We start from the raw sequence: 72,089 nt of genomic DNA, 5'->3' as shown, positions 1-72,089 counted from the left end.
CATATATTTAAACATATCATCACAAGTTCAAAACATATCATCACAACAAATAATACAACCACCATTGATCTTAGCATTAAGAACTAGATTGTAACTTCACACGTAGCTTACCAATAACCACTCCACTTCCCTTGCTCCCTAGGAGTCTTATGGGCTAAGGTCGAAGGTGTCACTTCCCACCACTCTAGCTTATCCGACAACATTCACCTTCGATACAATTATATAAAGTTACCATTTCCACTACTCTTAGGAGTTTGATAGGCAAAGTGAACACTCACACTCATCACTAGAGACTGGCATAGTACTCACCTTTCGCTGAGTCACCATCACACAAGCATACAATTACATGTCATCATAATCATACTAAATAATATTTACTCCACAATTTTGACTCATATAAAATAATACATCACATTAAATATTGTTCAGGTGACATTCAACATGTCTGACCTAAGCTCAATTATATGAATACAACAACATGAAAATACTCCATGACATAACCCTTTACCCTTTCCACCTACTTCCTCTCAATGTTCTTCATTTCAAAGTTTATAATTACCTTATATCCTCTCACAGTCTCAAATTTCCAATATCATATATAGGATTAAACTCTAAATTTATTTGAATCAATTCTTACTACTCAATCATCTCTTAATTGGTTAAACTCTACTTAACTTAACATAAACTTAATTCAAATCTTAAATTTTCCATTGCAAAAATCTCTAAAAATCCTCGTAACTCTTAAATTCAATTTCCACCAATCACCATCCATTTGAATTACAAAAATAAAAAATTACCATTAAACACTTTCTTATTCTAAATTCAAATCAAAAGCACAAAGAAGTGTCTCATAATTAGCTAATACCTCAAATTAATAATGCTCTCAAATTTGAAGAACTGAGAAAAAGAAGCCTAAAATATAACAATTGTGTGTGATTGTTTTCTCTAACCACATGCATCCAATTGTATATCCTAACTATCAAACTGAAGAACTACATATGAAAAACCATTTGTCACCGTTTTAGTTTAATCCAATGATTGATGAAGCAAAAATCACAATTTTATCAAGACAAGTCGAAATAGAAAAATAATGTGATGCCCTAATACCCTACACTTAGCTGCACATGCAATACTCATGCCGAACACCCGTTCAATGGTGCCCAAGAGTTTGTGATAGTGTCTCCCATGGTGGCGTCCAATGGTCCGAAACTATGGCCAACAAAAATGCATAAACTAGAGACACTCCAAAACACATATTTTATGGTTTTTAAACCTATTCCATTATACTTTGTTATCCAAAACTTGATATAACCCTTCAACTTAAATCATGCAGTAAGAATGACATATCAGATAAAATAAACCATCACATACATGATTAAACATACAATTATAACCAATCATAATCACATACATATAAAAATAAACAATACTAGCTCTCTTTACAATATTAACACAAGCTCAGGCAAGAAAAAGAACAAGAAGAGTTAAATTATTACTTCAACTCTAACTCTTGATACTCCACTGCTCCATTATTGCTGTTAATCCTCAAAAGCTCTTTACTTTTTCCTCTTTCCATTTATTCTATAGACTCCCAAATGACGCTATCTAAAAAAATATCCTACCTCAAAGCTTCATCACTAATAAAAATCCTAATTACTCTTGAAGACTTATTTCATGTTTAGTACGTTTTTCCAAACCCAAAAAACATTACTAATGTGGTTGAACCTAATACTTTCCATATGTTATCCAACAACTCCAAACAAATGAACTACAAAACTTGTTTTAACATTTTACTCATTGTAAAACTTATAATTTAATCTTAAATAATCATTTTCGTTATTTTACTAAATTAAAAGTTTCTAAGTCCTTACATTAATAGCTTTTACAATTTGCAACACAAGGTGAGAGTATTCACCAATTGAACGTCAAATCAACCTTCCTAAATGATATTTTGAATGGAGAAATACATATTGAGCAATCTCAAGGATTTATAAGCAAAGTAATGATATAATAGAATTGATAATCACGTACATCACTCATCAAAGATTCTGCAAGAGAGCTAGCATTATTAATAAAATTAAATAGTGTATTTTTTAAAAGAAATAGAAATCTTTGTAGTTTAATTTCCATTAATTTATATTATATACTTTATAATAAAAATTATAATATATAGAATTGAGAAAAATAAACAAAATTATAATATAAAAATATTTAAAAAAATTTGGGGAGTCGTGACACCTCCTGCCCCAAAAATAATCTGTCACTGTTTTCAACTCATTTAATTATTGTGTATTCTCATATGGTAATATTCATTGTCTAGCGACACAAAAAACAACATTCGTGCACACAACTCGTAAGGATTTATTTATATGATTGACGGCTCATAAGAATCACATTTGGACTTATTTGAATTTAAATAGAAAAACATATTTGAAATTATGTTTAATATTTGATAATATTTTATCAGGCTTCCACTGTGATTTGGTATTTAAAAAGTAATAATACAAAATGCAAATAGAACCATTGAAATGTAAAATCATGAAAATCTCTAAAGATTAGTTCACTACCTTAATAGTGATTAGATAAGATAGCATAAATGATACGAGGAGTATAGTGATAAGTAAGAATGACAATACAAAATAGATTATGTTAATAAACCTCTTCCTTAAAAGAAAAAGTGTGAGATAGATTAAATATTTTGACTCATTGATAGATACCACTAAAAACAATTTAATAATTTTTATTTTTTATCAATTAAAATACTTTTTTTTATCTATTACATTAGTCCAATGTTACACAAACTTTTACCTAGTCTGTTTTATGTGGTTTTTTCTTTAAGATGTGTCTACATCTTATAATGGTTATATATATTATTTGGATTTTTCATTAACTAAATTTGCTTTTGGAAAAAAAAATCATCAATTTTCAGTTGTCTTTGACAATTTTAATTACTTGAAATTTAATTTTAATTATTATTTTAAAAATATTTTACTTAAAAATTACAAATTATAAAATTGTGAATATTATTTATTTTAAAAAATAGACTTATAAAATTTATTATTTTTATTAATTTAATTAAATAAAAATAATTTTTTTTAAATCATACATCCTTATATTTTATATGCCGAGGAGGAAATTAAAAGACAATTAATTTTTAATTTGGGTTGGCCTAAACCTGCAAAGAAAAATTAATTTAAATTTCTTATACTTATAGAGAACATATTAGTCCAATCGTCTTTTTGTGGACTAAATGCGAAATTAACCAAAAGGAACGTATACACGCATATCTAGTATTTATGACTTTATACTTTGTATTGGGTTTTCTTTTTCCCATAAAAAAAAAAAAGAAGAGTATTACAATTTATTGTCGAAGAACGCTTAAAGTAATGGGAGAACTATCATCTTGTCAATTCAATTGTAATAATGAAAAATCTATCAAGTTGCTGATATATTTGCTTGAGTCAACTTTGAACAATTACAATTTATTGAATTGCTGAAATTTGCACTAATACAGAGTGTTGAATATACAATTCCATATTCTATTTATATTCATATTTAACATTTATATTCAATCAATTAAAAATTAAAAAAAAAAACTAAATTTAACTTTAGAAAAATTATTCATTTAAACGAAAGTATGATCGAGCACAGATTGCGTTTTAATTCTAGTTTTGTTTGAACAAAAATAAGATAAAAAATAAAAGTTGAGTTTCTACGCTATTTTCAGTTTAACAAATATCTTTTACTTTAACCAAAATATCAGAAAATCAACTTCATACGGTAAGACTCAACTTGTTTAAATTCTTTATCCAAAATAAACATAAGACAAACTCAAAATGATTAGTATGATTATAATATGCTCAAATATGATTTGCACTAACTTTGTACTTATAAATCAATCCCTAATAACTATAATAAATTAATCATATTCATCTAAATCATGTTCAAAATTCAATTTAAAAACTTCATACCTTAACATGCTTAATCCATATTGACCATATCAACATCTTAACAACAGTATTAAATACAAAGTATATTCTAAAACAATCTTTTATTAATCAAAAACTCAAATAACATTCTCACTCAATTTTCAAACATTCAAAAACCAAAACACAAATATTATATAAAAATTAAGATAAAATAATCAAGTCACCTTTACATTCAAATAGGCTACATAAGGTACGATAAAAGTAATAATTAACTTTCTGTATCAGTATTTTAAAACAGGATTTTACGTGTGTGAATGGGAAAATGCGTATTTTTCACATATTCGTAACAATTATATATGTCGTTCAAAATGGAGGCTATTATTACAGGGACCAAAATTTAATTAGTGATGATTTTGGAAAACTTAACCAATAACACAGATAGAATCTCACAAACCATTATTTTTTGTAAATACATTAACAGTTTTAAAATTTTGAATCTAAGAAAATGGAAAGGTCTTGAAAATTCATTCAAAAGTTTTATGCCAAGAGTCTGGGAAATTCACTAACTAGTTTTATTAATTATGAACTTTTAATTTTAATAATATTGATAATGAAGTAACCAAGAGTACCATTAGACTTTTCATCTCTTTAACTTGATCACTCTTCTCTGATTGATATATATATATATATATATATATATATATATATATACTAACTTCTGTTAACTTTTTTTCTTTTTTGTTTGTGTGATCTTGATGAGTCATAAAATATTTGTAAGTTGAGGATGATATTCAAAGGAATACATTGAAGAAATAAGAAGGAACAAGTTTTTCATATATATCCAAATCCTTTGATAGAAGATTTGCACGAAGCTGTTAAAAATCTGTGTTGAACTTATACTAAATATGTTCACTTTTGTTCGGAGAAATGCATTATTATTAATGAAAAATATTACCGTCTTTGTCACAAATATTATTTAAAGATAATTAGAAAATAATATTATGTAAAAATTTGTATAATACCTAAATCATTCTTCGATACCATTTGGTTTCAAGTACACTCAAACTCTTCAAAATAAGAATTTAACTCACATCTCAACACTCTATTACAAAAGTATAAGAAAAATCAAATATAAATTTAAAATGTCTTTGAGCGGAGCAAGAAACACCACGGACTTAGAGTCCATTGTATAGTCACCAACACTCATTTCCTAGCTTATCCTAGGTGATGTGAGACTCTCTAATATGCATTATTTTCATTAGTCCAACACTTTCCACCCTAATTAAAACAAACACATCTTAATTGTCTATACCAACAATCATACTCCATCATAGAGAGTATGCTCATTAGAATTAAATCATCCCAAGAACTTCTTCTATGCACTTAACATCAATGCTAACCAATGTCCATGTATAATCACCACATAACTTGCATCAATATTAGCTAGTGTCCGTGTATAAATACCATACACTCTACATCAATGCTAACCAATACTAGTGTATAATCCATTCACACATTGCATCAATATTAGCCAATGCCCATGTATAAACACCATACACCTTGCATCAATGCTAACCAATGTCCGTGTATAATCACCACACACCCCACATCAATATTAACTAATGTTCATTCATAAACACCATACACCCAACATTAATGCTAAGCAGTGCCCACATATAATTCCCATACATCTTGCATCAATATTAGTCAAATGCCTCTGTATGAACACCATTCACCCTGCACAATCAGTTAATCAATTATTTCATGCAGATATGCAATGTTCAAAGTGTTTTAGCCAATGATTTATTCTCAATCAATGAATGCATATAACAATTAGTTCAAGCACAAATATAATGAAGCAATTATTTTGTCATTTTGTTGTGCAAGAAACTATAAAACATTTCTTTTGTCATCATCAGAAACACATATGTGAGATATGAGTTCAACTGTACATAGTTCCCCTTATCAACACATAGTATTACTATACCCTCCCTATTCATTGCAAGTTGGTTATTTGTCTGTAAAGGTCTAACTTACGATGTATTTGGAAGTCTTCGCCTAAATAAATATTTTACAGAGAACCGACAAGGAACTTCATTCATAATTGGGCATTTTGATCCTTTGGAACAACTTGATATATTTAGTAGATCATTTTAGGCGGCTTCAATAATTATAGATAGAACCTATCCAATTTTTACAATATGATGACTAATTGTTCAAGGAAAAGTAAAGTCTTCCTTAAAGGAGAAACAAATAATAAAGTTGTTTTTGAAGTCAAGCTCCATTATTCTTTCTATATCTATTTCAAAAAATTAGCAATCCCAAAAAAAAATTTACCTTTGCCTTGGCCTCATTAAAACCTTTAAAAAAAGTCCTCATGATCAATAATGTGAATACTAGAGTCATACTAATACTAGTACAAAAATCGTGTACAACGTCGAATATTTTGGGCATTTAACGGCGAATTCGTGAACAACTTCATATCAGGAGACATCAAATTGACGTCGAATTTAAAAAATTTGACGTTAAATTGACGTCGAATTTTGTCAATATACGACGTTAAGTTAACATCGAATTTTGTCAATATACGACGTTAATATTTTTTATTTTATTTTTTTAATTAATTGTGAACAACAAATTTTAGTTTTTGGTATTTTATAAAGCAAGAACTATGAACGTGTAGTGTAGTATCAACAACAAACAACAATAACCAACAACAAACAACAATAACCAACAACAAACAAGTTCAATCAAACAACAACAAACAAGTTCAACCAAACAACAACAAACAAGTTCAACAAAAGAAACAAGTTCAACAAATAAGTTCTTCAAAACGAAAACGAAAACTAACCTTCAAAAGGTGGATTCGTCGGAAAAAAGTGTTGTCACCAATGACAAAGAAAGCAGAATGCGCCTATGAAGGACAAGAGCACGAAAATAATCGATCAAAACAAACAAAAATAATAGATAAAGTAATTAATTAACATGCATTTGTATTAAATGAAAGAAAGATTGCATGTGATGGTCGTCAAACTTGGTTTGAGAAAAGTTTGAGAAGAGAAGAGGGTCTCACGCGCTAAGATAAAGTGAATGAATTTTCAATCTTCCGTTAAATTTTTATTGAATTCACTAACTTTTCAACATCTAACGCTGGGGCATTCAACGTTTTATATCCTTTTACGTCGAATTACAATTCTAAACGATGTTTAATAATTGCATTTATTTACAAAAATGTCATCGGTCATTTTTAACGTTGGCTTGTACTAGTGTAAATATCAAGGGTGTTTACTTACATGGGTATTCTGAGTGTAAACACAAGCCAAAACACTTGAGAGAGTTGGGGAGAAATAAATACATTTTGCCTTAAGTCATATCTTTCATATTTGATTTTCTTGAAAAATTCAAAAGATCAACTAATGTGTGAAGAATAGAGTGATTTCATTTGCATATCCATCACAAATTGATGTCTATATGATTGATTTGTATCTGATGCTATTCATTATCTTGACCCAAGTGAAAATATAGAATAAAATAACCTAGAACAAAGTCTTGAAATTAATCAATTTTGCCGAAGATTGCAAAAGGATAAGTATGGGGTTGTGATGATTGCATATTTATGCCCACATTTATAGTTTAAATTCAAATTTTTGATGAAATTCTTGTGTTTAAATAGTTGATTTGGATAAGATTTATGACGTTTAAATTTATTGGGTTTGAGAATAAAAAGGTCTTAGAAAGTGATTTTTAATTGCATAAATTCTACTTGTACATTCTAATGTTTGTTAATGTAGTTGAAGTTAAAGATTGATTCATTTAAAGCGAGAAATTAAATTGTCCATTTTGAAAAATAAGGCCAAAAATTATTTATTCATGAAAGGAAATTACAAAGAGCAAAAAGCATCCCTGATTTTCATAAGTACACCCTCTTTTCAGAAAATGGGCCACACCATAAGGTTTTACACCTACACCCCTAGGTTTTACAAATACAACCCCTTTTTCTTAAATGGGCCAAATAGTTAGCCTTTTCTAATACACCCCTAATTTCCCTATACATATCCCTCTTTCTACTCAAAAATTATAACCAACAAGATTTTACCAAGTATCCAAGATCCTAGCATACAATGACAAATTCGTACATTATATATATATATATATATATATATATATATATATATATATATATATATATATATCACATGTTAGTTATACAATTTAAAAACTTTTTAATATCTTATTTTTCCAATACAAGAGGAACCACGCATCACATTCTCTTTCAAATATGTTATTTTAGTAACTAATCATATTTTCACTAAATCATATTTAAAAAATAATATTTACTTGGTTACTAACTTAATTTACTCGGTCGTACTCAATTTTACAAATTCTCAAATTTTATATGAATCATATTTTTTGTGCTAACAAAAATTATAATAATATTTGTCAGATGATTATACACATTGTACTTGATAAGATTTGCAAAGACAAAAAAACACAAAAAAAAAAACAAAAGAACTATTTGTCGGATGAATAGGCACATCTAATTTAAACAATAGATATTTTACTATAATGTTTACGATAATATTTAGTCAAATAGTATTTAAAGAGTTATCCAAAACGATTTTTGCGATAAACACTATTTCAATGAATGATTTTGTTAAACTTCAAAATAAAGAATTTCTATACGATTATCATCCTTTTCAATCTTTACCAAATACTATCCAAAATATAATCCAAAATAGGGTTGAATAAATTCGATCAGAAAACTTTAATCATGTTAGTCGTTTGGTTAATCATTTATGCATCTAAAATATGTAAAAAAAGAAAAATATAAGCATATAAGAGATAATCAATACAAGTGTATGTGTATGATAAATGACTCCCCATTAGTCACAAAACATTCTTCAGACCAATATTTAATAAAGATGCAAGGTAAATATTGTTCAGAGCAGACAAATTATAAGAGCAAGAAAAAAAAATTCAGACAAAATAATTGTTCATGATTATTGTAAGCATCAATTTGATAGCATGATTATAAGAATTTCTATCCAATCTTTTCACTCGTGTCAGTGGCCTAATTCTAAGAATTTCTATTATATTTTTTCTCTATATCATTGTTCTCAGATTTTTTGTACCATTTTACTATTACAGTCTCAGGTGCAAACTTTCATACCTAATCCCATTAACATATATGTTTAGTGGTTGAGATTCCTCTCATTTATTCTAAAATTTTGAAAATATAAGAAAATTCTAGTTTATATAACAAATCAAGAAAAAATATATTTACACACTCATCTAGATAATCTGCCCAAGAAAACACCATCAGCCTAAACCTTAATCACCAATAAAAAAATGGAATCATTGCATCAAACATCTTTAAAATCCACCCATCATCTCACCATTAACAAAAAAAAAAAATTGCTTGAAAATTCTAAACTTCTTTCATCTCATACATAACAAGTATGGCAAAGCTGGAAAAAGAGTAACTACGTCACAAAATTATTGTTTAACATAAAAGAACGCAAAGAAAAGAGATAGAATGATATTTTTGTAATTATGAGCAACATTTTTGCGTGGGAGATCCTACATTTCAATCTAAATTTGAAAATATATGTTGCATGATATCATTCTCTATCACAAAATTTAAAATTTATGTCGAACCATAGGACATCTGATTGTAATTTTGTTTACATATTTTCATGAAACTCCTTTCTTCCTTACTTCTCCCTTGTGTATCAAACATTTTGACTATCTTCTCTAGTTGTGGTTTCAGCAAGTGTGTTCCTAAATACATTGGTGATGTAAAGTGTATTTTTCTTCCATCTTAAACCTCTATTTTGTTTATGTTCAAGTGTTTATTTTCATTGATGTTAATGATTTAAATCTCTATTTTGACCTTTAAATTGCAGTTGTTTTTGGTGATCTCAATCATGATAGTGTATAAATGTCTCCTTTGAATTATTGTTATTTTGATAACATGTTATATAGATGCTTAAATTTGATTTTATGAATATCAAAATTAATTTTTAAAATTAAGTTAAATAAATCATTTTAATTAAAATTTTATAATTAAAATTCAAAATATAGGACAATAAATTTTATAGGGATTACTTAATTATTTAAGTCATTAGGAGTAACTTGATCATTAAGTCATTACTTTATTTACAAAGGATTATAATATTTAACATATTCATCTCCATTTTGTAAGAATATTCATGAGTAGTTTCAATATATAAGATAAATAAAATAGAAGGCATTGGGACATTACAAGTTTTTATATGAAATTGAATTATTCCATATCTTATATAAGTCAATAACAATATTATTGTACACTAAAATTATTACTAACAAAAAAGGTTTAATACCCAATTTTGTCCCCACTTTGGTTCGGAAATCTCAAGTTAGTCCCTTTATAGAAATGTGAGTACAATGAATCCTTACTTGTAATTATTTGACTCTAATGAGTCCCTTCCGTTAAATAGAAGGAAACGGAGTTAGTGGGCTGATGATGTGGCAGTTGTCTTTGGTGAGGTGTCAAGACGCAATTGTTTATGTGCTTACGTGGTGTTAGGGTTCCTCATTTTCAAATTGGGTTTTATTAAAAATTGGGGATAAAAGGATTTGGGGGTGATTTGTTGGAGATTACTGGAGCAAATGTCTCCAAAGCTGAAATTGGTTCATTTTCAACGAAATTTTCAACAGCAGGATAATCGAGAACCACATCATTGAAAACCTTGGCTGCAAGGGGAACAGATACAATTTCCTTGTCCTCAATTTTCAAAGGAGCGGCAAGGAATGGGTTACCTTCTGCTGCTATTCTTTTTGCCTTAGTGTCTGCAGGGTCCAAGGCAGACTTGTCAAACATATTTGAGACCATCTGCTGCTTCAAATTCAACACAGGTCACTCTCCCTTGCCATTCTCTCTTTCTTGCTCAAATTTTACTGCACGAGGTTCTGTACCCCTTCCATTCACCATTGGTGACTGTGAATAGTTTTGTGGATCAGGGAAGGCAGGCAACCAAGCAGGAATATGATCGCCGGGAGGTTCTTCTCCTTTTTGCAAAAAGCTTGGATTAAGCACCCGTTTCTTCACAACTGGAAACCGAGGAATAGGATGCGCAAACACAACCGGTTCACCCTCGTTAACAAAATGAAAAATTTCCCTAATAACACCTGAACTTTCAAGGCAATGGTCCACCTCAGAAGCACCTGCAAATCCCTGCACCGATGCCATATCTTCCAACCCTTGAATGACATCAAAAGCATGACATTCAGTTCTTCCTGCAAGATTAGCATGGCAATGTGCCGATCACTGCCTGCCTCTGTCTTCTTTTTCGCACACGGACATGCCCTAATCTCCAACAAATCACCCCCAAATCCTTTTATCCCCAATTTTTAATAAAACCCAATTTGAAAATGGGGAACCCTAACACCACGTAAGCACGCAAACAATTGCGTCTTCACACCTCACCAAAGACAACTGCCACATCATCAGCCCACTAACTCCGTTTCCTTCTATTTAACGGAAGGGACTCATTAGAGTCAAATAATTACAAGTAAGGATCCATTGCACTCACATTTCTATAAAGGGACTAACTTGAGATTTCCGAAACAAAGTGGGGACAAAATTGGGTATTAAACTAACAAAAAAAAATGTATTTGTTTAGACAAATATAAAGAAAAAAGAATTAACTTGTGTAAAAAAGCTGATGATTTCTTCCTTTTCAATTTTGAATTTTTTTCTTCGTGTTCATTTTTGTGTGATTTGCAATTCACTCTGCACAATTCTTTTTATTGTTGTCGAACTCAAATGTGCACATGGTTCACAAGATTTTTTAAATTATAAGCTAAATTAGTAGGCTGCATTTTTTTTAGTGTATTATTAGCATAAATTAGTAGGTTGCATTAAGATAGTTAATTTCTTAAAATGATATAGAATTTATTAAAACATTTATTACTAATAAATACAAGAAATGCACAAGATTTAACGTTAGTTTATATATATAAATAACCATCCTAGATATTTTGATTTCCCTTTTACAAAAGTTAATTATATGAACTTCTAGATAGATGTATTACATAATACAAGAGAAAACTTATTCATTTCCAGTTTTTTATTTTTTTCTTTTTCGCAATTACCTCTACAGAGCTTTTGGATTCAAATTGACACTTTGTTCACACAAATATTTATTTTTAATTTATAAGCTCAATTAACATAAAAATATTGTATACTTACAATATAACCCATTAAGAGAACACAATAATGAAAACATAACACAATTAGTGGATTAAAATTAAAACAACATTAATACCCATAGTGATGATGATCTAGAATTGGTATTGATGTATTCCAATTATACTACAAATTATATAAGTCATTACATAATGATAAGTAATTAGTTTCACATCAAATTTCTTTCAAATACTTGTTTGGTATTTGTTTTGCCAAGTAAATGTAGAAATGCCCCATAGCTCCAGTACGAAACTTGTTTTCATATATGGATTCTAGTGTTAGAATTTCTCCATTTGCGATTTTGAGAGACCCGAGTTTTGGATAACAAACTGACATTCCAATTAGGTAACCCTTTTCATTTCCTGCTTCTTTTCCAGTTCTGTATTTTGGATTTGAAGTGCATAAAACTCTTCCATCCTAAGTTAAGCATAATCATAAAAATATAGATGATTCAATAAACTATATTTAATTTCTTATAAAGATATATAAGTACCAACAAAATTTATTCTTGATGAATATATGAATTAGGCAAAATTAAAGGTAAGTTTATCTACATTATATTGCTTGTATGGGAACAACAAACATCAAATATTACCTGTCCATATAGAGTAACATTGACAACACCGATGTGCATATGAGCAGTGCCATATATAAGATAACCACCTTTTGTCATTGGGATGTTTGCTTTCTTAACATGTGGGAAGTCGTTGTCATGATTTCTCGGGATCGTATACTCTGCCTATAACAAATTGAGGAATTTATTTTACTCACACGGATGAAAAACGCAATTAATACCTTGATATTTTTGTTTGGAAAATAAATTAGTTTCAAAAGTTTGCTTATAATTTGTAAAGTATAGTATGTATTGAATAAATCATGTACCTGACAATCATGAATTGGTGTAGAACCATTTGATCTTACACGATCAGTTGAATCAAGTATGTAGAACTTAAGAGGCACTTGGTGTTCATCCCAATCAACCCACCTTATTTTGTATCTTAGGGAAAGCTTTCTTGTTGGGCCACGAAAACCATTTCTTAATTTGCATTGTACGTTATCTTGACAACAAAAGAGTCCTCCTTTATAACTCCTAGACAACAATTGACCATTAATGCCCGTCGTGACATTGTAAAAGTCTTTTGGGAGATTCATAAACTTACACCTACACTCTGTACAACCTTTTCTATCATGTGTTCCACGTGTATCAATAACCATGATGCTAAACAACCATTTTTCTTTAAACCCGATTTTTGGAGCATCACCTAATTCAACTACAAAAGGATCTGGAAGATTTGAATGTGTTCCTCGTGATTCTCCACCCAAGCCCCAATAATGTGGAAGCAAAAAACCTTGGCATGCACCATCATTTCTTTCAAATTCGATACCATTGCGAAGGTCGTGAGATCGTTTAATGTAGTGCGACATGGTAATGTTTTCAATATATTTTACAGCAAACCAATGATGAAGGTAAGTTTCATACAAAAGTACTGAATTACCAACTTCATCAACTACTTCAACATCAAAACTCTTGACTCCAATGTGACCCCTTGGAAAGTCAATATCTAGTAATGTCTTCACTGCAATTTTTCCTGGTCCCACTTCAAATTTTTCAGAGAAAAAAGTAGCTGACTTTATATGATTTTCACCAGACTCTAAAATAACTGAGTGGGTTATGTCAGAAAGCAACATGATTATTGAAAGTAAAATCATAACTATTTTATAGATACTCCTCGTATTAACCTACACAGAAATTGTTGCCATTAGCCATGAAAATATGTACATAGGATCATTCTTTTTTTGATAAGCATGTAGATAACATAAAATATAATGAGAATGTGAATTGGATAACATTGAAATGAAAAGGTAAAGTAATAGAACATTGATAAGAAAAAGTGCATACCATAAAAGAAAAAGACAATGCGGTGATCATGGTCATGATTTGTTCTTAGATGAAGATGTATGATGGTTCCAATTTTAAAGAAAGTAATTTTATACATATATGAAATTAATTACTAGTTTTATATATGATGGATCACTAAATAATGACATATCTGGCATAACTAAATTTTAAATTGATGTTGGTTGTCTTTTTAGTTGGATGTATACGGTGTTTGGTAATGTATTTAAACCTAAATTAACATGTATTGACCTAGTTTTACATATTACAAAACTATTTAAAAACTTTTGTAACTATTTGTAGATGTAAAAATAACTTACTAATGGTTTGTTTGGACAAACTTAACACGTTTCTCTTCTGTAGGTTTTTTTTTTTCTTAAATAAGAGTAATTACCCATTTTAATTTATGACAGTAAAGTGTTGGCTTAAATTATGGTTAAGAGATGAAAATAAAAAATACGAGTCATATAAATTTGACAAAAAGAAGTTCAGTCAAATAAACGTATAAGAAAGAGAAAAAAATATATTTTAATAACATTAATTAATGGTGCTTTAATACATAATATATATAAAAGAAATTTTTTACATGGTTAATAATTAATACAGAGGGAGAGAGTGTTGATTGAGTATGCTTAATATTTTGTTTATTACTATTCATAGTATTTTAGTAAGACATAAAATAATGTTTCTATATGATTTACAAATATTTTACATACCACCAAAATTATATAAGTTAAATGTATATTATGATTATACTTTGAAAATATATTGTTGATTTGTTTTATCCTTGAATCCTAACTACTAGAAACATAGATGTTTATAGCAAAACTACTACCAAGAACATAACCTTGTTTTTTTAATTAAAATAAACAAATAATACAACATAAAGGTTGTGTAATTTTATGTGCAACTTCTACTGTTATGATATCACTTATATCAAATGCTGAAAGATAAATTTTAAATCACATATACATGTTTCTCAATGTAGTGCGAGTCAGTAAAATGGACAACATATGAATAAAATAAAACAAAAAACAAACAGAGGATGTACGATAATCAATTTATGACAATATTTTTATTTGTATAAAAGATGTACATGCATAAAATAATCATTGACACCTACATATTAAGAAAAGACAGGTATCCAATTCAACGATAAAAAAATCATTGAACAAAACGAGTGTTGTAATAATATTATTGCAAAAGAAACTTTTGCAACGTTGAATTATACGTTGAGAGCAACGTCTTGGCCAACGTTATTGCAACATTCTTTTTTCCAATTCAACGATAACAAAATATTACTCTTTCTTTCCTTGTAGTTCTATAAATAGAGACTTTTCTCTATTATGTAAAACACACCAAAAGAAATCTTTTCATTCTTTTTTTTTTCTTTTATTCTTCTAAAAATATTCTGGATTTATTTATATTCTTTTTAGATATCCTTACTAGTTCTGAGATCCTCAGAGATATTCTGAGAAGTTTTTGTTGCATCTTGGGAGACTTGCGCAATACACCGCGAATAAGTCCTTAAGAAAAAAAAAGAGAGAAGAAAGAATTAGGAAGTTTTGGCTGCAAAGAGAATAGAGATTTGGGAAGTTTTCCAGGAACAGTCTTCAATCAAGAAAATAATTCTGGAAAAGAGAGATCCTTGCTAGTTTTGAGATCCTCAGAGATATTCTGGGAAGTTCCTGTTGTATCCTGGGGGACTTGCGCAATACACCGCGGATAAGTCCTTAAGGACAGTGAATCTACACGCCTCAGGAAATATTGTTCGTGATTATGCCAACTTTTATCCAACAATCTTAAGGACTTATGGCTGACATCAACAACTCAATCCCGGAGGATCAAAACTTTGTTTTCAGAACTCAAACGGTATTTGCGAAACCCATAGCCTTCGGAGGCTGCCAAGGTGCTCGCAACAACGATGGCTTCTGATCGCATTTGTAAGGACTGCGGATGAGGACGAAGAAGATGAGGTACTTGAGTAAATTTTCGTATACTTTACCTACAAAGAGAAAAGCACAACCAAGTATTTTCTCGTTTACCAATCTTAAATATTTTAAAATTATGGGGGTGTAGGTAATTTTACTTAATTACTCGAAAAAATAAATTTTGGCTTTTCACCTAATGATATTGATAGTATTCTAAATTTGAAAATGGTGATTGTGTCATTATATGTTTGTATGTGGATGACATGTTAAATTTTGGTACACGCAATGAGATTGTCACTAGAACTAAATTGTTTATAGGATCAATCTTTGATATGAAAGACATGGGTGAAGCCAATGTGTTTTTAGGTATTAGAATCATAACGAATGGAGATAGTATATTATTATCCCAAGAACAATATATTGAGAAACTTCTTAAGAAGTTTAGGTTTTATGACCTCACCAGTGAGTACCCCTTATGATACTAATTCTAAATTAATGAAAAATAAAGGAGAATCATTATCTCAGCCTCAATATGCCTAGAGAATTGGGAGCTTACTACACTTGATGAGCTTTTTTAGACCTGATATTGCTTATGTAGTAGGTAGACTGAGTAGGTACACTCAATGTCCAAATCAAGAACATTGGGATGCACTTTCCAGGCTTATGAGATACTTAAGAGGTTCAATGGATTATGCCATTGAATATAGTGGATTTCCCGCTGTACTAGAATGATACAATGATGCTAATTGGATCTCTGATTTAGATGAGACAAAATCTTCTAGTGGTTATGTATTCACACTTGGGGGTGGTGCGATTACATGGAAAATAGCCAGGCAAACAATTATTCCAAGACCAATAATGGAATATGTGAAAGTGCTAGAGACTGCATTATTGAGAGGCTAAACTTTGTTATTAAAATTATACGTGGTGAAAGAATTTTAGTTTAAACAAAGTTTTTAATGATTTTCATATCCCTTATGGGTGGTGTATGATTTGCAGCATACACTTGATGAAATCACCTATATGAGTGTCGAGTGGGGCCGCTTGCATGAGATCTTGGCATGATCTCTAAAGCACTCATGAATACTAGGCACACGCAACACAGCGATAACAACAAGGATTGTGGGGGTGTATTGTGATTGATAAACCTCTAACACACGTCAAGTGTCTTTGGTTCATATAGCTTGCTATACCAACTACACTGTGTGTTAAGTTTCTAAATCTAAGACTGGTTCATATATCTTGCTATACTAGTTCTGATGCATTACATCCTATGAGACCCAGGATAAAAGTTTCTTATCCTTCTTTTAATGTTTGAATTATTTGAGTCAAAGATTTTTTTTCTTTTTAACTTTCTTTTGCAATAAGTGGGGGATTGTTGTAATAATATTACTTTATTGCAAAAGAAACTTTTGCAACGTTGAATTATACGTTGAGAGCAACGTCTCTTTTGGCCAACGTTACTGCAACGTTCCTTTTTCCAATTCAACGGTCAAAGATTTATTACTCTTTCTTCCCTTCTAGCTCTATAAATAGAGGCCTTTCTCCATTCTATAAAACACACCAAAAGAAGTATTCTCTCGTTCTCCTTTCTTCTTTTCTTCTTCTAAAAATATTCTGGGTTTATTTATACTTTTTTTAGAGATCCTTGCTAGTTCTGAGATCCTCAGAGATATTCTGGAAAGTTCCTATTGTATCCTGGGGAACTTGCGCAATACACCGCGAATAAGTACTTAAGAAAAGAAAAAGAGAGAAGAAAGAATTAGGAAGTTTTGGCTACAAAGAGAATATAGATTTGGGAAGTTTTCCGGGAACAATCTTTAATCAAGAAAATAATTCTGGAAAAGAGACATCCTTGCTAGTTCTGAGATCCTCAAAGATATTCTGGGAAGTTCCTATTGTATCCTGGGGGACTTGCGTAATACACCGCGGATAAGTCCTTAAGGACAGTGAATCTACATGCCTCAGGAAATATTGTTCCTGATTATGCCAGCTTTCAAAATAAAGGATTCTTAGACGATCGTGTCTTAACAATCTCTCCTTTTTCGATGTTTAACAAATAGTATGTAAAATATAAATCAAAATAGATTGAATAAATTTGATCAAGGAACTTTTATCATTCAGGTCGCTTAGCTAATCGTTTCTGCATATATAATATCAAAAAAGAGAAAAATATAAAAATATAACAAATAAATATAAGTGTGTATGTAGGATAAATGACTCCCTATTAGTCAGAAGACATTGTTTAAACAACACAAGTAGGGTTTCAAAGTGAGCAACTAAAGGAACAAAGTCTGCAATCGGTGGTTCAGCGGCGTGAATCAGAGGAAGCAGAGGACGGCTTATCGGACACACCGTTGTGCTCCTCCTCACCCTGAATTTGTGCCAATAAGGAGGCGTGGATTAGGGTTAATGACAGTGGCGACCTAAGGGTTCGGTGGTGGCACATTGAAGTGATTTGGGTTTTGTGTGTTTTTTGGCTTTGGGTTTGCAGGTCCGATATGGTGAGAATGATGGAGGTTTGTCGCGATGAAGGTTGGGCGAAGATGATGATGGTGATTTGGTTTCACGACGATGATTTTTACGCGAGTTGCGTTTCTGTGTTATGGTTGCAGGTGGTGACTAATGGTGGCATGAGAGAGGAGATTCTGTGATAGCGACACATGGTGTTGAGAAGGTTGATGGTTGCGGTGTGGATGGTTGGTGAGGCAGTGGTGGTGGCTAGGGTTACAGTGGCAGCACAAGGAAAGGAAAAGGAATTAGGGTTCTAGAGGTGGAAGACGAAGCTGATTAAGCAATTCTCCCAATTTTTTAATTCAAAAAATAAGAAATTACACGTGTCAAGAATCTAATTACTGTAACATTCCATAATCTCACACTCGACATTTAATAGATTTTATAAATATTGTAACATTTCTACATTCGGTCACATGGTAATATACATACTTCACACTTGATAATTCATAGTTGATATATTGTAGCATTACACCACCACTCATAATGAATATAAAGGACTTCATACAAGATATATATATATATATATATATATATATATATATATATGTATATATATATATATATATATATGTATATATATATATATATATGTTTTAAACTCAGATTTCAACTAAAAACTCATAAATATAACTCGAACTCTTCTAATTTATTCTTCTATCTCTTTCTTCATTGAAATTGAATCGGGCGATATTCCTTTATCTGATCCCGTATAACGAATTATACGATTATCGCACAAACACAAACACAAACAAGTAGGGGTGAGCTAACATGAAACAAATCATTTGTAAAACATGCATAATTACACTTATACACTTAACAAATATCATATAATAATTATGTCATACACCCTCATACTACCATACAACAATCGCACCATAGACACTCATCCCATCATACCACAATCCCTAATAGACACTCATCCCATCGTACCACAATAGACACTCATCCCACAATACCCAATACACTCATTCCACAATACCCAATAGACACTCATTCCACAATACCCAATAGACACTCATCCGGATGATACGTTGATGAGCGGTCACGGGAGGTTATGCACTTGTGATGACTTCTACTTCTTCTTACAAATACACTTCCAAAATACTTCATACCATCCACAAGGTTAATCCTAAACACTATGTCCAAAACCGGCACATATACCAGGACCTCTTGCCCCTCTCCCCACACAATTCATCCTTCTCTACTTGAGACTGAATGATTATTAGAGTATCAGAATAACCTTCAATAACAGGACCCTCAACATCAACTAATACCATGTCATTACAGAATCTCTCCATGAGACTCATATCACGCTCATATTCCTCAACTCATACTATACCATTACAAAATCTCCCCATAATACTCATATCATGTTCAGATGCATAAATTCAATCCAATATAATAAAATACAATCATCAAAGAAATCATACAAAATGAATACATCATAAAATAAATTAACAATAATAAAATATCACTATAAATGGTCACCGGAGAAGAATCAAATGTTCGACAAATCAAACTCACCATAAACGTTAGTACATATGACTAGTCACAACTTACTGGATTTGACCAGGGCTGCTCTATGATCAGGGATGTACCAACTCCGGTTTTTAAGATTCCTCTATCCTACCATTACAATTATAACTTTAATATAAACGTTCTGGGGAACTAAGAAGTTGAATCTGGCATAGCCGGTTAGACCTCTTCTTATCCTTCCAGAAAGATGAATACATATCAATTGAGTATATTGCATAATAGTTTAACAGTACTTAATCTGTTCAATATGATGAAGGTTTTTAATAAATTTCTTATTTACAGATTCAAAACAACAACATATAATATTAATAGAGAAATTCAATATAGATAGATATACAACAAGCACATATGTTTTTCATTAACAGTATTAACATAGAATTTCAAGACATGAATAGTAATAAAACAATACTAAATCATAATATAAAAGCTTAGAAAGATTAGCTCCCCCTACCTCTATTCCAGACTTAGTTTCTTGATCAGAGGTTGTTTCCGGAAAACTTCCAGAATCTCCGCACTAAAATCCTTCCTAATCTTTCTTTCTTATGATTTCTCTCTACTTCTTGGTGCAAAATCCCCATCCCCTCCCTTCCTTGGTATTTATAGGCCAAGATTTGGCACTTTTTATTATTATTATTTTTCTTTTTTTTAAACAAAAAAGTAGTAGAAAAGAGTTGAACCCATGTCCTTGAAATCACCACAATTTTCTACCATTTAAGCTACCAAAATTTCTTATTTATCTTTCTACATTTTATTTTTACATAAACTTATTAATTATATTTTCCATTCATAAAGAAAAATTTATTACTACTAGTAATAAAATTGTTACTATTAAGGTAAATATTTTTCTTAGGTCTTACAATTACTATACATACCATGCCACGAAATTTAAAACACTCTTGTGAGCATGCCACATAATAGCCTCTTAAACGGAAAACTTCTATTTATTTCAATTTTACAAAAATAAAGATCCAATTGAAATACCGAACAAGTAAGAAACTTATTTGAGATTCTGAACGAAAATAGAAACCTACCGAAACATTAAACCTATATTTTAACAATATGTATTTGGTACACAACTTAATCAATCAAAATATGAAGAATAAACATATAAAACCAAAGACCGAAACAAAAAGTTATAAAACTCTATAAAAGCTGGGTATTAAAATAAAAACAATAAATCAACCGAAATTATAAATAATAAATTAAGAAGTAAGTAAAATTACAAGTTAAATAAGTTTTAATACCTCCAAAATTAGACTCTCTCTTTTTTTTTTCAAAAATTAATGCTTTTAAATAAATTTAGTGTTTTTAATATCTAAAATTTAATTAATCAACTAATTCCGTCATGAAACTTGTAACTTTTACATATACTGTGGTGATATGATACACATACAAATTTCAAAATAATTAATTTCTTTTGTACCAAGAACTTATTTAATTAAATGAATATAATAAATAACATTTGTTCTTCTATTCAATTTAAGAGAGAACGGAATTTCTAAAATAAAAATATTATTCTTTTCTTTCTTCAATTTATTAAATTTTAAAATATTAGCCCTCTTCATGAAACCAAACCTATCATAAAAGTTATGGTTAAAAAGGTTGGTTTCTGGTTTAAAACTCCTTAATTTGTCCGTACTCCTTTTCTCTGTATGGCTTCTACAAAATTCGAATTCAAAACACGAGTGAAAGAAGTGGGTATATATAAAAGGAACCCGTAAACAAACTTCATTCTGTCCCACAACTCTCTCCCCACTCTTTTTCCTCGCATTTCTTCACTCTTCTTTTCTTCTCCGATCTATACACTTATCTGAAATGAACCAAACCACCGTCGCCAACTTCGAAAAACCTATAGGATGCTACTCTCCATCGGTTCAAGTAATTATCATCTCTTCACCTATTCCTGCTATTTAATTGCTCGCGTGTTCATTTTAGGTACTAAATTAACTCGAATTCGCAATGTTAGACTAAAACATTGTTCGATCGATTTTCGTAACTAAATCAACTAGAATTCGCAATGTTAGAGAGAAGCATTGTTCGATCCACTGCTTTACTTTGTGTGTGTGCTTTTCTCTCATTTGTTGTGATTGGTTGCGGAGTTCCGTTTAGGTCTTGGCTGTAGCGTCAGTTTTTGTTCTCGCTGGAATTTGTTTGTTGCGTGGATCGGCTCATGTTGTGGACAACTTTGACCTAACGTGAGGGAGAAATTTAAAATGTGAAAATTAAAAACTAATTTCACTGGAATTTTGTGTATTTGTTTTGTTTTAATAACTTTTGTGTATTAAGGTGCTAGGAATTCAGAGAATTGGTTTCCGTAGTGTCGCCGAGTGATGGAGTTTTCTTTATTGTTTGTAATTTTTTTGTTATAAAGAGTTTTTGTAGTAGCAAGTGCCGAATGACTGAGTCTGTTCTGTGCGCAAATTAAGAGAAGAAGGATTTGATTTGCTAGTTGTTGTGTATCAATGCATGTGATAATACATGTAAATTCTGCTTTGTGTAAGTTTTTATTTCAAAGTACTTAATGTGTAAGCATTTATTGTCAGATTAGGATGTCATGCTTTAGAAGTTTCAGCTGTGCTTGTTTTCTTCTGAAATGTAGGAGCTTATTGTTATTGATGATGTGCTCTCGGCCATGGTTGGCATTGAAGGTCGGTACATCTTAATAAAAACAGTTCGTGGAAAGAATGATGATATTTCTTTCCTGGTCGACCCATCAATGGATTTGGCCCTGCAGGTGAGATTTATCATGATTTTTGTGACCGTATTTTGAGCTGCAATTTCAACATTTGGTGTTAAAACTTCGCATTTTTCAGTTGCGAACTATCCAAGCCAAATTGGAAGTGCTCTTTACTCAACTTTAGAGGGTATTCAATATGTACAGTATCGTGTTGTTTAACTAGAATTTTCTTTCAACATTTGTAACTTGTAAATGTTATTATTTTAATGCCATAGACTGCTGTTACGGAATGTGAAGCATCTATCTTATAAATCAAACAATGCATTCTTTTACTGAAATTTATATCGTATTTTTGGCAGAAGTTCAAATAAAAAGGTATCTATTTTTTTCTAGCAATAATGATTTTAAGTTTTCACCACCATTTAAAAGTTTGACCTGCAATTGTAATTGGGCCCCCAAATTGTGGATGCAATGAAGACACAAAGGGGGAAGCTAAAGTAAGTGGAATGTATGATAGAACTATTCTGTAATAATGTAACTTTGGATTATGAACAATGTTGATGATGAACTTCATGTAACTGTTTCTGAGACAGTTTTGTATGTTGCAGGAATTGGCAAAACGGATATTCCCCCTTTGCAAGAGTTTTTTGTTGATTGACCAGTTTGTGGAGTCAAGGTCTCAGTTCCAGAATGGTCTGGTTAATCATGCCTTTTCTGCTGCATTGAGGGCTCTTCTTCTCGTAGGTTTTCCTGAATAGTGAGTCAGTTGGTCTTACATTCTGCATGAAATGTCTATTCATTTTTGTAGCTGGAAGTTGTTGTGCCATGTTTTGAATGTTTCTTGTATTGTGTTTTCTATTTCACAAGGTCTAAGTATGGGGAACAATTCCCTGTTCCTTATTTCTAAACAAAAAATACAAAGGTGAAATTAATTAACAAGAAAGAGAGCAGAGGTGAGAACTCAAAAATGAAGGAGGTGGGTGAGTACCAGATATGGTTTATGTCTACCATATATTATTATATTTGGAAGCAGCCAAACCTGGCCATAAAATTTAGCATAAAACTGTCATTAGAGTAAACCTACAAGTGATAATTTTTAGGCAGACTCAGTTGATTGCCATTTTGTTCTGTATTCTTGTGCCTTTTTGGTTGGTGTTTCTTCTTCCAACTTAGAAATGATTAGATTGAGTAAGCTAAACTGATTGTACTAGGCAATAATTAGTAACAGAGTGTTGATGGTTTCATTTATTGCAGTTCTGTAAAATCATATTGCTTTGAATAAAATACACTATTTTAATAAGAACATACTTTTATCATCATGGGGTTATCTTTACCAGGATTACCAGGCTATGGTGGCTCAGCTTGAACACCAATTTCGGTTTGGGAGACTTTCCCTTCAAGGATTGTGGTTCTATTGTCAGGTACAGATTTGTCTCTCTAGATTTCATGTAAATATTTGCCAAATGCTTTCTAATGGTTATTTCAATGATATTTTCAGCCCATGATGAGGTCAATGCAGGCATTATCCACTGTCATACAAAAGGCTTCGGTCAACAACATTTCTGGTTCAGCTGTGCTTAACTTACTGCAGAGCCAGGTAATGAAATTCCCTTGCAATTGTTACCATTCTCTGTATAATTCAACATTTCATTTGGTTTCATGAGTAAGGTTTTTATGCTCTTAATTCTCTCTATTATGGCTTATATTGTATCTAGGCAAAGGCTATGGCTGGGGACAATGCTGTGAGGTTGATGCTGGAGAAAATGACACAATGTGCAAGTAGTGCTTACATGAGCATATTAGAAAGGTGTCTCCTTGCTCTTCATCCCTCCCTATCGAATATATAGGTTACATTCTGTAATTCTATTTATCATTTCTGATAATGTATCTATAATTTTACCTGTTTCTTTTTCACAAGTGATAATAGTAAAACTTATAATAGTCAATGCCTGTATTCAATAATTACAGCTGCATACTCAGACATATATTACCCTTTTATTGATCAAATTAGTCTGGCACCAAACTTCCATGGAAAAGCACCATCCATGGTTGCATATTTTTTAGTTTTTGGGCATGGAAGATATTGAAGGAAGAAAGTAGAAATGTATAAAATTGAGGTGGGTGTTGGTTAAGTAATTATTGTCTTTTCATTGGTTTGGATGTTTATAATAACAGGTATATTTTTTGGCATAGGAGTGGAGGATCATTGTTTTCTTTCTCATCCTATTCATTCCCTTTATCATACAAAAAGGAGCCTTCCTTCTCTTCTCATTCCCCCCTCCATAATCTTGATCCTTGCACAAGACCTTAGTCATATTGTCCAATCTTCCTCCCCATCCCCTCATTTGGTCAAATGACCTGTTGTATAATATTGAATAATTTTAATCTACGTAACCTTGACCTGGTCATTAATATGTGGGAAAACCATACACCTAATCAAAGTTAATGCTCAATTTTTGTGAGCTTTTTCATTGTATATTGGTTCATATCATACTTATACAGTCACAATATCCAAGCTTCGAATCTTCCTTTTCAATTGCTTTGCAAAGTATGGTTTGTCTTGGCTAATCATGCAGCTAGCTTTGTTACTTCTGATGTTTGTGGCATCTGAAACTTCGCGAACAATGTGTTCAAGCTTGTTTTCCCACTAAGCCCAGTGTTTTTTTTATCAAATTCAGTTTTATTTGTTCTGTTGGTCAATTACCCTCAATTTCTAATTTGCTTTATGAATGCGATGAAGACATTTCTTTTTGTTTTCCTATATTTGTTGATAAATGAACATCAGTCAATCCAAATGTTTACACAAGGCCTTTGGTGCAGTAAAAAAAAAATTAGCACTTTCATATAAAATTTATCATAGTGCTGACTTCTCTTGTTATTAAGCTTTAGTCTAATTTATTTAGGATTTAATTTTCTTGCAAATTTGGGTATTGAACAATACTGCAGATGGGTTTATGAAGGTGTAATAGATGATCCTTATGGTGAATTTTTCATCGCAGAGGACAAATCTCTTCAGAAGGTAGATCACCATCTTTATCATGAATAACTGTCCAAAATATTGAAACCTGTTTTTCATATAGTCTCAGTTTAAATTTCTCTATAGGAGAGTCTCACCCAGGATTATGAAGCTAAGTATTGGCGACAGCGTTACAGCCTTAAAGATGGAATTCCTAGTTTCCTTGCAAATATCGCAGGGACAATTTTGACAACAGGAAAATATTTAAATGTCATGAGAGAATGTGGGCACAATGTTCAGGTTTGTCACTGTTGTGGTTGTACTTGTACTTAAAATTAATTTTTTGTTTTCCTTGACTTAAGATCAGATGTTGGTATTAAAAATATTTTATTGTTTTAAAAGTCATTGCTTTGCTGAATATTACTACTTTTTACATTAGGTCCCTCCATCAGAAAATTCAAAACTTATGAGTTTTGGATCAAATCATCATTATCTTGAATGTATTAAGGCTGCTTATAACTTTGCTAGCAGTGAACTCTTGAATCTCATTAATGATAAGGTAAGTAATATAAATATGGTGACAAGTTTCTCAGCTTACATTCTAATACTTTTGCAATAGTTATCATTAAAATATCCAACTTGTGATGGTAAAATGTGTTTTTATGTTTAGTATGATCTAACGGGAAGGCTGCGGTCAATTAAACACTACCTTCTTCTAGATCAGGTATGATCATGATCATCTTTGTTAATTTTGGAGACAATAATTAGCTATGTGGGCAAAACAAAACTAGCTATTAATTTTTTATGTGATATATTGTTACGGGTAAATACAAAAAAGTGACACTTTCTTTTCACTTATTTTTCATCTCAAACTCTTGAAAATACAAAGTATGGTGGCATTTTTTGCAATTATTAACAAGAAATATCAATTGAAAATGAAAAGAAAAAGCAAATCAAATGCACCCTAAGCATAATTGACCTTCACTTCGAAGGTATAAGTTTTTTTGAAGTCCCACATCGATTAGAGATAAGGCCAATTCAGAATATATATATATATATATATATTTATATATATATATATTTGTATGTATATATATTTATATGTATATTGATATATATATATATATATATATATATATATATACAAATATATATATATGGGTGTTGTAACATCCCCAAAAATACAGTAATAAACCATATAATAGAAATAATTACAATTAATAATATACCAGTTCAGTCTTACATTAGAGTCGAGCGTACGGTCATGGCCGAACGGCCTTACAGAAGGAGTTACAAATTTAATTCATTCAAGATAAGCAACCCTGACCGAACGGTTTACAACAGAGATTACCGAACGGTTATTACTAAGCAAAAAGGAAGGTGATCGAACGACCACCTTACACTAACTAAACAATACTGCTAACCGAACGTACTACGGTTCGGCCTTGACTTCAACATCGACGAGATTCGCATCCTCCAAATTTTCTTCTTCCAGCGCATCTTCCAACAGCGCGTCCACTTCTGCTCACATCCACACGGATGATCATTGCAACGACAAGACGGACGTACAAAACAAGACACGACAGAAAATACAGGGTAAGCTTATGTAATTTAATTTCATGAATACACATATATTTCAAACAATCCAAACACACAAGAGAATTTCAATATACGAATCATACAAAGCCTATTACTAGACTGACTGTCCGGACGGTATGAAATCTGTGTAGCTACAGGCGTTCGTGCACCCGGGTGATGTAGTAACTGGAATACTCTCATCAGCTGCCACCCGAGGTTAGTCCTATTCATCCAAAGTACCCCTAAGGATGGGACCTCCTGCCGTTCCCACACATGACCTACCCTTCTCTACGTGAAGACGAGTACTCACGGAACATCAGGATGAACAGCCAGCTTAGCATGCCCACAGTCATACTTTACCAATTCAAATATCCATACATGAGTCATTCCTCCCCAGAACGCTCGTCCATAAACCACAACCTTTCCATATCACATTTTCTTCATCTTTCACTAATACATATCTCATTTAATCACCTCGTACAAAGATTCATGAGGATTTCAAATAACGAACGTTCAACCGAACTTAAACTGGGCCGAACGCATAGAGCGAGGCCGAGAGACCTTCAACTTTGAGAATGGATTTAGACCAAGGGTTGACATCGGATTTTAAGAAAGATAGCGAGCGCAATAATATATTCCAAGAAACGAATGGAATGAACGTCGATTTCAACGTTGAGCCAGTTAGAGGAACCGACTCTTGAGGACTCTATCTGAACATCAAAAGACCAGACGAAGAACGATGACTCCAGAGTGAAACCAATGAATAATAATATTTCAAGGCACGAAGAATAATACTTAGAATTATCTCGTCGGAAGAAAACGAAGGCTTGTGAATACTTAGTTTATTGGAGTTTAGTATCAAGAATCCGAGTGACAGTCAAAGACTAGACACTATAGTGAGCGAACCCTAGAGGGCCTGAACGAACGCTCATATAAAGAATTTAGCTTAAGGAGATAGAACGAGTGCCAAGTGTGAGACCAAACACTTGCTTAGGACGAACACTTGGTATAAGACCAGGTGCTACTAACGGATATAAAAGAAGATGGATAATTATGCCAAGACACTATTGAAGTATTATTTAATGATACTAAAATATTTCATAACAGGATATCAGGACTGAACTATGCTTGGCCGAACGCTCAAGCACAGAAATTCTAAGTGTAGGCGCTCGTCCTCAACTAGGATTCTTCCCAAATGAAAGAATCCACTACTAACCAAATTCACTATGAAACCGAACGGTTAAGGACCGTTCAATAACGAACGTTACTTTCTTAGGGGGAAATTTCTTATCCTACTTAATACTATTCAAATTCGGTTCTTAACATATAGTTTCACACATTTATACATTCATACCATAATCAATGTTTCATATCTCATGCCACTAAATCATAGAATTTTCATACATTTCATGCATCATAACATAGCAAAAATCACTTTTCACATCAAATCAAGTCAACGAACGTTCATGCAATACCTAGTCATATCAATTAAATTAATAAGCTTCCCTTACCTCTAACGTGAACGAGCGTACTAAATATAGGATGCGGTTTGTCTGACTATAACTCCTTCTACCCTCAACGCTTAATCAACTCTTCAAACTAAAATAAATAACAGAAAACCAGAATTTGCTCAGGCAAGAAGACATCATGCAACCAAAACTTGAGTGGCATGTATCCGAGAAAGAACGGCTAGAATGCGAGTGAACTTACCAGTTCAGAACTTGAAATGGTTCGGGTTAAAACGAAGCTCAGGACGCCGGTGATGCTTCTACGGTGCCTGAATGATGATCGGAGGAGAGAAATGGTGAGATTTCTTAGAGAGAAGTTAGAGTTTCTAGTGAGAAGGAGGAGAAAATGAAAAGTTTCAGAGTTTGGGAAGGAGGGTGCATGCAGAGGAGAGTGGGACGGAAGTTTCAGAAACAATCATTTTCTTCCCACGTCCAAGCGAGCGTCCGCTCTACTGTCGACACCTGCCTTCCACTATCTGATTTCAGAATCCTAGTTACTTGACACCTGACGTCCGCGCAGAGGGTTTTGGGTGCGTTTTAAATGACTCTGACAGGAGTTTTGGGTGCGTTTTAATGAGGCCTGGCCTGACAGGTGTAAACCTCATCTTACAAGTCGGTTTTGTAGAGTTGAATTAGGCTTAAAGTCCACTTCTTAACATGGTATCAGAGCCATGAAGTAGAGTCTATCTTAGTGAGATTTATGTTTGTTGGTCATATCATTCCACTTGCTATCGGATCGCTATCGGGTCATCCATTAATGTCTAGTCACACGCATGAGATGTATATACATCAGCGTGAGGGAGGTGTGTTGGAAGTCCCACATCGATTAGAGATAAGGCCAATTTAGAGTATATATGTGGGTGTAAACCTCGCTTTGGGTTGAGATAGGTTTAAATCCACTTCTTAACAAGTTTGAATGGAAAAGAATGATAAACACAGTTCTAAAGGTAGATGTAACATCTGTTGCAATGCTTGTACTTGAGTTTTCTAAACAAATACCACTTGAATATTTTTGAATTGTAGTAGAATTTTGCATCCTTGCTTTATGGTCATGACTCATGAGGTTAGTCATAAAATTCTAGTAATTAGACGGATTTAAACTTTTGATGGGGATAATGTCATTATTATTCGATAATTTTTGTTGGGTTGAAGAAAAGGGAGAGTGTTATTAGATGGAAAAGGGAGGATTTTAGGAAATTAGGAACAAACTAAGTTGGGTATTCAAGAATCAAGCATGTTCTATGCTTATCGGGTTGACTATCATATCCATCGGGCTTTATATAAATTAGAAGATGACCTTGTGACTATTTTCATAATAGTTTCTCTAGGGATTGTGATCTATAAATAGGGGTTTTATGTCAGTAACAAGCCAATTGAAAGGAAGGAAATATTTCAATGGAAAACATTACGAGACTTGTATATTTTGTAAATTTTGCTGGACCAAAATTTACTATTGGTTGCAATGCAACTGATCATTAAACCGTGTCTTGCATGAGCACATGACAGGCCAAATTCTTAATTAAGAAGTTATTACAACATGACTAACTTTATATCAATGTTAAATTATGCATTTATTTGTCGTGACATAATATTTTTTGGAAATCAAAATGAAAACATGGAGCATTTTCTTTTCTCAAATCAAACTTCTCCATGTCATGTGTATTCTATGTAAGTCTCTTGAATTCTGAAACAAAAACTTTTGCAAAATAAGGCTTTGTTTTGAACTTTCAGAGTTTTGGGTGTTTGATGATTTATTCATTGGAAGAAAATGTTCAGTTGATTTGACTTATTCACATAGGCAATATATTGTATGAGTAAACCCCTTAAATTGGTCTCGTAAGATTTTATTTGTTGATTTCTTTAGTCCCTTATGAACGACTATGAAGTCATAGACTACCTAAGCATCTTTAAAAGTCGGGGACTAAAGTTACTCATCGAAAAGACTAATTCAGGGGTTTAGTTGTGATTGCATAGATGCCTCTCAAAGAGTTAAAGAAATCAATTCGGAATGATAACATAGACTTCAGAAATAGCCTTTGTTTTGGATCATACTCATAGTTTTACAATACAGGGTGATTTCTTAGTACATTTTATGGATATTGCAAGGGATGAACTAGCAAAAAAACCTGATGAAGTCTCAGTTGAGAAGCTGCAGGTATAGTAATGAAATATCCTTCAATTTCCCATACCATTTTTATTCTCCTTGTAAATTCAAGTTGGCACTTGCCTATTTTAATTTTGAAAGGGATCTAGATTCTAATTTTATGTTTTTCCATTTTTCTTATATGGTTTTCCTCTCTCCCATTTAGTCACTATTAGACCTTGCATTGCGTACTACAGCAGCTGCAGCAGATCCTTTTCACGAAGGCTTAACATGTGTTGTGGCAAGTAACTAATTCAGTTTATAAGAAACACTTTTAAGCAGTAAATTTCAGATTTTCACACACATGATGCAAGCATTTCGCTTTCAGGAAAGATCTTCTTTGCTCAGAAGGTTGGGAACATTTAATGATCTTGAAGTTAGTCAGAGAAGTTCTACTGATAATGATTTGGAGGAAACCGTTAGCATCACTGGACTTGAAACATTTTCACTAAGTTACAAGGTCTTTTCTTCTTTATATGCTTCTGAGAGTTATCCTCCCATTTGCATCATTAATGTTCCTACCTTTGGTTCTGGTTTCAGGTGCACTGGCCACTTTCTATAGTATTATCACGTAAAGCCCTCGCAAAGTACCAATTAATTTTTCGATTCCTTTTCCACTGTAAACATGTTGACCGTCAGCTGTGTGGAGCATGGCAAATACATCAAGTATGTCTGTAGTGCCTTTATTTTATTTTGTCTGTCGTGTTCATTTCTACTCAGCATTTTTGGTTGCATATTGTAGGGAGTTCGTGCTCTCAATACGCGAGGAACTGCTATTTCCAGATCATCTCTTCTTTGCCGTAGTATGCTTAAATTTATTAATAGCCTTCTACACTATCTGACATTTGAGGCAGGTTTTATTTTTCTGATTTATACATTAAACTTTGAAGATCTTTCAACTTGACAGAAACTTCCCTTTTTCTATTATTTAATATAAGTATGTGTGCTTTAAATTGAAAATTTTTAATCTATATTTTTATGTTCAAATTATATTTTTATGATGATGTTAAATTGCAAAAGATTAATTTTAATATTCGTTTTTGACATATATAGGATTGGGTATAGGTGTTTAGCCTTTCCTTTTTATAAATTTGGTAGCTAAACTGACTAGCTTAGCATTTAGGTGGGTTCTTGATTTATGACTATTTACCTTATTTTTTAGGTTATTGAACCAAACTGGCATGTGATGTATAACAGACTTCAGACAGCAAATAGCATAGATGAGGTAAGTTTTTGTGGTCTTACTTTTTAGAAACCGATTCATACCTCGTTATGTGCATAATTCTTTTGTATACAAGGGGTACTCTTGCCCATGTACAGAAATAGTTATGATCAAATTGACGTATGAAGTTCCATATTAGAAGTATGGATTTTGTTGTATGGTTTACAAGGCATTGGGCTCTTCAATTGTAATGGCTAGCTTCTGTGGTGTGGTTCTCTAGGCCTTTATCAATTGATCATAGAGTTTCACCATATCACTTAGCTATAGTAAATGAGTGAGCATTGCTATGTTTATCCAGGACTAGTCAAATGGGCGTACGGGGACTTAAGATCCATGATGGAATTATGGTATTTTGGTGTGGTGTTTATAAGGCCTTGAGATCTCCTACTACAATGGCAAATTTTGTGATGTAGTTCTTCCAATGTTCCTATCTGAGACACAGTTAAAAATTACTTGCTATGTGCATAATATGTGCGTGTCTGTCTTTTTTGTGTGTTTTTAAGCTGGGTAGGTTGGTAGATGTTTAATTCTTGACATTTTCTGTCTGAAACAGGTTATTCAACACCATGATTTTTTCCTTGATAAATGTTTGAGAGAATGCTTACTTCTTTTACCTGAGCTGCTGAAGGTTAGTTTCTGTTTGTTTTTGTTTTACTGGTATTGTGAGTTTCTGTTTTTACTCTAATAGTTATGCAATTATTGTTTTTTTGTACTACAATGTAATTATCTCTTTTCCCTTGGAAGAAATATCTTTTAACTAGGACTGGGCAAAATTAACTAAATTGTACTAAACTATAGTTATATGTACTATAATAAACTAAAAAAAGCTGAACTAATTAATATAATATTCAAACTGTATTGTTTTATAGTTCAATTTTAAAAAACTGAACTTATATCAGTTAACTAATAACTAAACTATACTATCATTCAAACATAAGCCTACTGTGTTTAAAAAGCGGTAACTAAAATATATATCTAAACTAAACTTTGCATTCAAACATAAATATACTGGTATTCAAACATAAGCATAGTCAGTTTCAAAAAGCCGTAAATAAAATATATATGATTACAAACTTTAAATTGTGGAATTGAAGAAAAAATTATTTAAAATACTATTTATTTTATATTTAAAATAATAAAATGGTATATTTAAAGATATTGTTTTATATTTAAAATAATAAAATAAATAGTATTTAAAAAAGAATATCTACTTTATTTGTCCAATTTATTCACTGTCTTAATTGGTGAATAATTAAGATTATAAAAAAAATTATTATGAAGCACAATGAATTTTTAACATTTGAATTTAACCACCAACTATACTTGTTAGGTGAATTTACCTATAATTTAAATCCAAATTGAAACTGTACTGTCTTGATTTTTATTAATATTGTAAACAATTATTTAAATTCATAACCTTTCAATACTTAACGCATAACAAACAACAATGGGAAAACAATTATGCAGCTGATAGTATGCTTACAAATTTCAGTTCAGTTATTAATTAACTAATATATGTTTAGTTTTTAAAAACTGAACTCTTAAACAGTATAGTTTAAATATTATATTAAGTAGTTCAGTTTTTTTTTAGTTTATTAAAAATATAGTTACGTAGTATAGTATAGTTCAGTATGTTATGTCCAGCCCTACTTTTAACTAAAAGCTTCATAATAGAAAACTACATGCTTATATAAATAGCATAACCACTTTCATATTTTTATGGCCAACATGAAAAGAGGACCTAGATCAACTAAAATTCAGTTCAATTAGCATTTATAACCAAAAACATAGTCAACCAAATTCATTTTACCTAACATGCAAAACCAACAGCATGACCGGAATATATTTTGATTGGCGGAAGCCTTAAATATGCTATGAAGATAAAAAGAATCATACACGAGAGACGAAACCAACTTGTGCATATGCCTAACTCCGTTTATTTTTGCAACATTTGTTTTTAGGTTTTTGAGTTGGTAATGCAATAAAACTAGACTTGGTTAGCACATAAATTGGAGAAACATGTAGTGGATTACCAGTGTAAAATTTGGCTGGAATTGGAGAAAAAAAAATATCAATATAATGGCATATGGTTCAATGAATGACTAAACTGGTTCAACCTCTCACCCAACAAACTTTTCAGCTCATTGTTGGATCAGGTTATGAAACCTTAATCTTCTATTTCTTGAATTAAACACAAGTGGCACAAAAACTTAGATATAAAAGTGTTAGAAGTCCCACATCAACTAGAGATAAAGTCAATTTAGAGTATGTTTGTGAGTGCAAACCCTACCTTACAAGTTGGTTTTGTAGGGTTGAGTTAGGCTTAAAGTCCACTTCTTAACATGGTATCAGAGCCAGGTTAGAGTCTATCCTAGTGAGATTTGTTGAGATATTGTTTCATCCGTTATCGAGTCACTATTGGATCACCCATTAATGTCTAGTTTCACGTTTGAGATGTATATACTTCGGCGTGAGGGTGGTGTGTTGGAAGTCTCACATCGACTAAAGATAAGGCTAATTTAGAGTATATAAGTGGGTGCAAACCTCACTTTACAAGCCGGTTTTGTGGGGTTGAATTAGGCTTAAAGTCCACTTCTTAACAAAAAACAATGATAGTTTTAATTTTTATTAAGAACAATTGTTTACCGAAAAGCTACAATTTCTAACCCATCCCTTTTTATGTTATATACAAAAATACAAGCTATATTTAGAGCAGCATCTACTGCAAGAGGCATGTTTGGGAAAGTAGATGCAAAAGGTGGGTGTGAATTAACATGAAACTTTTCATTTGCTATTTATCGGGTGATACGTTTATAATATACACTATGCAATATAATAACAAGTTTACTATTTATATGAAATGTGACTGTTCATAAATTTAGTAGGAAATACATTTTGTTGCTTGTTTTATTTGTTTATCGGAACGGTTCATGACTGCTCACTCACGATTGATGTTTCTCAATTGCAGAAGGTGGAGAGGCTTAAATCCATGTGCCTGCAATATTCAGCAGCAACGCAGTGGCTTATATCATCTTCTATTGATTTAGGTGACTCAGAGGAACCTGTTGATTCAGTTGGCTTGAATAAAGCCAAAAGGAAGTCAGGTCAGGTCTTGAAGTCAACAACCAAAAATGTGGCAGTCACTGATTCTGTTCTGTAAGCCCCGAAATCAATAGATTTGGCAAACGTGCTACTTATTTTATTCTATACTGATTATTTCATGTCATTTTAACGTTCTGACCACATAATAAATGATTGCAGCAAATTTGAGAAAGAGTTTAACACTGAGCTTCAGAGTCTTGGATCTATCTTGAGCAATAACTCCCAGGCAGAACCATACCTGGCTCATCTTGCACAATGGATTCTTGGTGTTAAAAATGAACAAAATGGTTTATGAATGGCTTTAACTTGCAGTATGTAAGATAGCAATTATGCACAAGGTAGCGTGATTTTCAGGTATAGGTGTTGCCGGCACTCTCACTGAGGCCGATAGTTGTGTTTGTACCGATATTTCAGGAAAATAATCCTTATTTTTCAAGTGTTCTTTTTTCTCAATTTACTTGGTAATTAATGGTTTGGCTGTCAAAGACAACGATATATAGATACAGTGTAATGTGTTTTTGTTCTGAGTTAACTATTCCAATAGTTACTGTTACTGTTATATGAATATATTGTGTGTGTACGCTGCAGCTTAACTAAGAGAGAAGAGACTATATTAAGTTACAATATTTGGAGAACAAGGGGGAAAATACTGTGACACTAAGAAACTATTTTTTCAAAAATAATTTCAAGAATCACAAAAGAAGGTAAATAATAGACAACATTAACATGTTAATGTTTCAAGAGTATTTTATGTAGTATGGTAAGATGAATTTATAAGCAATATTTTTATCTGATTTGAATTAGTACTTTAAGTTAATAATCTCTGTAATAACACATCTTTTCTTAGAAACATACTTCTTTGTCGGTCTCTTGTATGCCTTAATAGTAGTCCTTGATCTTTAAGCTATCTCAACGTTACAAGACAAAACAAATTGGATAAAGTTTCTTTAACAATCAAAATTTGCCTAACTTTTTGACAACCAGACGTGGTGAATGATAATTGGTCTATATCAAATGTTACTTTTCCAAAATGAAATGTACGAAGGTACTTTTCGCAATTACATCATTTCAGGAAGCAAACATTTATTTTCATTTGCAGTCTCACTTTCTCTTCCTTGCCCATCTCTCTTCACCATTGTTCTTAGTGGTCTCACTTCCTCTCCGTTGTCTCTCTCTCCACAATTAGTCTTACTGTGTCTTCACCAGAATCTCACTGGATTGTTAAAAAAAAATGTCATTTAAGTACTTTTGTGTAAGTTAGATGAGTTCCATAAGCATTTCTGGCCATTTTTTGCCCTGGTAATCGATTACATGAATCTTGTAATCGATTACCAGAGAAAAATGGTCATTTGTACAGAAACTTCAACTATACTTCCAAGTTGGATGAACAACATTCCCTAACTCTGTTTTTCTGACCTTTATTGCTTGTTTTGTTCTTAACTTTCTCCACCGAACTCTAAATGAATTGATTCTTGTTTTGTTGGAATCTAGATTCAAAGAGTTTTCAAATAACTACAAATTCATAATTTTTAGACCATTGTACGAGGTGCAATTAATTTTCCAAAAACAACGTTTTTCTAAGCTTCCTAAATGAGTTTAATTTTAAGTTATTGTTTCATCTTTGTTATTTTAGATGGGTGAGTGAGTTTAATGGTCATGAGTGGTGTTTAGTGCACCAATGAACATGTTACAGTGCACAAATTTTAAAGGGAAATTTCAATAAGTAATAGATCTGTGAACAAGAGGGAAAGATATACTTATAAGATAACGTGCTAACTTTTTCCACATACCTTCAAATGACGTGGTTCTTTTTTTATTAGAAAGTAGACTAAAAAAGATTTCCAATGACTATTAATTTGTAATTTTTGAACATCTTAGTAGGTACAGTTAATTCCTTAAAGTTAACGTTTTATATATTCTTGTCAACTCTCACCTTTGTTGGTTATTTTGCTCTTAACTTTCTCCACCGAACTTTAAATGAGTTGATTCTTTTTTTGTTGGAATCTAGACTCAAAGAGATTTCAAATGACTACTAACTCATAATTATTAGACCATTGTACTAGGTGCAGTTAATTTCCCAAAAACAAAGTTTTTGTGAGCTTCCTAAATGGTTAGAGACTTCACCTACCTTGGTTCAAACACCTCTATGCATTGTTTCATCCTCAATTGAGTAGGACAAACTGTGTTTTGATATACTTGATACCATCAATGATAAGAAAAAAGAGGTATCCATGAAAAAATTGGAAAACATTACTCATAGGAACACAAAAATGACTTTCAAGTTCTTCCAATTGGGGAGTAACGTGTAACTTTTCGTACAAATCAACAATAAGCCCCTGGTAATCGATTACAGGGGTCTTGTAATCGATTACCAGAGAAAAAATGGTCATTTGTACAAAAACTTCAACTATACTCCCAAGCTGGATGAAGAACACTCCCCAACTCTGTTTTTCTTACCTTTACGACTTGTTTTGCTCTTAAGTTTTTCCACCGAACTCCAAATGAATTGATTCTTGTTTTGTTGGAATCTAGATTCAAATAGTTTTCAAATGACTACAAATTCATAATTTTTAGACCATTGTACTAGGTGCAATTAATTTCCCAAAAACAACGTTTTTTTAAGCTTCCTAAATGAGTTTAATTTCAAGTTATTGTTTCATGTTTGTTATTTTAGATGGGTGAGTGAGTTTAATGGTCATGAGTGGTGTTTAGTGCACCAATGAACATGTTACAGTGCACAAATTTTAAAAGGAAATTTCAATAAGTAATAGATCTGTGAACAAGAGGGAAATATATACGTATAAGATAACATGCTGTCAACTTTGACCTTTGTTGACTATTTTTAATCCTAACTTTTTTCACAGACCTTCAAATGATGTGGTTCCTTTTTTATTAGAAACTAGACTCAAAAATATTTCCAAGGACTACTAATTTGTAATTTTTGGACATCTGAGTAGGTACAGTTAATTCCTTAAAGTTAACGTTTTACATATTCTTGTCAACTCTCACCATTGTTGGTTGTTTTGCTCTTAACTTTCTCCACCGAATTCAAAATGAGTTGATTCTTTTTTTGTTTGAATCTAGACTCAAAGAGCTTTAAAATGACTACTAATTTGTAATTTTTGGACATTTGAATAGGTACAGTTAATTCCTTAAAGTTAACGTTTTATATATTCGTGCTAGGTTTGACCTTTGTTGGTTGTTTTACTGATAACTTTCTCCACCGAACTTCAAATGAGTTGATTCTTGTTTTGTTGGAATCTATACTTAAAGATCTTTCAAATGACTATTAACTCATAATTTTTAGACCACTGTACTTGATGCAGTTAATTTCCCAAAAACACATTTTTTTAAGCTTCCTAAATGAGTTTACTTTCAAGTTATTGTTTCATGTTTCTTATTTTATTCTATTTTATTTTATTTCTTTATAAACTTGCAACCATCAACCATGACGAACCTGAGTCATCCATTGAAAAAATGGACAAAGACAGCCTTAAGCACAAAAAAATCACCATGGGGAGTCACGTTCTCTCAACTAGGGAGTGACTTGCAAGTTTTTGTACAAATAACTATTAAGCCACTGGTAATCACTTACAAACACCATGTAATCGATTACCAAGGCATGTATCGGCTTCAAGTGCTGAGGGACTTTAACTACCTTGTTGAAACACTCACATAGGGTCTTTACTCTATAATAGGCTGGACAAAGATGAGTTTTGATGCACTTGCAACCATCAACCATGACCATCAGGAGTCATCCATTGAAAACAATGGACAAAGGCAGCCTTAAGCACAGAAAAATCACCATGGGGGTCACGTTCTCCCAATTGGAGTACCTATTAAGCCACTAGTAATCGGTTGCAGGCACCATGTAATCAATTACTGGAGCATCTCTTGGCTTCAAATGCTGAGGCACTTGAACTACCTTGCCGAAACACCCACATGAGGTCTTTTGCTCCACAACGAGTTGGGCAAAGTACAATTTTGATGGAGGTTGGAGAGAAGACCGAAATGAAGAGAGAGAAGAATGAAATTTGAGTTGAAAATGGAGGGTACACATAGAGGTAATTTCGGAATCTCAAAAAATTAAATCTGCATCCCTTTTCACTACAGCGACTACAAAAAAAAAATTTACGGTTCAATAAGAAGTTAACACGTGACCGTTATTAAATTGTTGTCAAATTTTAGTTGTTAAATTACATATGTGTTTTGTTTGTAAATTCTCAATTTTAGATAAACAAGGTATTTTAATTTAAATATAAAATGAAGCAAATATTTAACTAGTTTTTGGAGTTATTGAATGAAATATATTTATGGAAAAATATTTTTTTAAGAAAAAAACAATACAACACTCACGCACGTATTATAGATAAATTGTGGTAAGTCTGGATTAATTTATTATTTTAGTTATGTTTTCGGTTTGTATAATCTGGATGCATTTAATTCATGACTTCAATAAATATAATCTAATCAAATTATTTTTTTGTGTGAATTAGATTAGACGAGTAACTAGATCGAGTTGAGTTTTATTTATATCTAATTATAATTGGATTGAGCAAAGAGTTAATGAATATTAAATTTAATGAATCCGATTCTACGATAAATGTATAATAAAAAAAATTATTTATCTAATTATATCATAATAAAAAAAATGTATATTACATTATATATATATATATATATATATATATATATATATATATATTATAAGCATTGCAATTATCTAATAATTATTAAGAAAAACATTAAAAACTGTTTGTAAAATATTTTTCTTAAAAGATAAATATTTTTTAAATTACGTATTTCATCTAACTTAACCAAATTATAATTAGGTTGTTAAATTAAAAAGATAAATTGGATTCAATCCGATTATATTCAATTATATTAGATTAAATTATATTAAATTAAACTCGACATAAGCATAAGTTGAACCCCTAATTTATTGGGTTGTCATTTTGGGCCGCACTTGTTATAATTGTTCCATCATGTTAATTCTGATCTATAGCTTTCTTATTGTGGGAGAGAGTGAGAGTTCCGTTTCTAATTTTGAGAAGAAAGGATACTTTTGCATGAAAAAATTAACCATCAGATTTTTTTTAAAAAAAAAAATTGAAACTGGCCAATCAAATACCGAACATGTGGTGTTTTCAAGCGTTAAAAATTGATTGTCAAAATATCGGGACCCAAACAAATTTATGCCAAAGCAAAAGTTGACATTGACTTCCAACTTGCCAATTAAGCTTTTTGCTCTCTTTTTCTTTTTGCATAACCGAACATGTAATTAAGAGATTTGTTGCGACATCTGTATATAGGTTGCGTCCCAATCGAATGCTTACCTGCAAATGTCCCAACAGTGTGTGCAGCGTTTGCAGGTTACACTCAAATCTTTTACATAATATGTGGAGAAGAGACTCAGAAGCCCACCTCATTTCAAAAGATGTTAAAGTTCCAACAGTTAAAAATGTTCTATTTTGACATATTCTTTCAAATCTATTTTTTATTACCTGAAATTTATTGAAATTATAAAACAACAAAAATATTAAACAAGATATGAAGTTTTTATACTTTTTTTATAATTTTCAATCAATTTTAACTGATATAAAAGAATATGTTTCACGAATTTCTCAACTACTGTTTCAAGGACATTTCTTCCTCAATCCCATGATTTCAATCTGCACCCGATTGGGGTGGTTAAATGATTAATTTGAACTTAATGAAAAATATAACATACATAAATTCCCTCTTCGTCATCATCATATTCTTCTCCTTCCCTCTTCCCCGCTCCTCCAATTTTGGTTTCAGAGTCACCGCCAGAAACCATTGTCATTGCTAAGAACTGTTTTGGGCACCCATTGCCTTTGGTGCTAGTTGAAGAGGTTCGTTTTCAAAGTTTTTTGGTTTCGGCTGTTGTGTATGCTTGTGTGGAAAGTTTCCAAATTGCATAATACAAATTCTTTTTTAAAAATTGTATATATTTTGAATTCTGCAATATAGAATGTATTTTCATTTTAGATTATAGAATACAAAATGTATTATTAATAACATGACTTAAAACCACTTTTTTGTTTCTATTTTCGTTCACCTTATTTAATGTCGGACTCAACTTTTTAAAATGTTTAATGTTATCTTAATTTTCATAATTTTTGTTCAATTAAATATTTTTTTATGATGACATAATATTTATGTGAACAATCAGTGCTTTTTTCTTTCAGTAGTTTCTTCCTGCACCTACATAAATTTTCCTCTACAATCCTGTGTAAGAATTATTTTTTTTTTTAAATTACACAGTCCAAAGTCATTTTTTAAAATAAAAACAACTTTCAAACTATGCAATCCAAAAACTAATGACTTCAAAAGCCATGGTTTTCCTTAAAAAAACTTCCGGATTAGATCATTAGAAGTAAAAAATGACTTCACAAGTATGTAATCCGAAAGCTATTTTTTTTTTAATTCTCTTTAAGTTGTTAATTTTAACTTCCAGATTACACAGTCCAGTCATTTTAACTTCGTAACTGTGCAATCCAAAAATTAAAAATAACTTTTAAAATACATAATCTGAAAAGTGTAAGATCGGAATTTTCTTCAGAGATTTAGGAGGAATTCAGGGAGGTGCAGGAATTACCCATGTTTTCCTTTCGTAAGTGGAACCAGAAAAACTGACGTCCTAAACTTGAAAAAAAAAAACACTATTTTACAAAGTTGATTCATTAAAATTTGCTTTGAAACCATTAAATTACCTAGTGTCATACATTGATCTTCTGATCAACTAAAATGAGTGGTTCAAATATATATATATTATATGTATAAAACCAGTTCACTCAAGACATAGTGTGTATATATATATATATATATATATATACACATTTACATGTTCCCATTTTCATCTACTGATGAATCAGATGCAGAATCATCCAGTGTTGAATTTGATGTGGTCTCCAATTGGCTCCCACTCTCATTATCTGAAGTTCCCACTGTTCTTTCATCATGAGGATGCTTTAAGCACCAAGACATTATACTAGCTGTTAGTGTCAGAATCATTTTCTGATTCACCTGAAATCATGTACCAACATTGTCATAAAGCAATGCAAATATTTTATTATAATATATTCATGATGAAAGGGTTTTTCTTATGCTGTCATCCAATAATGAAGCACCATATGAGTAAAAAAAGAGTTGAATTTTATACACCATCAATACAAAGATTTTTATACTACCACTTGACCAAAAGCGGTAGTATTACTCAACAATATTATCATGAATGAGAATCTGTGATTGGATTACAGAACAAAAGAGCTTTACATACATTCAAATTTATCTGCTATAAAATGTCTGATATTAACTTTTTATGCAATACAATGTAAAAGAAATTAGATTGTCTTCAGAATGTTATTCTGAATGTCAACAAATTTATCTTACATGGTTGTGTTGGATGGTATTATATGTAAGAATTGGCTATATTATTTACTTTCACTCTAGTTTTGTTGACATTGTACAAAATCCTTTACACATATACTGCATTAAAGTTAGACTAAAAGAAAACAGCCAAAACTAGTTAGAAATGTTATTTGCTATTTTTAAAGAAATTCTCTAAATGTGCACTGGTAAAAGGATTGATTGAAAACTACCTCAGTGATGTCTTCAGGAAGCAGGAATATAGAACATCCAAGCTTTCTTGCAATACTGATAATGTAAGTGGCATTCATCTTTTTCTCTTGGTCTGCATGAACCATGTAATACAAAAGTTATAGGAATGTAAAGCAAGATAAAAGATAAGGATTTTGAAAGGGCATAAAATGTTCCCAAACAACAACATTGTAATTGACAGTGAAGACACTTGAAGTTCATTCCATTTGGCAGACATGAGAAAACTTCAGCTTAAGGAAATTCCATGTTCAACATGGATCAAGTCAAGAACATAAAATATATTGCACAAAACCAAAGGATATTATTCTATCTGCCTATCAAAATTTTCAAAAATGGATGCATGATACTCAATCACATCACAATGAATAATTCAAGCTTTTTAACTGTTGATCCACCCCTTTATCATAAGTTATGCTTGACCAAAATCTTAAGAACTTTCACATTTATCAGATCCAAATTTTTCTGGTAAAGGTATTACTTATATAAACACAGCCAATGCCTCATCAAAACTCATACCACCAATTTCACATGATATGAAGTCAATAGAAAAGTATTGAAAGAAAGCAAAAGAGACTATTATGAAAGAAGAATGAGCTCAATATTGAAAGAGTATAGAGAAAAAATAACATACCGGTTACTCCTTTTGTTACAAGACCCCAATTTACTGCTCTGTGCTGCACTGAACTTAGAAGCTCAAGGAAAAATATTCCATCTGATAAACTTTTATCCTGAAATTTGAAATTTTAATAATTACTTAATGAACTTATTCTGTAATCATTTAAAAAATGAAATATAGCTGCAAGAATATTTTCCAGAAAGGAAATATTTTGAACACTTGGCAATGCTATCATGTGATTTCAAAATTATGCAGTATTTCAATGTTCAGCTTAGACCACAATATTGTGAAGTTTAAAAAACTGAGGAAAATTCAGATTCTTTACAAGAAATAAATATATCTAAAGCAGTATTTCAATGTTCGTTACAAAACACAGATAAAATCACCAGCTTAAGCAATTTTTGTTCACTGCAATATGCTAGAAAAAGCTGTTTTTGGCAATTTTACTAATCCCCCTATTCTTAAGGTCTTTTCTGGTGCCAAATTTACACGTGGGAATGCTTCTTCACAAAGCCAGCATCAAATTCAAAACTTAGCATTCAACATTAACAAAATGTCTTGATAGTATATAATGGCTAAATATTGATCATTGTGCTGCCCCAGATCCATATTTCCTGTTACTAAAAGCATCTTCCGAATGTTCCCATATTTATTGATACATAAGCTAAACTAGCTAATGGAGAAACTTGCTTCATTATTTCTTCCATTTGCATCTCTTACAAGTTCTTAAAGAGAAGTTAACCCAAACTGATCCTACCATTAATGGTAAGTAGTTATTGAATATGGATTAGTAAATACATTTTTCAACCTTGTCACATTAAAATTAAAATTAACATCATCAACAAAGAAAATGTGTTATGAAAAGGTTAACCCATTCATACAAGAATCCAAAATTCCTTAAAAACACCCCTTCCTTCAGACGCTGACACCTGGCAGCCTTGTGAATTCAGGCTGCAAGGCTATGATACCATTGTTATGAAAAGGTTAACCCATTAATACAAGGACCCAAAATTTCTTGACAAAATGTAGCTCAAGTGGAAGAACCAAAGGTCTAATATTTCAATACCTTAAAACTGTCCATGCGGCTTTGACTTCCGGAGCTGCTAACCTTGCTGTTGGCCCATTCTAAAATATCAGCATCAGTTATCTCCTTCCCACGAGAGTGAAATCTCAAGTTCTTGAGAAGTTGTAGAATGTTGTATCGCATCAATTGCCACAAATAAGCTAAAAACAACATCAAGTAGAGTTTGATTTAGAATCTGTGTGAACATTGAGTTGAATGGAGTATGCTCAATTGATTAAGTGCTTTACTACAAATGTAAGTAACAAACACATAATTTGGAAATCAACCTACCTAGTATTAACTTTTTATTTCCCTGCACAATGTCGTTTCCAGCAACATTTACCAGTGAAAATTTAAGCTGTTTCCCTATTTTCACAACTTGGTTGCAGTTCTCCACTTTTCTAAATGGCATCTTAATTGGAGGCTTGTTGGCAATCTTCCAATGGACAATCCCTGGTGACACCTTGTCAAGAGTCTCAAGAAGAACCCACCTGCAAAGAAACAACATCAATCCAACTCAGTGGATGATCAAAGTTCAAAAGAAAAATTGAAATAAAGACAAACTATATTCAAATGAAGCTCAAATTCTTAGTACAACACATGACTCAGATAAGAGAATTTCTTCACAATTTAGGTTGTGTTTGCAAAATAGTAGAAAATATGCATCATATGAATAAAAAAGGAGATGTTGATAATTTCTTATTAATTCATAAATATGAAGATCACATTTTACATAAAGATATTTGTGATCATAACAAAAAAAAAAGATAGTTTCTCCCTGCACCATAATCATTCTTGGCTAATTGTACAAATGATAGAACTAAAAACAAGTATTGATTTTATATAATAGCCAATAAGTTCAACCATTATCAACCAGATCATGCTTCACTAGTGTCTCACTACCTTGTCTCCTTTTTTATACTATTATACCTTTCATCTTTTTTAGAATGCCAAAAACCGAATTTTCATCACCATTTTTGTATCCATTTTGTTTCTCTTCAAAGAATGAACAGAACTGTATGTACTTCAATTCTTCTTACATGATGAGGAAGAACATATCTTAGAAAAAATTAAAAATCAAATGAAAAAAATTGGATACTTTTGGATATGTATCCAGAAGTATTCAAGTATATGAGAAATATCTTAGAAAAAAGTTAAAAATTAAATAAAAAGGATTGAATACTTTTTGGAGATATATGGTGAAGGAAATATATGAGGAATATCCATATCCAACATGAGTATGACTCCTATCCTTTTTCATTTTTGAAATATCTATGTTTCATAAATTGAAAACAAAAAGCATGAGACTATTTTCTTCATGCCGGGATAATTTCAACAAAAAAGGAATTACACTAATTAACTACTATATTAACTGTTGAGTGAATAAAAATTATAATAAAGTAAAAATTATTCCATCAGATGTATTTTACTAGTAGTTTCAATTCTATACAAGAATTTTTAACAGAACCAGTTCAAGCATATATATAACATAAACAAGAGAACTTGTAAAAATGCAAAAGATATTCTACCCATTTCGGAGATCCTCAAAGACATTGTTGATATATGTTGAATTTCCAAGGCTATTCATCCAAAGGCGAAATGCTCTTTCTTCTCTAGAGTCTTGAGTATCATCTGGAAATGTTTCAAGGAGAGACATCTGTTGTTTTGTCTGAGCTGAAAGTCCATTCCTACAAGAGAGAAATTGTGTTAGCTAACATATATTTCTCGGAAACCAAAACGAAAAATTGTTTATATACTATTGAAACTTATAAGGTGTAGAAAGCAGAGCAGACATAGGTAATCAGTTCATAGTCAAAAGTGGATAAAATAAGAGAAACAGATGAATAAAGATGACTACAAGGACAAACAATTAGTAATTCTATTGACAAGCATATGAGTTGTGGAATCTTTAGAAAGTGATCCTTTTTAGAAAATAAAATGTTGAGAATCCAAGTGTAAGTCTAAGTTTCATATTGAATAAAATGAGAATGTTGAGTATCACGTAAGGATCAAGACCCATACACTCATTGTCTTAAAGTTTTGGGATGGAAATGGTGTTAATTCCTTAATAGGCAGGCTAAGGTCTCATTGGTGTTATTGTCTCCCCAATAAAAAACCCCCTCTTTAAAGACCCATCATAAAACAAGCAATTATTTCTCTACATTCTAAAACTTTACTTCCGTATTCACAATTTAGTAATATCCCATTTGAAAAAAGCTTATTTATTTACAACTTATTGACTTATCTTATGCCAGACACTTGTCTCTTGTGTGAGTGTTAGGGAGAAAATATGATATATGCATGCATTCTTGTTTTCAGCTTATTTCAGTAAGATCTCAAGTATAGTTGCTTATTGCACATGTTTGGCTTATTTCAATAAGTGCTTATATTCTAAGAACTTATTCAGTAAGACCTTAATTAACTTCTTTAACCAAACAGATCCTAAGGACTTAAAACTCATGTTTGGGGTACTCCAAACTTAGTTTTTTGAATAAACTCAGTTTGGTTATCCTAAAAAATACACTTGCATACTCATTTTATGTGAAACCAAGTTCCATAAAAGCAAGACCAAGGTTCCTTCTGCAAACTGAATAGCGAAATGAAAACTAATCCAATATTTTGCCAACTTTAATCCAAACCACATAATGGTCTATTAAACATACAGTCATAGCATAATTGACACAAGTCAATAACAAAATAATGTAAAAATACAAGGCAAAAGAAAGAGAGTATAATATATGACACGATTTCTTTGTTTGAAAAAGTTTGCTTGTATTTTGCAGCGCTCCTTTCTTAAATAGGTGGCATAACATATATTTACATTAATGTGAGAGACTTCAAGAGATATGAAATAAAGGAGAGATTATAGGAGATTTCCTATTTATAAGGAGTAATTGGGATTCCTAATGGCTATCTATAAAAGGTATAAAATAACGTATCAAAGACATAATCAATTACATTTATACAAATTAACAAATAACCACTTATAAAAACAAATAGTTTTTGAAAGCCAGGGATTAAGTTCTATTTCTTCTGGCTTTATCCACCAACAACCCAAAATGAAACACTTGAAATGAATAACAATATAAGGTTTGTGAAGAGGATTTTTATTCTCACTCACCTATGCTGGAAAATATGTGCAACAAAGGCAAGATTAAGATTTGGAGATCCTTCCACAATGTCTCTTGCAGTTAAGTATCTCTTGCAACCCATCTTATCAGCATGTTCTAGAACTAACTTTGCTCTCTCAAAGGGATTTTTAACTGCCAATGTGGAGGGATTGATGTATTCAGGTGCAAGAACATTTAGAAGGTGTGCATAAGCCTCAGCATCCTACAAGGTCAGAACCATAAAGGTTCAATAAGCAGCTATATACAAGAAATGCATTAAGAAGCTTCAATATAATTAATACCTATATACTGACTCAAGTTATAATTTTCCTGTATTTCCTATTACTAAAGTGTTCCTGTTTTTGAACTTGACAATGAAATAAAAAGTAGACAATTAATAGTTATTACTACACCTGACAATAGATGTATCATGTATGCCCTTGAAGTAGGCTAAAACAAATAAAGCAAATTTTACCAACAGGGTTCAAATCTAGAAGATGCTAACCTAGGAAGGCTAAAAGTGTTTTGAAATTGATTTTAAAACCAATTAAGATAAATTTTAGCCTAACATATGTTGTTTGAAATTAACATTTGAAAACCAAAAGTTGAAAATTTGCAACCACCCCGAAATGTCACTAGTTTTACAATTTTTCTATGACAGTGGGACTAAAGAATTATGTTCAGAGACACTACTTGCAAATAATTTATGTTCTATTTAAAGTTGACTTTTCTATAAGTTAAAAATGATTTTGAGGAAATAACAACAACATTGCACTTCCTAAATCAAATGATCAAATTCTTATTGAAAAGGAAATGAACAAAGCACAACTTTTGCATTCAAATAGTACTGAATGAACAGTGGTGTTAATTGTCCAAAGCAAAAGATAGGGAATAAAAACAAGTATTTTTCACCAAAATAAGAAAAACTCAGCTACCTTCACATCAGAGGAGAAGTTAGTGACAATCTTCCTGTACCCTGCTCTCTTCAGATGGAAATTCATCCACCTTAACAAGATCTTTTCTGGTGGTAGATTCATCAACTCTTCCATATCCTGTTAATTTGAAAATATAAAGGCAACATATACAATAAATAATGACAATATGAGAAGATAATGAAAGAAAGTAAGTTACCTTACTATCATCAAGCAACTCAAGAAGCTGAGGAGTTTTCTTTAGATCAAGGTCCGCCAATAATTGTATCTAATTTATCACCACCATCAGGAATGTCAAAAGCAGGCACCACAAAATGTAACATGCATTATGTAGTCACCATTATTTCACTAATAAAAAATTAGAATACATAGTTTAAATAACAACATTCTAAAACTCATTCATAATCACAATGCAAATGTTTTACGTACATAAACCAAATGAAATTATAAAATCATGTACAACCAATGATTGTTCACCTTAATAATCTGAGAAATCACCCCAAGCACCAGGTGACGCTGAAATGGAAAAAAAAAATAATTAGATACCACTGCACTGTGAAATTACTATGATCAAATACTAAACCAGAAATATAAAAAAAAGTTCAAAAAAATCTTGATCAACTCACTTATCAAACAGATAAATCTTGACCCTATTCTTTTCACATACATCTTGTTTTTCAGTTGGCAAACATCTCACAACAATTTGTCATTATTATCTACCGGTTCAGCATAGGTTAGACACAGGGGTCTCTTAAAAGAATTTCTAAGCTCTTTGATTCAAGAAAACTTCATTTCATATATAGACCAGCAGAACATGAATCTACGGTGAACATAAACTATGCTAGCTAGTAAAGCAGAATTATGTCAAATGAGATTAAATCTAATTATGCAGAAACTTTCTGAGTCCAATATAATAAAATAGATTTAGTAATGAATCATTATAATGTCCCTTTTTCTCTGTAACACTGAAAAAAAAATAGAGGACTAGACTGTAAAATAGTGTAGCATATCGTAAATTAAAATTGCCTGTGTTTAGAATCATTAAAATAAAGGGAAAACACGGTTGAGAATGTCTTTTTTCTGCAAAAGAGTTGGAAGAAAATGTAATAATTCTGATCAGATTTCGCCAATATTTTTATAACTTTCTGAAGGAAGAAACTGGTTCCAAAATAAAAAATCCTATTTCAAATTTCCAAGCAAAGGATTTCATTTGTTAATAAAATCTAAACTTAAATTTTGTGTTTCTGCATTGTACACAGCCACAATAATGATGCTAATAAGGGTGAAAACTAAAAGGAATACAAACATACCCTTCCTTCAATGAAGTCCTGAGTGCCAATGTTAACCACTGTACATCCAATTGCTTTAGCAGAGTTGAGGCAAAGTGTGTGATTTTCATTCCTTTCCCATGGATTGAGTATTCTTTTCGTATTGATCGCTCGTTCATCAATGGTCCCTGGAACTGCCACATTGATAAGCTTGCTGCAACATGTAACACGCTTTTAAAGCAAAATTTCCATGAACAGTTAAACTGGTAAAGCAAGTGAGAATATGTGCAGTACCAAAGAAGAACACCATCTTTTGCAATTTCAAAGAGCTCATTGGTTGAAGGGTCAATAGGAAGATATTTCTTAAGGAACTCATCCTTTGCAAGATAGTGATTTATATGTGCTACATATGATGCTTTCTCAGATTCACTAATTGTGTGAAGCAATGTGGTTGTAGCTGCCTTGAGGAAAGCTGAGGCGTTCTTTGGACTACTTCCAGTTCTAGAATTTGAAAAAGCTTGGAGTTTCAAGTAGACCTGTCATCATTGCATCATTATTACACTTGGATCAGAATTTGAATTCACCATAGTAACTGAAATTGTTCCAATAGAATGCTTCTAATGTTTTTCTACTCTATATGAGATGAACAGTTGTAAGCTTAATCAATTTCAGTACTCCATAATATAGTTAGCTTACACATTTACATGGTGAAAATGGAAACTGTAATGCAAATTATTTCTGCAAAAGGAAGGAAGAAAAAGTGAAAATTGATGAAAAAGTTATTAGAAATTAAAGTGTCTTTGGATTAGATTTTTATCAATACGAACCTGCGTAGAGGAAGATTTTCTTTTTATTCTTGCAATTGGTGTTTGGATTGTCAAAAATACATGCTATAAATGAAGGATTCAAACAAGAAAAATCAAAAACCACACATATTTTTCTATGTAATCTTCATTTTATTACTTTACTTCATTTTTTTAATAGTACATAAATAAAGAATGAATAAGCTGGTCTTCAATAATCATCGGGTTCTGACGCAACAGAAAACATTAGTTCAAAGTAATTTTCTTTCTTTTTTATCATTTCAGTGATATTGAATAGATTTAAGATTGGAACCATGAAAACAGATGGATCCAGATAAAAAACAAAAGGGAATAAGGCGATGCATAGCGCAGATACAGAATTAAAAAAGAAGCCACAAGATCCATCACCCTGAAAAGATGATTAGCAAATGAAAATGACAAATAAAACTCACCTTAAGAAACAATTCAAAATCAACTTCATCCTCCGTGTTTTGATACAAATCCTTCACACAAGAAGCTCTCTCTTCTTCACTCAGATTCTCTCCCACCACCTTCAACCTTGACATCTTCGAAGCCAAATCCGCAATCACAAGCCTCCCACTCTCCCTCCTCATGCTCATGAACTACACAAACACACACACACTGATCATCACATGACCCAGAAGCCCAATCAACACAACAACATAAAAAATCAAATATTTCCAACAAAAACATGAGATTCAAATATTTTCTTGCACACCCCACAATGGGATTTCAACAAAGATCAAGGTTATAAAACAGGGTTAGTGAACGCGATTTTGGCCACGACTTTAAGGCTTTTGGGGTACTCACATCTGTCATATTCGTCTACAATTCTCTGCAATATCAAAAACTGTAACAAAACGTTAACCAAGATGAACTTACATGGGATTTTAAGCTGCGTAGTTCCACTTGTGTGAACTGGTTCTGAAGCCATGGATCTGAAACAAGAATCCCCCAGTGGCCGGACATGTCTTCAGCTTCTTCTGCTCCAACTACAAAGTGATGAATCAATATGGGAAATGAAGAAACGCTGAATGAGAAGAAGAGAGAAAGAGAAAGTGTTGTTAAATGTACCAATGCATCTATGTCATGCAATAGTATAGTACCTATTTGATCCAACTCTTGCTTTATTTTTTTATTTTTGCTATCTCTACGTTTCTCTCACTTTGGTCTTAAAAAGGCTGGTTCGAGTGTGGTTGTAGGAATGAAGAAAGAAAGTAAGGTGTGTGTGTGAAGTGAAAGAGTTGCCAATGCCAACACCATGGGACAGTTCAGAGCTGTCAGCGTTCAAAGTTGTTCTAAAAGAGAGAGAAAATGTGTGAAAATTCAAATTATTATTACTATAATGTCCTAAGTTTGAACCTCCAAACATTTGGGGTGGGACCCTTTATGGTGTTGCCCGTTAAAAAGACTTCTTTTTTTTTTCAAATTTTCATGTCTAAGTTTAAACATGGTATTGGGGGTGCCCTTTCTTCAGTTACATCAGTGTAAGTTGTTGTATTAATCTCAACTGTTCCGAGTGATGTTTTTTAAGTGAAGTTATCGAACCTTGAAAGTTGGAAATGTTGTTTTTTTTTTAAATTTAGTTTCCTCGTTAATGATATGAACTAAATGGTTGGTACTTCTCACCGTTAGTTTTTGGATTTTATGTTTGACTTTATTCTTGTTCAAAGTTTTCTTGTAGCAAAATTATAGTTTGATTATTTATTCTGAAGTTAGGATCTTATAAGAGTATTGTTGTTTTATGAAAACAAAGTTTTGTAAAGACAGTAATTTTGGACAAACTAGATGGGTTTTTTTTTGCCCCTTTGAAAACTGTTTAAATTTGGCTTTTTCCTTATTGGAGTTTTGTTTTTGTTTGTTTACTATTTTTGTTTTCTTATTAGGACGTGTGTTTATTTTGTTTCGTTGTTTTTGAATATTTATAACTTAATTTAACTTTTAAAATATTAATTAGTCTAATATTTTATGGATGTCTTTTTAATTTTGTTTCAATATTTTTTATTTTATTTTAAAAAACAATTAATACAATATTTCCTTTAAAATTAATGGTGATAGTAGAATTAGTTTGATTTCAAGCATTATTGTACCATATTATCTTTCAAATCAACTTTAGATTAGACTATCTTTCCAATCGATCATGAACAAATATGATTATAGAATGCATTTGCGACTGAGTCTAAAAAAACATTACTTCTGATACTTGTCAAATTAACATAGAACGTAGTTATTATTAGATGGACTATAATTAAGTTAACACTAATCAAAAATTTATAAATACAAGTTTAAAATAAGAAGATAAATAACCGCATTTAATACTCATTAAATATATAAATTATGAAATTGGCATAAACTTTGATATTAAAGCATCTTCTCAAATTACTCTTTAAACGGCCATATTGGACGAAAGAAAAGAAAAATTGTGTTTGAAGACTTTGAACACAGAGAGTATCGTAGGAGTTAATCTCATCTCCATACTCGGAAAATTTTACTTTAACAAATTAATTTTAGGTAAGGGTTACCTATTGTTCCTCCTCTCATATATAAATATTCCTAACAGTTTTATAATTAATTCAAGAATAGGTATATTCACTCATTCTTTTATATAGTAGAAAGCTAATGAATTTGATCAACATGATTTGTTAGAAAACTGTTTACTTCAATTATATTTTAGTAATAATGTATCAAAATGCTAATAAAAATATATTTAAAAGATAAATATTTTTATCAAAAGTTTATTTTAAAAAAATTAAATATTAACTACTAGTTTCTTTTCAAAATAATAAACTTAATCAATTTACAATAAAAGAAATGACACATGGAATGCACAATAGTCATTTTTAAGTAGGCGAAACTATTTATGTTTAGAGCATAAATAGTTATTTTGATAAATAACTTTTAATTCAAAACTTTATTATCAAACTAATATAAAAAAATTTAGTTGTAAACACTCATTTATAAATTAAAAACAACAATATCAAAGAAATATATTAAAAGAATCAATATTCTATTGTTATTTTCTCTATAAATAATTATCTCCTCAACAAAGATAATAAAAAGGAAATAAAACATTTATATAAAAGATAAAATAATAACACTTGGCATTAATATTTCCATAATAAACTTAAATGCTTTAAATAAAACGAAGGGGGTTAAAAAATCAACTTTAAGTTTAATAAAAGCCGAGTTAAAATTATCTTTATTGATTGAAAAACTTTTCATTTATGGCATAATAGCCGCACTTATTATTGTGAGTTGTTTAAATAATAAGTGTTGCATTTATTTGTGTGTTGCTTTTACTTGTACTACTTATTTAGTGTTTATTGTTACAATTGGTGTACTTATTTTATTTCTATTATTATATATTATACTGTATTAAATTAAAATACAGATAACAATGTATATTTTATTTATTATTTTAGTTCATAGTAATTAAAAAAATAACTCATTACTCTTTTATGTAAAAGTTAACTTTTTCAATAATTTTTTGCTTGTTTATGCTTAAAAAAATAAATGACTCTTGATTTAATGGATCATTTAATTGATTTTTCCTAACTCGAACATGAATTGATCTTGACGGAATAGCCTAAATGAGTTAAACCTGTCTATTTCCAATTATCATTTTGTGGAATGGATCGTATTGTTAGCTAATATACTTTAGAATACGAATATCATCCTTTTGGTCTCCATGTTTTATTTAGGTTTAATGTTTCTATACGTTATTATTATTATTTTCGTCTAGAATCTCAGATAAATTTTCTACTTGTATGGTGTCTCAATTAGGTCCTTATTTTTATAAAATTGAAACAAATAGAGGTTTTCTGTCAAATTGGACAAATGACATTTAAGATAGTGTTACGTGGCATGCTGAGGGTACGATTTAATTTGACGTGTCATTAAAAATGTGTATGAAGTGTATTTTGTATTAAAAAATGAAGTGCAAAGAGGGAAAATCAAATTTAATTAAGGACAAAGTGAGCAAAACAAATAAAATTAAGTGCAACTCTTTCTCTGCAATTGCAAATTGAAATCAGATTGGGGAAGATGGAGATAAAGCCTCATCTTGAGACTGGCTCTGCACTAAGTTGGAAATACAAGAAAAATGGAGTGAACTAGGTAGTGAATAAGTAACCGTAGTAATAGTTGCGTGCACGTTTTCAAACCAAAACTAAGAAACTAGATATCCAAGTACAAACACGATCACTACAAATTGGAACAAAACATCAAACATTCAATCCAACACAACAATACCCAAACCTAAAAGTCTCCATATGGAGAATTTAAAAACCTGGAAATTCAACCCCTGATTTTCTTCATTCAACAAGCATACTCCACCGAACCGAACCATTAATTCTGAATCTGAATCCTTCACCTCCTCGTTGCAGAAACAAACCACACAAGTAGGGTTTCGGAGTAAGCAACTGAAGGAAACGAAGTCTACAATCGGTGGTTCAGCGGCGAGAATCGCAGGAAGCAGAGGAGGACTTATCGGACACGCCGTTGTGCTCCTCCTCCTGAGAAGCCCCCGGGTGCAAATGCCAAAGAAGGAGATGACTGATACACCAATGTCGTCGCAGCCGCCAGTTTCCTCAATCTGATTTCGATTTGTCAATTGTAGAGAAAGGGCTGCACTTAATTTTATTTGTTTTGCTCACTTTGCCCATAATTAAATTTGATTTCCCTCTTTGCACTCCAATTTTTAATACAAAATACACTTCACACACGTTTTTAATGACACGTCAGATTAAACAATACCCTCATCATGCCACGTAACGCCATCTTAAATGTCATTTGTCCAATTTAAGATAATGCCTCTATTTGTTTTAATTTTACAAAAATAAGGACCCAATTGAGACACTGAACAAGTATGGGACCTATTTGAGATTTTGGACGAAAATAAGGATCTACAGAAACACTAAACCTTTCATTTATGTATGAACATTTTAATTATTATATAGTTTGTTACATGGTATAGTAACTAAGTCCTATAGAATAGGTGAAATGATCTTTACATAATGAAACATATTGTTAACCAATATTATTGTTGTAAGTGGAAAACTAACTAAAAAAGAGGAAGACAACCACAATGGAAGTTGCGAGAATGTAAAATGCAATAATGCAATTGATGAAAATGCATGTTGAGAGAGGAAGCCTGAGTTATAAACTACTTGAGAGAAAATGCGAGTAAGGATTTAAATATACTATGACAGATATCAAATTAAGAAACATGGTTGTTGGAAGTCTCACATCGACTAGAGATAAGGCCGATTTATAATATATAAGTGAGGTGCAAACCTCACCTTACAAGCTGGTTTTGTGGGAATGAGTTAGGCTTAAAACTCACTTTCTAATATGGTATCAGAGCCATGGTTAGAGTCTATCATAGCGATATTTCTTGTTTCTTAGGCATTTCTATTCCACTCGTTGTCGAGCCGCTATCGGACTACCCATTTCTACTATCACACACGAGATGTCTATACCTCAGCGTGAAAGGGGTGTGTTGGAAGTCCCATATCGACTAGAAATAAGACCAATTTATAATATATAAGTGGGATGCAAACCTCACCTTACAAGCCGGTTTTATGGGCATGAGTTAGGCTTAAAACTCACTTTCTAATAAAACATATTTTATGACAAGATACTCAATAACTAATACAATAATTTTTTTTCATCAATTATAATTATGTCATCACGTCCACTTATTATGATACTTATTATGATAGGTTCATCTATACCTGTCATAATAAGTTTAATCTTTGTTACAAAAATGTTATCAGTCAATTTATTATATAATTAGAGCTATCAAAACAGGTAACTCAGCGCGACCCAACCCGACCCACCACCCCCGGCTCATTTATTAGCGAGCCGAAAAAATTTGAACCCGACCCGACCCATCACGGGTTGGTGGGTTAACGGGTTGACTCATTGGCTCACTTAACTTTTTTTCACCCTCTTTTTTTGAGATTCTTATAACATGTTACTTTGATCAATCAAATTGAAACAGTAATAATTGGACCAATTGATATAAAAGAAAATGAAACAAAAGAACTCTATTGTTATATATTATAAGCTATCAAACATAAAATTTTTCCAATTTAGTTTAATGAGACATACACAACCGTTTGACCAAGAAACTACATATAGCCGTTAACAAAAATATATAGCCGAGGGGAACTTTTGGATAAACAACAGCACAATGCAGCACGAAAAGCTCTACTGCGAAGTAAAGGTTGTGCATTTTGAATAATTAATTTGATTTCAATAAAAAAAATAGGTGGGTTGGTGAGCCAACCTGGTTCACCACGGATGCAATCCGTGTGAGCCGAGTTCTTAGTGAGCTGAATCAAAATTGATTCGCATGAAAATTTTCACATTTTTTTTCAACTCAACCCGGCTTAAACCCGTGGTGAGCCGGGTTGGCTCACGGATTTCAACCCATTTTAACGGGACTATATATGATAGATAAACCTACTCCAACATAATAAATTTAACCTTTATTACAAAATCATCAACGATCAACTTATTATAATAGATACACTACACCTATCATGATAAATTGTCATTAAGTTGTATTTTTTCATTAGTATTATATGAGAATGGAAACAAAGATGGACGTAGGAAGGGAAATTACTATAAGGACAAAACAAGGGATATCTACATATTTATTCATGTTCTACTTAAACAATTAGATATTACATACTCTGGTTTCTAATTATAGAAATTTCTCCTTTAAAATTGGACCGACATCGAGTTTGATTGCTTGTAACAAGTCATGGATGAGATGTGAAACTAACACACCTATAATTATTAAAAATAATATTAATTATACCTCTCTGACCGTGAAGATATGTTCATGTTTCTTATGATAACTATAAATGTTTTCATGCATTTGGAGCTACGTACTTTAGTCAATTAAAGTCTATATTCGAGAGAGATCGCAAGGAATTGGTACAACAAGTCACGTTGAAGAACGTGAATGATGCAAATAAAATTGGTCCCTACACTCAGTTTTTTCTTTTCAATTCTAATATACAATATTGGGTAATTTTTTCTTACATATTAAAGAATCGTGTGATGAAACTTCACTAATATGATCCAAGTTTTATGCGGACAAAATCGTAGTAATGCAGGACTAAATCGTAATGCAGGAAATTTATAAAAATTGGATAGATTACTCTATAAATTACAAAAATAAGTAGTTGACTTAAAAATTTATAATTTAAGGATAAGTTATATGAAGGTGAGATGATTTCAAATTGAAGTTGTAGCAATTGAGGATGACTTATATATAAAATTTTGAAGAAGTAAAGTTGTCAAGATTGATGATAACTTTTTTGTAAACATGTTAAACGAAAGTTTTTAAGAACAATGATGACTTTCAATTTATAGGATATTACGTTCGTCAAGAAAGCTTGACGAGCTCAATTTTTACAATAAAAGTCGTTATCATTAATCATAACTTTAGTTTCAAAAACTATGCACAAATGAAGTTGTTATGAATTAAAATGATTTTGATTCATTTAAAATTTTTTACCACTACAAAGTTTATAAAGAAATCATCGTTAGTCTTGACAACTTCACCTTTTTAAAATTTTATAAAGAAAACGTGCTCACTCACTACAACTTCATCGTCTCATTGTCTCGACTAGATACGATTTATCCTCATAAATTTTAAGTCAACTATTCTATTTTTATAATTTAGAGAGTAAACTATCTACTTTTGTAAATTTTGCCATTAATGCATTATTAGATGCCAAGTAATATTTATAACATTTAGCATTGGTAATTAAACGAATAAATTTAATTCATAATTAATTAAATAAATACAATTCAAGATTATCAATATACTTGATTAAATGGGATTTAATTAAATATAATATAATTTCAACTTATAGTTGACAAATCCAATAAAATTCTTGGAAGAATTCATAATTATATACATTTACTTCGGATTAAATATTTTATTCAATTATTGTATTTGTATTCAATTATTTATTGTTATCTTTTAGTTGTTAGTATCTCGACATCACATCCATATATATATGGTCTCAACAATAGATCATTCACCTCATCAAGCATATATTTAATTGAAGCTCTAATTGATGTTGGAAGTGTTCTTTTGTGTAACGTAATTGATGTTAACAACATTATTTAAAGAAGAGTCTATTGCCACACATAATTTAGCTTGGTAAAATCATATGTATTAGAAATATAATTTTAGAGTTTTATTGCTTTCTTAATATATAATAATTTAAGAGCTAAAAAACTAATAATGATTAAGATCATTATTAATTTATATGGACTATGGCATCTAATGAACTTAAGGTATTTTTAAGATTGTTCTTCCTTGATCGTAACTGTTGAAATACTGAGATAGATATATCAATTATAAGTTAATTAAGATTTTTGTTGTCTTATCACTGACATGAAACTTTTGATTCATTCTTCTTATATCTTAATTATAAATTAATTAAGGTTTTTATTGTTTTATCACTAATTTATGTAAAACTTTCAATTCATTTTTTTATATCGAAATATACATAATGAATGAGACTAAACACTATGAATGGTACGATAATTAGAATTAAAATATAATTAATATAATATCATCTTAAGAAAATTAACTCTACAAAACTTATCTCACTTTTATATATATATATATATATATATATATATATATATATATATATATATATATATATATATATATATATATATATATATATTCACTTGGAAGAAGGAAACAACAATCTGAATTTTTGGGCCAAGGTAGGACCAAGAAAGATGAAGATGATTGCAAGCAATGGGTCTCTTGACTAATGACATGACAAGCTTCTATTGCCAATCCTAGATGCATCCATTTGTTTCTGTATATTAGATCTAAGATTTTCTGTTTTTTCGTACTGTACTAAAAGAGAAGTCAATTTTCTTTTTTGGGTTAATGTTTTTTTCTCCGAATAATAGATGCATGCATACATAATGACTTTTTTTTTTAAGAAATATTGATTTTGAAAAATTATTTATTTCAAGGTTTAACATTTAACATATTTCAGTTTAGATAATTTAAATTCACACTAATGCTTTGTTTTTAAGTAGTTGCTATTATTATTTGTTTAAGTAGTTCGTTTTATTATAATATATGTGAAAGGGTGCCTCGAGTGAAAAATATTTCATGATTTTAATACTTTTCTTGAGAAAAAAACTTATTACAACATTTTTGTGTTATATTATTAAATATTCTTTTATGTTATATATTATAGCCAAACATATAATAATATATTACAAATATAATACAATCAGTTATCTTTTTAGTTTGTTAGTATGCTTATTATTATATATAATCTTTTTATAAAAAAGACACGTTTTAATTCAATGAATCAATTATACCGTCTTCTTCTTATTAAAAGTGATTTTTTTTTCCATTCATTACAATAAATTTTTTTCTCTTTTCTTTTTATGAATGTTATGGATGAAAACTTTAATGTCTTAGGATGAGTAATCTTATTATATTTACTCTAAACGTTAGTAATATTTTCAATGTTTATTTTTTTCTATTATTTCTATCAATCTTTTGTTTAAAGATAGATGAATCATTGATTTATGCGTCAACAATATTCATGTTATTCTTTTGTTATTGTTTCAATCAACTTTTTATACTGATTTTAAAACAAATAAAAAAAGTGTACTTTTTATACCTTTTATATAACAAAAATAAAAAGTTGAATACTTTTTATACTTTCTTATTCTATACCGATTTGAAAATCAATATAAAAAGCATTTTTTAACTGATGTAAAAAAGGATTTTTTTAGCATAATGGTTTACAATAAGATATGAATATAAATGCCTATTGATTCGAGTAATTCATGAGATAAGGATTAATAATAGAGTTCAACTCAGACATACACAAACATTATTGAAGTGTTCTAATAGTGTGGGTTGAGTGTCATAACAAAAAAATAATGTAGGAAAAAAGTATGACGGTAGATGAAACAAAGTCCATGATTTGTTCAATGGTCTAAGTGAATTTACATGCTACAAAAATGACTTGAAGTGGAGAACACAATCTAGGTGGAGTTGATAAATATATTTTTCACTTATTGTTCTTCTCATCACAAAACTTGCATATGATATGATATTCACGAATTGCATGTGTTTTTTTACCGAAAAAAAAATCAATAGTTAAAAAACAGATTCATCCAATTTGATATCACAATTTATTAGAAGAGTTATGCAATGTTGATCATGCCACTGACCATATGTTTGGGACATCACGATAGGTTCATCAAAACTTTCACCGTGTAGGTGTCAACTTGGGAGATAAAGTCCAAGAAAACTCCATGAAAAACACATTTGATGAAACTATGTCTTCACCACATATGGACTCATATAATTCTAAACCTTCACAATTTTCCGCTTTGGAGGTACCTCTACTTCATATGACACCAAAAGAAGATCTCGTAGGGCAGATCTATTTTATGCTCGATGTTAAATATATTTTTGGGTCGTATAACTTTTATTGAAAATTGGAATTATGTTCACTTCAAAATTTTGGATTAATTTAGTTCTTCATCTTTAGAACTGTGTGAGTTTAGTCTTTTTAACTAAATTTTGGTAAGTTTATTTGAGGTTTTAAATGCATTTCTCAACTAACATTAAAAAAAATCTGTCAAACAGTATAAACAACTCAAATTATATTATGAAATGAGTTTGAAACGTCAAATAAACTTAATTAAATTTGGTTAAAATGACTAAATTTACACATTTCTAAAGTTTAAAGACTAAATTGGGTCAAAGTTTCGAAAAAGAACTAATTTCAATTTTTACTCAAAGTTAAAGAACCAAAAACATATGTAATCCCAATTTAAAATACTAATAATGTGGTTAGACAAAATTGTTGATGCAAGAAATATGTTTAATGAGAAATTGTTCTAGGTGGTTAAGCACCAATGTGATATTGCTAAAAAGTAAGTGATGACAATTAAAAAACAAAAAATGAACTTATAAATGAATACATCAAATAATGAGTCGTAGCAGAACAATCGAATGTGCAAAATTTGTCATATGGGAGATGTTGACTATAACGAAACTATAAGATGAAAAAAAGTATTTCGATGTTGAGTTTTAAACCAATAATCCATTACACATGAGGCAACTTTTTTATTTTTCTTCCACATCTTTGCGTGAACAATTCATTGAAGTTAACAAGTTAAGATATTTAGCTTTCAATTATTTGTAATGTGTGAAACTTTAACATTTAGTTCTTTTATGTATGTTTATGTTCATTGATTAAGAATGAAACGTTTAATTCAAATGACTTTTCTTAATTTGGTGTGCACTATTTTTAATTTTATGTTTGGTATTCATTGTTGTTTTAGACCATATTTCAACAAGCAAAATTAGATGACAAAATGAGGATTTTTCATTTAGACCAATTTTCAACCCTAGAAATGGCCTTTTCATTCTATGTCGAGTGCCTAGCATATCAAGAGTTGAATCATTTTGTCTCAAAATAATACTTACTATAAAGATCTTTGTAATTTATTTTGATAATCTTTCCAAAGTTTACAAATTCAATATCAAAGTTAAACCTTGGTATTTGTTTATTGTGGTCAATCTTAACTACCATGTAAAAGCTTTATGTTTTAAACATTCCAAAAGAGTTTAACTAATATATATTTGAGTGTTATGATTACAGTGGAGTTAGCAATGTTGAAAATACAAAACCTCTGTATTATTTTTGATAAAATGATGTTATTGTTATCTATAAGGGATGCACATTGTATTGTGTGGTATTTCTTTTTAAATTAGTTTATCTATATACGCTTATATAAATTGATATGATTGTAATTTGTGCGTAAATAAACCAAATTATTGATATTTTCTTATTTTTCTTGTTTTATATTGTAAAATATGCTTTTGAAAAATGGTGTTCTGATTTTATATATATATATATATATATATATAGGATTAAATATGTTTTTATCTCTTACCTTTCAATTATAATTGGAATTAGTTTATTTTTAAAAATTTAATTAAATTCAATCTCTCATCTTTAGAAATAGGTGGATTCAATTATTTAAACCAAATTTTATTAAGTTTATTTGACGTTTCAAACACATTTTATGAAAATATTTGAATTGTTTATATTGTTTGACACATTTTTTCTCAATGTTAGTTGAAAAATGTGTTTGAAATATTAAATAAACTTAAAAAAATAATTAAAATAACTAAATTTATATTGTTCTAAAGATGATAGATTAAATTAGTCAAAAAAATTTAAAGAGAGACTAATTTCAATTTTTAATAAAAATTAAGAAATAAAAAATATATTTAACCTCTTAATATATATATATATATATATATATATGATCGAATTATATTATCTAGAGGGAGTTAAGTAAAGCATAAATGTCACATTGGAAACGAGGGAAAGAAAATATTTTGTACCTCGAGAAAATTGGTATTTTCTTTATCTGATGGCCATTCATTTCTACCTAAACTTGTGTCCTTCTAAATTGTTTGAGCGTGATTAAAGAGATGGACATAATATAGCACATGAAACACTGTACATAGTTGTGATGTACTAATTTGAAAAGATAGCTCACGTGAGTCTCTTAACTTTTTCTTATTGAGATTTTGCCAGTCCACCAAATACCAAAAAACAAATTAAACTACAATCTCATATATATATATATATATATATATATATATATATATATATATATATATATATATATATATATATATTATGATTTTTATACCCTTTAAGTCTTCATATTAGAATTTGATCTTTCAATTTTCTTTGAGCTATTTTATTTTTATAGATTTCATAAAATTGGTAAACTGATCAAATACTAAATTTCAATTTTACGTATTTTATTTAACATATAATTCACGATACCATTAAAAAAATTATTAATTAAATATAAATGTGGAAAATAAAAAGTATACAAAATTGAATATTGAACCAAAATTAATATTTTTCCATAAATTCTAAAGAATATACCAAAATCACGGAACATTGATTTCACAAAAGAGGTTAAAAGATATTGACGTAAAGATTGAAAGCTATAATTTGTATGGATATATAAGAAAGTAATGTTGAGGAACTAATTCGTGGAGATTATGGACACAAAGAAATTACTTTTTATAAAGTATGAATAAACTAATTACATTACATGTTTGTTTTTTTCATAAAAAACAAAAAAGGTAAACCTTCAATTTAGGAGATGGGGTGGACCAAAGCAAGTGTGAAAATGTGGGTGTTGTCAAAGATAAAGGCAATATTTTTCTAAAATCCAAGTTGGTGGTGTGCACTGTTTGGCTTCTTCACGGAAAATTTTCAATCCATTCTTTTCAGATTAACAATCTTTATCATTCCCCAAAATTGTTTTCTTTTTTTCTTTCTTTTGTGCCTTCCACTTTTAAAATCACAAGTTTTCCTCTCTACACATTTTTATTTCTAAATATATTAAATTTGTTGGGAATTCAATGTGAGTCCAAATCCCATGTTGAATTGAAATGAGAAAGTAAAGTAATATATAAAGATAAACGACCCGTTAACTTATTGCCTTAAGATTTTAAATAAAGAATGGTGTAAATTTCTTATATAGTTGGCTAAGATATTATTCGTGTTTGTGTAATTTATAGGGAACTTTTTTCTCGATATTTAAGTTTAATTCAAACCTAATGTTGGAAATAAATGCTTAACAATTTTAAATTTAACTCTAAATAATTTTGGTGGAAAAAAATAGCAGTATTATAAATATTTTTGCTTTAGGAAAAGGCAATGAGTGAATGAGAGAGAGGGTCGTGGGAATAAATAATTGGGAGTTAGCTGAATAGTTTGCTGTTTTTGGTTGTGCTCCTCACAACACTAAGAATCATAATATAGGTCCACTTATGAATCATACCTTTATACTGCAAATACACTGAAATTTTCAATTCCACACTGAATCACAATGGGACCTTCAACCACATGCTTTTGCACTCCTTCATAGTTGCTTCCTCATCTCGGGTGTCACTAAAGGTTCCCTTTCATCACATTCATCATTAAACATATCTTATTCTTTTTCTTTTCTTTTTAATTAGTAAAAGGGAGAAGAGTTTCGAGTTTTTATATTATAAAGGAAGGAAATAATATTTTCTTAATTCCTATTTTGCAACTTCTATTAAATTTTCTAGTGTTTAGTATTTACAATATGGTTTATCTCTACTTAAATATAATAGTTTACCTATTATCATTTAATTGTAACTTGTAAAATAATTTCTTTAATAATAATCTCATTTAGAATTTAACATAATTTAATTTACTTTATCAATCTAATCTTTTGTCCGAGATACTAGACACAATCTCCAATAATTTCTTTTCCCATTTTTTAGGAATCCTATGATTCTATTATATATATATATATATATATATATATATATATATATATATATATATATATATATAAAAGCTTCTAAGTTATTTTTCTTTCTTACAAAACTTAGTGCTAAAAATTTATAAAAATTCATGTTACAAAATGTTAACAAAATATAAATTGTTCATTAGATATTAAAATAACAACTAAGTTATTTTGATCAATATCTAGCTTCAACAGTGTGCATCAAATTTAACTAATTCTAAATTGTTTAATGTAAGATCCTCAAAAATAGAGTATTAGATGCACTAGAGTGTTTTAGATGATGATACTCCATTATTTTATTTCAAAAATATCAACTGCATAAATATAATTTTCTGATCAGGAGTATCATTATCTAAGAAGTTTTCTCTCTCTAAAACTCCTTTTTTTTTTTAAATTTCCTCTGTCTCTTCTCTAAAAATTTTAACTCCCCACTCATCTATTGAAATATCAGAGACTGCTTGAGGGTTCCTTAAGGTGAGATCTTCACTTCTCGCCGATTGATTTCAGCTATAGAGTAAGTTGGTTTCTACCATTCTTCCTTAAATTTTGGTATCTTTGCATGTAGGGTTTTTCTTCACTCTTTTGGAGTTTGAGTTTTCTCTAAGATTCTTTGTTGATCAGAGGTACTAAGGGTATACTTTTCTTAAATTGTCATGAATTGAGGGAGCAAATAGAGATCTTGAAACCGTAGGAGGAATTTTAGAGTTCTTAGAATCGTTAGAGTGTCAACCAGGTAAGGAAAGTTAGTTTATTTGGTTTGGATTTGGTATGCATATAATATTTGATATTTGTATGATGATGTGATGATTGATTTGTGAACTTTGATTAAATCATGAACTTTTGGCGTGTTGGGTGTTTGAGAAAGTTGGTGTATTGAATTGAAACTTGATGCATGTTGGTGTGTCTGATTTGCTGCTGTTAAAATTTGTTTATTGAATGAATTTATGATGTAGATTTAATGAGTTTGAGTTGGTGATTTTTTATAGAACTTGGATATGGGATAAATTAGAAGAAGAGTGATTTTTTGGCATAAAAGTGGGAGGTTTTAACAGTTAAGATTTTAACATCATGGTTGTGGAGAAAGTCTGCAATTTTGGGATCTGTCTTAGGGCCTTTTAGAACTTAGTTAGTCTCTTATTGTACAAAAATCTGGTAGATTGTCTTGGTAAGAGATTGTCTAAGAAAGATTTGTTTGGTAAAAGATTTTCTAGTAAGGAGGTATCGTCTAGGTAAGAGATCGTTTGGTAAGAGATCGTTTAGGTAAGGAGTTGTCTAGATCATCTGGTAAGAGATCGTTTGGGTAAAGAGTCGTCTAGGTAAGGAGTCGTTTGGGAAGAAGTCGTTTAGGTAAGATATTGTCTAGGTAAGAGATCATCTAGGTAACGAATTGTCTAGCAATGACCATGTGGTTTGGGATCTCAAATTCAGGGTTTTGGATGTCAGTTTTGGACGTTCTTTACGTCGTTTTGGGGGTTTTGGACTCTTATGGAGTTGTTGATGAGGATTTCAAGGCTGTTTTCCGTGCCTAGAGTGGGTATCAAACTACTATGAAAAAAATTGTTATTGTATGATTATTATTTTCAGATTATTATAAATGAATTTTTATTGTTGAAATACTTTGAGTATGTGATGTTTATATGTTATCTTTGTGAATGGAAAGTTGTGGAAAAAGAGTACCAAGAAGGAACTTTTTATTGATGGTTACTAAGTGTTGTGTGTATGAGTGTATTGAGCTTTGTATTGGAGTTTATCCTGACACTCTAATGATCATCCATTCTCAAGTAGAGAGGGGTGAGGCATGTGGTGAGAGTAGCAAAAGGTCGTTATCTAGGGGCCTTGTTTTGGCCAAAGAAATTTGTTAAAGAACTAACCTTGTGTGTGGTAGCTTAGGGTAGGCCAGCTGTATTACCACTACAAATGCATAAACTATCATAGTTCGACATTCATACAATATCCAGATGAGTCAAGTCTAGGTGGATTAGATGTATAACATGTTTTATTAATTTTGCTTGGAACTTCATGATTGATATTGATATATTAATTATTCTAAGGTATTTTTGTTTTCACTAGTTTGCCCTTTTGTTTGTGTTTTGTTGTATGTTCTTGTGCTTTGTAATCTTGGTTATGACCATCCAGTGGGTGTGAGCAGATGGTGATGAAATATATGTGGAGCAGGTGTTTGCTAGTGGGATGACGAATGTTTAGTCTTCTATAAATTAATTTCTAAATTTATAGTTTTGTTCTAAGCTAAACTATACGAAGTTAAAATTATAGTTATGTTTTGTATAACTATGATGAAACTTTTATTTCTTGTGTTGTCGACTGTTCTATTTTATTAATTATGTGATAACTCTTATATATTTTAATACTATATTTTTGGGATGTTAAATTCAATATTGTAAACTAATCAGATTTATTTTTACCAGCGTGTTTATCTTTTTATAATAAAAAATAATAAAATAATAATTATTATTTTTATTTTTATAATTATTATTTTTATTATTATAATTATGAAATTAAATATAAATAATTTTTGTACCTTTATTGTAAATAGTTTTATTTATTTTAGAAATAGTTTTATAATTAATAGAATGGGTTTAAAAAATAACAAATTGAAAAAAAAATTACTTTAATTTAAAAAGTACATTTAAAAGATAAATTTAAAAAATTAATGTAAACATAGAATATATAATATAGATATATTGTAACATCTCATTTAATAATATAAAATTACAAAATAAAATATTATGAAATTGCTAAAGCAAAACATTTGATAAAAATATATTATATTAATATAGTTATTCATTTTAATAACTATAGTAATATAACATATATACACACCAACTATAGATTATTTAAGTTTTTCAAAATACAAAAGCTCTTATACCAAATATCTACAACAGAAAACTATAAAATTACTTTGATGCATCCTTGCCTTCCACCAAAGGCGTATCATCACCTACCTCACCATCTGCTCACATTGTGAAGTGATCATCTTAAAAGAACTACAAAACAAAAAAAATACAGGGTAAGCGAGTGAACAAAATATTTATTATAAGATATTTAAACTATGTCAAATATCAGTTAAGCATAAATAAGATACCATCAATTGTATATTTTCACAAAACAATTGACATTAAATTCAATTATCTGGATACATGCCCTTGACATCGGAACTCGTGAGATACCTGTGTTGATTTCTAAACTATACATAGTGGTAGTCTCATAGGGTTATCACCCAACCACACACAAGATTAATCCTCTTTGCGTTTAAGACCAGCCAAAATCCATAGACTATTCCACTCTACTTGAGTAAGAATGGTTATTAAAGAATCAGAATACCCCCATATTGAATACCATGTGTTAATGCATACACTAAAATTATTACCATCAAGAATTTCTCCTTGTAATCCCTTCAACATACATAATTACCAAATACATTCACCACAATATCATCACATTCACAAAACACCATAACACTCATAAACATACATGCAATCCATTAAAAAACTATTTTAAACAACCAAAGAAGTAGAACATTTCTAACATACACACTATCACTCGAAGGTGGCACCCAACGTTAGACTTCTCACAAAAAATGGCTTTCAACATCATCCATGGTGCTCAATGCCATTCTTCTCGTAAGAAGTCACGCTCAACAACACCCTTTTGCCGCCCAACATTCTAGAACTAAATTGCTCCAACTTATAGTGCAAGATGACGGTCAACAATGTTATGTTATCGCTCAGTGCCAAAGCATTCGTAAAACTGAGCGCTCAACAACACTTTCTAGCATTCAACGACACTTTTTAGCCCTAGAGCTAAAATGCTCCTAGACAAAGCTAACGACCAACACTCGTACAACACCGCTCATTGTTATATTAGCTTACATCAAACACATTTTGTGTTTAAGTGAACATGGACTTAACTAATTACTTAAATTGATATTTCTTTCTTAGTGAGTTGGTTCAAAACAAATTTCACATATTAAAACTTATACCAATTTGCTCAATTACTTAGATATTAATTCTACAACACACAATACAAATAGTAATTGATGTGATTTGTACATAAATAAAACATTATGATACTAGAATTTCTATTTTAATTTTCTATTTGCTTTAATTGAATATCTTCTTTTATTCGATTTTTTGAATTGCTTATTTTACAATAGTCAATGCTAGTTACAATATAAATTTCAAAGAACTTAGTCAATAAACTATATTGAGTTATAAAGATTTACTTATAGATAAAAAATACACAAATAAGAAATATCATTTTAAATAAGAAATATGTTGATGATATAAAAAGTAAGAGACAACAATTTTTTTCGTGTAAATATATATATATATACATATATATATATATATATATACTCACAAATTTCCATACAACTTTATAAGTATTTTAATAATATAAAATAAAAACATATATGAATTAAATATATCTCTCAATAGAACACGTGTCAGGCTAAGTTCTATATTAAGAGTACATAAGGACAAAATTCTTCATAAAACCCTTTAAGATATTAAAATAAAAAGGAAAATAGTTTGTTTTTTTTAAATTAAAATTAGTTTGTACACAAATAAAAAAAATTGAAAAATGAATTTTAATTTTTATAAAAGAACATTTCATTTTTTATTTCTATTATAGAAAACGTTATCGAGAAATTAGTCTAAAAAAGTCATTTTACTAAAACTTGTACAGTTGAGTAGCAATACATTACCAAATATGAAAATTTTTCAATAGCTATTGGGCCTCCTGTGAATTGTATTGGACTCAGCCCATGCAATGAGAATGGACCAAGAGTTCCTACCACATGATTTACATAATGTAAATATGGCAGCTTCTCCCAGCCCCTTTATATATTTTTTCTTGCACTTTTATATAAAAAAATTCTTATTTTATCCTTTGCAAAATCTGAAAGTAAAAAGTACTCTAAGATTAGGTAATTCAAATTTTTTTTTCTTAAGAAAATATTTTTAGATTACACAATTTAAAAATTAAAAATGATTTTCTTATTATACAATTGAAAAGTTGCTTTTTTCTTAACTATTTTTTACTTTTGGATTATGTAATCCAAAAGTAATTTTAAAAAAATCAAATTTTTAAAAAGTATCTAAATTACAAAATCCATAAATATTTTCTTCTTTTGAATTTTTCAATTCAAAAAAGATAAAATGAGAATATTTTTATAAGGGTACAAGAAGAAACGTATAAGGTACAGTAACAAATTCCCTGTAAATAAAGATAACACGAAAAATACAATACGAGTATGTTTGGATAAGGGAAAAAAAATCAAAAAAGTTCTTTTAAAAGTAAAATGTTCATATTATCTCTAATTTTTTTTTTTAATTTAAACTAATTTTAGTAAATGTTTTTTAATTTTATTCTTTTTTATTTTTAATATTAAGAAAATTTTATCTTGGTAATTTTGAATAATTCCTTCATCAAACTTCCATAGATAATCTAACGGTTGAAAATGAATAACGATGACATAGTAAGTTCATCCCAAATTTTAGAAATGACAAACTCTCTTTCTTTCTTTTTTCCAACAGAAAAATAATATTAAGATATCTCATACAGCACTAATGGAAGATTAATATTAGTTTATACCTCGTGCTTTTTGAAAAATAAAAGTTGGATTGTTGGAGTGAGTACTACAATTAGTTGGCTAAATGAATAAAAAACTATCGAAATTATTGATTCATGTTTATGTAGAAATCATTGACCTCGAAATAATTTTGATTGGTTTGACATGTAGTAATATACTTGTTCTTTATGTCTTGCGATTAAGTATAATGTTGTAATAATTATTATGTATAATGCGACAGAAACTTGTCTAAGTTGGTTTGCTCTTGTGTCATACCACTGATAAAATATTTAAAGTGAAAATGGTATTATGAAGGTGCTTTAACAAGGTCGAAAAAAATACATTATCCTTTAATTTAAGGTTTTTATTTTAAGTTTTGGAATCTATAATCCGAAAATGTTTCGAAAAACATTGAATTAATTGCATTTCCACAAACCCTAGAATTAAAAGAGAAAATTAATTGGCTTTAATTGAATTAATAACCTAACAACATCATTTGGTACAAAACTTAAATTTTAGTATGGTCATTGGCATTTAGCATAACTCTGAATAAAGAACCTACTAACATAAATCAATGAAATGAATATTCATCATTTAGGAATATATCTGACAGGAACAAAAAAAAGGCATCTTTAAACTTCTGGTTCAGAGTTTTTACAACCAAAGTTCAAGACCTATCATCAATGATTTCACCCAAAAGTACATAGAAAAAGACAAACTAAACACCCCAACAAAAACCAAACGGTAAAAACCAAAGAATAACTAAACAACAAAAGAGCTTGTCACAGTAATCATGTGACTATATATATAATGGTGAAATCTTCTTGGTCCCTTTTGGATTAAATATCATCCAATTACGTATCTGTTCTCTATTTCACTTGTATGTACATTGGCTCCTCTCAAGTTTCCTTGAATCTCAGGCAATGCATGTTGGTATCAAACAGCTTGGAAAGAAGCACAATCCTCTCTTCTGCATTCAACAAAAGCATATGATAACAATCAGAAAAAGGGAATCTGTCAAACACTTTTGTTAAAGATGCAGAAGGAAAAGGTTTTAGACACTATGAGAGTAAAGTTCAACAAAAATGTTAGCTTAGTTGAGAGATACACAATCCTCTCTTCTGCATTCAAGAAAAGCAGAAGATACAATAAGATAAAAATTAGAAAGAAAGCTTTTGCTAAAGATGCAAAAGGAAAAGGTTTGAACATGCAATGCAATGAGTTTTTGACATTATGAAACTAAAGATCAACAAAAATGTGAGCTTAGTGGACAAGAAACACAGCCCTTTATCTTTTGCATTCAACAAAAGCAGAAGATACTATAAAATGAAAATCAGAAAAGGAAGCTTGTTAAAACTTTGGCAAAAGATGCAAAAGGGAAAGGTTTGAATATGCAATGAGTTT

The 72,089-nt window shown here is 30.5% G+C and overlaps 4 protein-coding genes across 8 annotated transcripts in view; 1 reads left to right on the top strand and 3 right to left on the bottom strand.

Annotated features, from left to right (window-relative positions):
• Nucleotides 1-10,827: 10,827 nt before the first annotated feature.
• On the bottom strand, nt 10,828-13,848 carry LOC108346756 (uncharacterized). The gene is made up of 4 exons (XM_017585806.1): nt 13,042-13,848; nt 12,755-12,898; nt 12,408-12,576; nt 10,828-11,207 (listed from the first exon to the last, which is right to left on the bottom strand). The coding sequence occupies exons 1-4, from the start codon at nt 13,846-13,848 to the stop codon at nt 10,828-10,830; spliced, it is 1,500 nt and encodes a 499-aa protein (XP_017441295.1).
• A 7,840-nt stretch (nt 13,849-21,688) lies between these two features.
• Nucleotides 21,689-35,785, top strand: LOC108346271 (gamma-tubulin complex component 2). 2 transcript variants are annotated; one of them, XM_017585301.2, is made up of 19 exons: nt 21,689-21,918; nt 22,640-22,774; nt 23,326-23,457; nt 24,055-24,138; nt 24,216-24,314; nt 24,433-24,524; nt 25,664-25,736; nt 25,821-25,973; nt 26,113-26,232; nt 26,344-26,397; nt 30,831-30,914; nt 31,069-31,143; nt 31,231-31,362; nt 31,443-31,568; nt 31,645-31,752; nt 32,065-32,127; nt 32,678-32,752; nt 35,093-35,280; nt 35,386-35,785. In XM_017585301.2, exons 1-19 carry the CDS (start codon nt 21,856-21,858, stop codon nt 35,519-35,521), a joined length of 1,992 nt encoding a protein of 663 aa, XP_017440790.1. In that variant the 5' UTR covers nt 21,689-21,855; the 3' UTR covers nt 35,522-35,785. The 2 variants fall into 2 exon arrangements, with proteins under 2 accessions (XP_017440790.1, XP_017440791.1); XM_017585302.2 differs by lacking the exons at nt 21,689-21,918; nt 22,640-22,774 and having other exon boundaries at nt 23,336-23,474.
• A 6,144-nt stretch (nt 35,786-41,929) lies between these two features.
• On the bottom strand, nt 41,930-51,997 carry LOC108346841 (fimbrin-2). 4 transcript variants are annotated; one of them, XM_017585883.2, is made up of 15 exons: nt 51,758-51,997; nt 51,566-51,675; nt 51,115-51,285; nt 50,154-50,395; nt 49,902-50,073; nt 49,069-49,107; nt 48,791-48,859; nt 48,595-48,711; nt 47,671-47,882; nt 46,079-46,237; nt 44,841-45,040; nt 44,553-44,710; nt 43,502-43,598; nt 42,852-42,943; nt 41,930-42,276 (listed from the first exon to the last, which is right to left on the bottom strand). In XM_017585883.2, exons 2-15 carry the CDS (start codon nt 51,650-51,652, stop codon nt 42,091-42,093), a joined length of 2,001 nt encoding a protein of 666 aa, XP_017441372.1. In that variant the 5' UTR covers nt 51,653-51,675; nt 51,758-51,997; the 3' UTR covers nt 41,930-42,090. The 4 variants fall into 4 exon arrangements, with proteins under 4 accessions (XP_017441372.1, XP_017441373.1, XP_017441376.1 ...); XM_017585884.2 differs by having other exon boundaries at nt 51,566-51,666; XM_017585887.2 differs by having other exon boundaries at nt 51,790-51,997.
• Nucleotides 51,998-71,252: 19,255 nt separating this feature from the next.
• The window catches only part of LOC108346977 (uncharacterized), a 3,176-nt gene continuing 2,339 nt past the window's right edge, over nt 71,253-72,089 (bottom strand). The window contains exon 4 of the mRNA XM_017586054.2: nt 71,253-71,655. Coding sequence (XP_017441543.1) covers nt 71,602-71,655 — 54 coding nt within the window. The 3' untranslated portion in view covers nt 71,253-71,601. The remainder of the gene's footprint in view (nt 71,656-72,089) is intronic.

This window comes from Vigna angularis, chromosome 9 (assembly GCF_016808095.1).
Source record: "Vigna angularis cultivar LongXiaoDou No.4 chromosome 9, ASM1680809v1, whole genome shotgun sequence".
Taxonomy (NCBI): domain Eukaryota; kingdom Viridiplantae; phylum Streptophyta; class Magnoliopsida; order Fabales; family Fabaceae; genus Vigna; species Vigna angularis.
This window is presented reverse-complemented; position numbering and strand designations above follow the sequence as displayed.

Coding starts and splice junctions, on each gene's coding strand:
- LOC108346756 (XM_017585806.1), bottom strand. CDS start 13,848: ATGTTGCTTTCTGACATAACCCACTCAGTTATTTTAGAGTCTGGTGAA. Junction 12,577..12,754: donor ATGTTACTCTATATGGACAG/GTAATATTTGAT, acceptor TGCTTAACTTAG/GATGGAAGAGTTTTATGCAC. Junction 11,208..12,407: donor CATATATGAAAACAAGTTTC/GTACTGGAGCTA, acceptor CTAATCTTGCAG/GAAGAACTGAATGTCATGCT.
- LOC108346271 (XM_017585301.2), top strand. CDS start 21,856: ATGAACCAAACCACCGTCGCCAACTTCGAAAAACCTATAGGATGCTAC. Junction 24,525..25,663: donor TACATGAGCATATTAGAAAG/GTGTCTCCTTGC, acceptor ACAATACTGCAG/ATGGGTTTATGAAGGTGTAA. Junction 31,753..32,064: donor TACACTATCTGACATTTGAG/GCAGGTTTTATT, acceptor CTTATTTTTTAG/GTTATTGAACCAAACTGGCA.
- LOC108346841 (XM_017585883.2), bottom strand. CDS start 51,652: ATGTCCGGCCACTGGGGGATTCTTGTTTCAGATCCATGGCTTCAGAAC. Junction 49,108..49,901: donor AGGACTTCATTGAAGGAAGG/GTATGTTTGTAT, acceptor TTTCCATTTCAG/CGTCACCTGGTGCTTGGGGT. Junction 48,712..48,790: donor AGTTGCTTGATGATAGTAAG/GTAACTTACTTT, acceptor TCAAATTAACAG/GATATGGAAGAGTTGATGAA.